General features: G+C 49.2%; 1 protein-coding gene, 2 long non-coding RNA genes and 5 pseudogenes across 4 annotated transcripts; 3 read left to right on the top strand and 5 right to left on the bottom strand.

The window, feature by feature from the left end:
* The first annotated feature begins 10,648 nt into the window (after positions 1-10,648).
* Positions 10,649-11,007, top strand: LOC147343349 (uncharacterized). Its single transcript, XR_015156050.1, has 2 exons — positions 10,649-10,752; positions 10,975-11,007. It is a non-coding gene; the product is annotated as an uncharacterized LOC147343349 (long non-coding RNA).
* A 3,792-nt stretch (positions 11,008-14,799) lies between these two features.
* LOC147343348 (uncharacterized) lies at positions 14,800-16,641 on the bottom strand (annotated as a pseudogene).
* An 18,856-nt stretch (positions 16,642-35,497) lies between these two features.
* On the bottom strand, positions 35,498-37,636 carry LOC147343347 (uncharacterized). The gene is made up of 2 exons (XR_015156053.1): positions 37,545-37,636; positions 35,498-36,835 (listed from the first exon to the last, which is right to left on the bottom strand). It is a non-coding gene; the product is annotated as an uncharacterized LOC147343347 (long non-coding RNA).
* A 478-nt stretch (positions 37,637-38,114) lies between these two features.
* Positions 38,115-38,816, bottom strand: LOC147343346 (uncharacterized). The gene has a single exon (XM_086379843.1). The coding sequence runs from the start codon at positions 38,814-38,816 to the stop codon at positions 38,115-38,117; it is 702 nt and encodes a 233-aa protein (XP_086235969.1).
* Positions 38,817-42,389: 3,573 nt separating this feature from the next.
* LOC147343345 (5S ribosomal RNA) lies at positions 42,390-42,508 on the bottom strand (annotated as a pseudogene).
* A 10,358-nt stretch (positions 42,509-52,866) lies between these two features.
* LOC147343344 (olfactory receptor 4P4-like) lies at positions 52,867-53,724 on the bottom strand (annotated as a pseudogene). Its single transcript, XR_015156047.1, has one exon. The product of XR_015156047.1 is annotated as an olfactory receptor 4P4-like (transcript).
* A 3,783-nt stretch (positions 53,725-57,507) lies between these two features.
* On the top strand, positions 57,508-57,627 carry LOC147343343 (5S ribosomal RNA; annotated as a pseudogene).
* Positions 57,628-61,050: 3,423 nt separating this feature from the next.
* On the top strand, positions 61,051-61,170 carry LOC147343342 (5S ribosomal RNA; annotated as a pseudogene).
* Positions 61,171-61,928: the final 758 nt, after the last annotated feature.

The raw sequence follows: 61,928 nt of genomic DNA, 5'->3' as shown, positions 1-61,928 counted from the left end.
GCTCTAGAAGCATGTGAACGTTCAGTATGCTCCATTTTCATTTCAGAGAAAGATGGTTTGACTTCCATAGCAAAGGTGGAGACCTTCCAACGTTGAGGCCAATACTTATACCTTGACCATTTCAGGCAAGTCTTGTGGTTCCTTCTGGAGGTGTGTGGCTCTTGCAGAAATGTGAAGATCTTCCATCGTCCTCAGACTTTGGTGTCATTTGCAGTCATCCAGAAAGCTTCCAGGTCTAGGTTCCAGACCACCACCACACACAGTCAGTAGCCAACGGAGTGGATTCCAGGAATACGCATTGTTCACCGACATTACCGTTGATATTGTTGCTGCACACTCAATGCAGTGGGCAGGGCCTGGATTGTCCACTGGGTCTCATGTGGAATGGAAAGAAGGGCTCCCCCCCCCCCACACACACACACACCCCACCCCCACTGTTGACAGCCTTGTGACTAGAAACGGTCCCCGAAACAAGAATCAGACAAACCAGAGAAGCCCAGATGATAGTCCTTGAGATGAAGGAACTAAGCAGCTGGTTGAGATGGCACCAAGGGGAAAGGTTGCTCTTTTTGTCTGCCCCTCTACTCCTTTCTTCCTGGACGCCTTAGGGTTTTGTCATGGAGATTTGAAAGAAAGTGCACAAAAGTCATATGTGTTGAATCAAGATTTTGCATTTAACCATCTCTCAAAAAGGAAGAGAGCTTCACCTGCACATGTTTCTTCCAAAACCGTCAATTGCTTTTCAATTCTGGGGTTTCTCTCTTGCCTTGTTCAGTTAGCCTTAACAGTAAAAATCAACGAAAACTACATAAAGATTCAAAGATACCAACAAAGGACAGCTTCTGTTTTGGAAATCATCTTTCCATTTAGTAGAACACGAGCTCTATTCTTTGTATTTTGCCTAGGGAATTAGCAATGTCCTGGTTCAGATGGCAAGGTATCCGCGCCCAGGAGAATGGGGTTCGATCCCTGGGTCCGGAAGATGCCTCCCGTAGAAGGAAATGGCAACCCACTCCAGTATCCTCGCCTGGGAAATGCCACGGACAGAGGAGCCAGATGGGCCGCAGTCCATGGGTCGTATCAAAGTTGGGCTCAACCCAGCAACTACGAACACAAGTATTTCCAAAGACCACACTCAAGTGTGTGTGTGTGTGTGTGTGTGTGTGTGTGTGTGTGTGTGTCTGTATCTCCTCTTGCCGTCTTGGAGTCTGTCTCGGAATCTTCATGTATTTCTGCCTCTGTATCTCCTGACAGCCAACCGCCGGCCCGTTCGTCTGGCCCCGGCCTCTCCCAGGCGCTCTGGCTCTGGCTGAGGAGCTTGCGCAGGCCAGCTGTCTCCCTTGGCGTGGGTGCGTTCGAGTGTCTGTGTGTCTGTCTGTGTGTCTGCCTGTGGCTCGTCTGCTCTCTCAGGAAGGTCGAGGGCTTGGCGTGGGGGCAAAAGGGGGGCCTCGGTAGTGCGAAGGGGAGGGGCTGAGGCGCTCCGCTCGACCGCGCCTTCCTGGCTTCTGGTGGGTTTGGGCACCGGACAGGTGCCGGGCAAGTTCTGCGCTCAAGTTTCGCTGCGCCTAGGCCCGCAGGAGGTTCAGAGGCCCCTGGGCCGCGGGGGTTGGGAGGCGGCGGGCGCCGAAGCCCCACACCTCCGGGGCCGCGTGGGCCTGAGCAGCGAATGGGATCGGGGGGGAGGCCCCGCTCAGCGAGCGCGGCTGGGTCTGGAGTGGCCGCGGGTGGGAGGGCGCCGAGACCTCCACACCCCTCAGCCCAGCCCCCAGGCCCCACGCGCACGCGTATCCTGCCAGTTACTTCCTAGCACCAAACTGATTTTTCCTCAACATTGTTCAGTGCCTGTCATGGAGGGAAAGAGGGAGAGTTACTGAAAAAATATTCAAAGTCTCTTATAGGAAAATATTTTGAAATATTATATTTTAGAAGTATAGACTAGTAAATTTTTTTTAAAGTATTCATCCTATTATGTACAGGCTGTAAAATGCTATCAAGGGGCACTTTTGGATAAATACTTTAAAATATACGAGTCATTTTGGCCTGTGTGAAACAGACTAAATAGCCTAAGCCATGAGTTCCGTTTTAGTCTTAACTCAGATCAACTCGTGGTGGTGGTGGTGGTGGTGGTGGTCATTCGTTAAGTCGTGTCGGACTCCTTGTCACCCATGAACTGCAGCACGCCAGGCTTCCCTGTCCTTCACTATCAAAGAGCCCTGTCTTTTTCACTATCAAAGAGCCCTGTCTTTTTCGGCTACTGTTGTAAATGCCGTAGACTAGCTGATAAACAACAGAAAGTTGTTTCTTGTAGTCCTGGAGGCTGGGGAGTCCCAAGATCATCAGCAGGTGCCACGTCTGGTGAGTCATGTTTCCTGGTTCCTAGACTGCCTGCTGCTTCTCCCTGTCCTCGCAGCACGGGAGCCCATTCCTTCCTGGCCTGACCCCTCCCAGAGTGCCTGCCTCCTAGGATCATCACCACGTGCGGGGTGAAGTTTGAGGGCCCATAAACTGTCAGCCCATTGCAGTCCCTAAGTATACTCTGCATTATTTCAGTCTTTTGAAATAATTCGAGCTTTCCTAATAGCCCAATACATGTTCTTTTTGTTATATGTTCGTTGGGCTCTTGAAAATAATATGTATCAGTGGGAATGCAGTGTTCCGTGTGTATCAGTTACATCAGGTATGTCACTCATGTAATTCAGCTTCCAGTAGCCACGTTGAGTAAAAGCAGAAGTAGGTGAAATTACCTGTAATATATTTTATTTTAACACACCCCAAATATTATCATTTCAGCGTGTAATCAACATGATAAAACCTAATGCAATAGTTCACGTTCTTTTTTTCATGCTAAGTCTTTAAAATCCAGCATGTGTTTCAGGCTTGCAGCGCATCTCATTGTAGAGCCAGCCACATTTCAGGTACTTCATGGTTGCAGGTGACTACGTACCAGGGAGCCCAGTTCCAGGAGAGATGTGTCTTTAACGTCTCCCACTGGGATTATGAACTCGGCTGTTACTCCTTTTCTATTTCTGTCAGTTTTTATGTATTGATATTTTGAGGTTATGTTATTAGGTACATTCAAGTTTAGAATCCTCATCTTCTTGCTAGACTGAACTTGTATCAGTATGAGATGTTCTTTTTTATTGCTAGTAATGCTTCTTTCTTTAGACACTATTTGACAGTGATGTTGCCACGTCAGTTTTCTGTCCGTGTTAGCTTGGGTATCTTTTACTTTCACCTGTCTAAAAGACCTTCCATCTTAACATGTACCTCTGAATAGTGTATAGTTTTCACTGGAATCAGTTTGAGTATTGGCTCTGTTTATAATGTTGATATTTCAGTGTGTAGACACCATGTTGCTGTGTGATTTCTGTTTGTCCCACCTAGTCTGTGTTCTTTGCTCTTGCCTTCTTTTAGAAGTATGAAGTGTTTCTCTAGTTCTGTGCTCCTCTGTCAGGTTGTTGGGTGTACATTTGCAGACACAGCGTGTGTTTTACATTCAAGTCTAACTTAGTACTCTTACTGCCTCCCTGACACGACTGTTTCCTCCTTGTCACTGTCACACTTTAAACGGTTAGATATATTTTTGGCATTAACATCATTGTTTTGTAGAGTTAGTATTTACCCTCACAGTTACCTCATTGTTGGTCTTTACTTGTTTTTTATATTTCCATCAGAGACTACTTTTCTTTTTCCCAAAGCACTGCCTTAATATATTTTTTTAGTTCATGTGTGTGGGTGATGAGTTGTCTCATTTCCATTTGCCCTCAAAGTCTCTATTTTGCTTTCACTTTCGAAGAGAGTTTTTGTTGGATGTAGAATTCCAGGTTGGTGGTTATTTGTTTTTCAGCATTTTACAGATGCCAGTCCATTATCTTCTGACTTCCTTGTTCTTGGAAAGTCAGCTCTCAGTGTTGTTGTGCCGTTAAAAGCCACACCCTTTTTCCTCTGAGTGCTTGAACATTTGCTTCTTGCCTTAGGCACCCGCAGAGCTGCTGAAACCAATGTGTGGTTTTCATTTTTGACTCAATGGTCTGATTCTTGAACCAACTCTTACCACTGTCCCTGTCAGTCAGTTCAGTCGCTTTGTGTCTGACCCGTTGCAACCCCATGGGCTGCAGCACGCCAGGCTTCCCTGTCCATCACCAACTCCTGGAGCTTGCTCAAGCTCATGTCCATCGAGTCGGTGATGCCATCCAACCAGCTCATCCTCTGTCGTCCCCTTCTCCTCCTGCCTTCAGTCTTCCCCATCATCAGGTTCTTTTCCAATGAGTCAGCTCTTTGCATCAGGTGGCCAAAGTATTGGAGCTTCAGCATCAGTCTTTCCAATGAATATTCAGGACTGATTTGCATTAGGATTGACTGACTGATTGGATCTCCTAGTAGTCCATGGGGCTCTCAAGAGTCTTCTCCAACTCCCCAGTTCAGAAGCATTGATTCTTTGGCATTCAGCCTTCTTCATGGGCCAACTCTCACATCCATACATGACTACTGGAAAAACCATAGCTTTGACTAAATGAACTTTTGTTGGCAGAGTAACGTCTCTGCTTTTTAATATGCTGTCTAGATTTGTCATAGGTTTCCTTCCGAGGAGCAAGCATCTTTTAATTTCACCATCTGCAGTAATTTCGGAGCCCAAGAAAATAAAGTGTGTCACTGTTTCCACTGTTTTCCCATTTATTTGCCATGAAGTGATGGGGCTGGATGCTATGATCTTCATTTTTTGAATGTTGAGTTTTATGCCAGCTTTTTCACTCTCCCCTTTCACTTTCACTAAGAGGCTCTTTAGTTTCAGCCCCTGGAGGCATTTCTTATTCCCCTTTCTGTCTTTTCTCCACCATGAGGGTCCCCATTTATAGTTTTTAACAACATAGTTTAACAACAGATTCCTTCAATACATTCTATCCCTTTTCCCTCTTATATATATATTGTAACCGATCCGTCCTTCAGTTCACTGATCGTCTCTTCAGCTACATCCAATCTGATGTTAAGCCCAGAGACTGAGTTCTTAAATTCAGTCACTGTTATTGTAAAGTTCTAGATTGGTTTTGATTCTCAGAAATTTTTCCTTTTGTCAAGTATATTTTTGAACAGGTGACATTTGCATCTGATACCTCTAGCATACCTCTGATACGCTGATATATATCTCATACCTCTGGATCTGGTTCAGTTCTTTTTCTCTTGGTCCTGTTTGTTGTTACACCCTCTTTTGCTTCTTTGGTTGCATGTTGGACATTATGTTTGGAAAACCCTAGAGGTTCTGAGTGATGCTGCTTTCTCCAGAGTTTCCTCTGACGCAGACCTCCAGTAGGGACAGAGCTGTCTGTTCACTCAGGGCCTGAGGGACTTGAGGCTTGGGGGTCCTTTTAAGCTCAGTCTCAGCAGCCTTCACCCACCTTCCCCCCAGACCCCAGGGAGGAGCTTTCCAGCGTCTCCAGTGTCTGGAAACCTGGGGTGCCTCCCAGGGCCCCGCGTTCTCGGCAGGTCCTGAAGCCCACCGTCTCTCCTGAGCACCAGGAGGTGACTGATAGTCAGCACTCAGCCGGTTTGGGCAGAGTGTTGGGTACGTTTTCTGACATCCAGACTGACGCGTCAGGCCTGCGCTTGACTTTTTGTCTCCACAGCCCAAGGAACCCTCCAGAGCTGTGTGAGCCAGCCCCCTCTGCTTGACTTTTTCCCTTCCTTTTCTTCACAGAGTCAGCTTTGCTCAGATGCCCCGAGGGAACGAGCGGCCCTCTCAGTCTCCAGCTCCCTCACTGAGCTTCGGTTTTGTTTGAAATCTTGGATTGTGGCTGCCTAAGGACCTCTTTTAAACCTTATTTAGCTTTTCTAGCTCTTGGTAGGCTGACCTACAAGATGCTTGCGTCTGTCACTGGAAGTGGAGACACCCTGGGGGGGGGGTCTTCTGTCATCTGAAGCCACATGTAACAGTCACAGTAATTGTCTTGATCAAGTTAATTTGATACCAGGGAAAACAAGAACCAGGGGTCCTTGCTTGGTACCCATGGCTGTGTTTCTGGTCAGAGTCCCCAGCTTGCCTGGGCTGTTTCAGTGCCACGTGAACTTGGGAAGGAGGTGGAGCAGGCGGCCCACGCGGCCTGGAGACAGAGGAGCCGGTCTCCCCTCTGCCCTTGCCCCTGGCGGCCCAGGGCAGGCCTTGCAATGCCGGGCTGCTGGTGGTGGAGGCCAAGGCTGAGGAGGGAGGGGTTACGTGACCTGTATTCTGTGACATGGTCACACGTGGGTTTTCTTTTTCAGTTTGAAAAAATGACTGCTTTTAGTCTTCCCTCCAGTTTCACTTTAAGGTGGAAAATGAAGATTTTATTCGTAAAGTTGAGCACAGTGACCTTACAGTCTTTTTGAAAGCAACAGTTGAGGTTTTAAGAACACATCTCAGAGAACTCCAGTAGATAAAGCTAAAAAAAGAGAACGTGTTCAGGGTGAACTGCGGGCAGGACCCCAAACTGTACCCTGTCTCTCCCAGAGTGTGTAATTGCTGAGATGGGTGGATATAGGACCCAAAGCACCCTGGGGACCGAGGTCCTCAAATGACAGCAGAGGGCCGGGCTGAGCCAGGAGCAAGTGGCCTGTGCCCTGGCGAGTGGAGAACCGCGAGGGTGGGAGTGGAGCCAGGAGAGGGGTGGGAGACTCAGGCGGGGTCTGGGAGGTGCTGGCTGTCGCGGCTCGAGGCAGGGACACCCCTGAACCTCCACCATGCAGTCCCCACGGGGCAGAGTCGTCTGGCAGCCGAGGGTCGAAGTAAAGAGGGCGAGTTCACAGCAGATTGAATGAACCCCTGTACCCACTGTGGGTTCATTTTAAGTGCCTGGAGTGAGGTTGGTCAAGCCCTTGCTGAGCTCGAGTGAGAGTTCCGACAGGGAGGACCGAGCTCAGGGTGAGAGTGAGGGGCAGCTAGCGTCGTGAGTCCTCCGCAGCTGAGTGGGTTCTGGGGACGCCCTTGAGTTCAGGGCTGCCCTTTCAGTAGCCTCACTGGAGGCTTGTTTGGGGGGTAGAGGGGGCAGAAGCCCACTTAGAAGATGTGCTCATTCCCAGGGCTGGTGGTTTCTGAAGGAGTTTATACTGGTTGGTTCGACTGTGACCCAGTACCTTGCAGGGTCGTATTTGACAGGGGGCCTGAGCTGTGGGCACAGCCTGCCTTCTCCTGCACTCCGCACTCAATTGTTGACTTTTTGGCAGCCCCTCTCCCCTCTCTGCACCCTTGACAGTGGACCTGAGCCCAGCCCCCCTGTTGCCACGGAGCCCCTTGTGACCGAGTGGGTTCCAGTTCTGGGCTCCTGGGAGATGTGCTGGAGGCGGAGCCTTCATGCCATTTGGTGGTCATAGTGTGAGAGCAGTGGTCATAGTGTGAGAACGGTGTGTGTGAGAGTGGTGTGTGAGAGCAGTGTGTGTGAGAGTGGTGGTCGTAGTGTGAGATTGGTGGTGATAGCTCGGTAGCCGAGGTATCCTACCGTGAAACAGCGGTTGCCCCCGAGTGGGGGGCTGCCCCTATCCGCGAGGATGGGTCACAGAAGGGCCCGCCTTTGGGCGTTATTCCAGCGCTGCAACCCCAAGGCAAAGGCGAAGACTAGGAAGGACTTGGCCTCGGCCCACGTCCTGGAAGCAGAGCAGCCTGAGGTGAGAGCAGCCGGGGGCTGGGCCCGTCAGATTGGCCCTCACCCGGCGAAGCATTGGGGTTGTGTTTCATTTTGTTAGCATGGTTGTGGGCCCTGCTGGCCAGGGCATTCTGGCCTTAGTGGGCAGGATCGACCCCAGCAGGTTTACCTTGTAAGAGGTTGTGCAGTTGCTGCATGGAGGATGGGCGGGGGCCCCACAAGAAGGGAAACACTGGCTGGAGAAGTCACTGGGGCACATGGACTGAGCTATAGAGTCAGTCCTTGAAGCAGAAAGGGTAAGGCCCTTAATGTCTCCCTTCTTGCAAAGAAAGGATATACGGGCTGGAGGAATCTCTGGGGCATGAGGATCGAGTTAGAGAGTCAGTCCTTGAAGCAGAACGGCTAAGCCCGTTAATGTCTCCCATGTTACAAAGCACAGACCAGTGTGTCCAGTATTTTAATGACAGGTACCTACTGCTTACGTGTATGACATACACCCTCATAGCTACACATGTCTACTGCATGCCTCTTACAAGTGCTGGGCACTGTTCTGGGTGCTGAAAACTCAGTATGTAGTAGTGGATACGTAGCCCAGGATTTTTTTAATTTCTGCAAAGAAAAATAGAAGAACGAAAGACCCCGTGTGGTTCAGTTTGAGCAAGTTCACCACGTGGATGGCCCCGCATGCACGCAAATTGTGGTAAAGTACATATAACATAAATTTAACATTTTAACCGGTTGATTGAATGACTGGGTGGCTTCTGTGGAGTCAGGCTAACAGATGGCTTTGAGGTGCCATCCGCCTTTTTCCCAGAGGAACACTCCAAAGCCTCGTGGCCTTGTAGACCTTCTTTTTTTTCTTCACTTTCCCCAGTGGCTCCAGGTCTGTGTGTCGTTTAAGAATCTCTTTATCCACTTTGTTGTTAGGTTTACGTTTTGGAAAGTTTCTCAGATGTCCCTGGGTCTTGAGAAGGCAGGCTTGGATTCCAGGTTCTCTCCTGCCGCGTGCCTGCCAGGTCGAGGTGGAGGCTGAAGGCCAGTCTGAGTTGTGGTGGTCTGTGTGGTCTTGGGGTCAGTGGACCCCTCTTCTCTGGAGGGGCATGGAGATCCTTTGTGTGGAGCCTGGAGAGACTTGACAGGGTCAGTCTTCACAGTCTCGCTCTCTTTTTAATTTATGTTTGCATTTAGTTTCTCATTTAACTGTTTTCTAGGAATTTCCAACTCCCGAAGGATACACCTACAGGGAGCAGCTTTGTAAAGCCAAAGAGGAAATCGCTCAGCTGAAAGCTGAAAGAAACAACACCAGGGTCAGTAGGGGGATTCTCACGTATTGACATTTGCCCCGCGGGGGTCACCGCTGGCCTCCGTGTGCTGTCTTTAAACTTTGTCTGATTTTCAAGTCATTTTCCACATCTTCCCGCTGAACAGACCAGGGTGGATCAGTTCTGGGTTCTCATACCTTGCTTCAAATTTCTGATGAGAGCTAATGTAATTTTAGTACATATGAGGGGGGAGTTCTCTTAACTTACATTTTTGTCCACGCTACACTTTGTGAGGGATCTTAGTTCCCCGACCAGGGGTTAAAACCCATGATCCTTGAAGAAGTGTGGAGTCTTAACTACTGGACCCCTGGGGAAGTCCACTCTAACTTTCGACGGAACTGGCAGGATTCCGACGTGCCTTAGCATGTTTCCGGCTATAGCGTGAGGCTGAGAGGAGTTATCGGCCCGGAATTCAAGCATGAGGTTGAAGGTGTTCCTTTGGCCCTGCCCTGCAGCTGCTGCTGGAGCACCTGGAGTGCCTGGTTTCGCGATATATTCCACCCGTCGGGATGACAGCAGGCAAGCGGCAGGCGCAGTCCCCAGCCGGCATGAGGAGTGAGGTGGAGGTGCTCAGGGCGCTGAAGTTGCTCTTTGAACACCACAAGGCCCTGGACGAGACGGTACCAGCCATCCGGCCGTCCTGGATTTGTACACTTGCTGCCTTGTTAGGCGGATGATGCACATATTTATGTAACTAGTTGACTTCTGAGCGTCTTGAATTCTTGTATATACATTTTTTTCTGTAAGAATTCAGAGTTTTATATGGTTAAAAAGCGTTGCCTGCATACATGCTCAGTCGTGTCCGAATCTTTGCAACCCTGTGGACTGTAGCCCACCATGCTCCTCTCTTCATGGGGCTTCCCAGTCATGAATACTGGAGTGGGTGGCCATCTTCTACTCCAGGGAATCTTCCTGGCCCAGGGATCGAACCTGCCCTCGTGCATTGGCAGGCGGATTCTTTACCACTGAGCCACCTGGGAAGCCCCCAGTTAAAAAGTATTAGTTGGCATGAATGTCTCAAAATTTATTATATTCTGTATATCAATTTGCAGTTAAAAACCGGGTAATAATTAATTTAGGAGAACATTTTGTTCTCTCAAACTTAGAATTTAAAGCTGTTAACAAGCAGATTCTCTTGATGTTAAGATCAATGAGAGACATTCAAGGTATTCTGTGACAGTATCCATGTATTAGGGTGAGTATACACTAAGAAGTGTACTAACGTATATACACACATCAACACACAGTGACTCAGCCCCTTTTATTTGAGTTGAGAGCGTGATTACGAGTAGCACTCGAAAGGTGTAGTTTGTTAGAAGAAGAATTAGGTGCCACACATAAAGAGGTAAGTTTGATCAGTCTTTGTGTAATTTCCGTGAAGGGTTTGTCATTTGAATCCTTTCATTTTAAAAAAGAATGAAGGCTGTAGTGGTGGGCATCAGATGTCATTTATCTTTCTGATTGAGGACCCGCCCACCAGGGTTATTTTAATGACTAGTAAACTAGACTTGTGGCTCAGAGTTGCAGGATCTCTTAAGTACCCCTTTGTCCAGTAGAAGACAAATTCTGACTCTAATCACCTGGTGGTATTCGGGATGGATAGCATCACCATGTATTTTCTTTTTATGTTGTGTTTTCAGTTTAGAGTTGAGTTTTCCAGGTGGAGTTTTGCTGTCTTTACTTATTTCTTAACTCTGATTCAATTTTTTTGGTTTTAGCAGATGATTCTTTCAGAGGAGAATAACCAGGAAAAGATACTAACGGACAGGGTGCTTGATGTACATCATGAGCAAGAAAACATGCCAAGCGCCAATGGAAAGGCAAGTCCTTGGTCTCGCTCTCTGTCTGGTTCTCGTCTTACCATCCAGTCTGTGCGGGGCTGTTGGGACCTCTCACCGATGCACCATGTAGGTTTGAGTGGCCACGAGGGTCCTGTGAGCTCCCAGAGCACAGAAGGCAGTTTTGACCTCACAGATTGCCCGGAAGTACTGTGTTCCCTCCCTCCCAAAACCAGGCTGTGTAAGGCTTCCTTTCCCCCTTAGAGACCCTCCGACGGCTCTCTAAGCCACAAGGAAGACATGGTTAAGAAGATGGAGCTCCAGGAAATCATAGAGAGGCAGTTGCGGGAGCAGAGCCAGATGGAGGAGCGCCTGGCAGCCCTCTCTGCCCACGTGAAACATCTGGAGGAGGACCTGGACACGGCCAGGGAGGACCTCCTCAAGTCCAAGGACATGAACAGAAAACTTGAGCGGGACATCTGCGTAGTGAGTGACTGCAGCTGTGTCTGTTGTCCTGAGGTGGAATGTGGGTTTCTTGTTCTCCCGGGGATCTCAGCCTTGGGATGGCTGCGTGAGTAAGAGCAGAGCACCGGAGAGACCACAACTGGCTGCCTCCCTGCCTCTGCATCGAGGTCTCTGGGGTAGAAGAGGCTTGGTCCAGGCGGTCCGTTGGCAGTGGACCAACGTGAGGGCAGCCCTGACGCTGTGCCGCAGCCTAGGGGTGGACTCCTCATTTCCACAAGTTCTAGGGGGCCCACTGTGTTCCTTTTTTAAAAATTCATTCATCCATTCATTCATTTATTGGCGTATAGTTGCTTTACACTGCTGTGTCAATTTCTGCTGTACAGCAAAGTGAATCAGTCATCTATCTATCTATCTATCTATTTACGTATCTGTCTCTCTTTTAGATTTCCTGCCCATTTGCTTCACCACAGAGCACTGAGCGGACTTCCCTGTGCTGTACACTAGGTCCTCACTCGTTGACTTTATGTGTAGTATCAGTGCTGTATATATGTCAACCCGAGTCTCCCGGTTCATCCCCGCCCCCCGCCCCCCGCAACTGCCTGTCGAATGTGTTCCTGATGATGCTGAAATTTGCTTCTGATTCACTCAGGCGAGTCTGGTGACACCTGTGGAGCCTGTTCTCTCGGAGAGATGGGAACATGCTGTGTGGGCTCTGCTGAGGCAGCTTGCCTGGCCATCTTCTCGAGTTTTCTGAGGTTCCGCTCCTTGAAGGGATGTGTGACAGTGATACCGGCGGTCAGACAAGTCGAGTGGTGTTTGCTCACCCTCAGATCCTCAGGCCCGAGCTGTGTAACCATGTGGAATCGTGATGTCTCTGGCGGTCATGTCTGCGGGTGTCCTGATTTATGAGAAACTCCCTAGCGGTCACTGTGAAAACAGAGAGTGCTGGGGACTCAGGCCTCTTCCTGTGAGCCTCGCCTCTCCTCTGTGCACAGACAGACAGCACCCACCCGGCCCACCCCTCCCCCGTGAGACCGTCTCAGAGAGAACCCCTCCAACATGTGGTACAGCAGGTGTACTTGTTTAGTAGCTTGGTGTGAGTAATTCTGTGTGAGAACTCAAAACAGAAATATTTGCACAGGTTTGCATAAGCTATTCACACTACTCTTTGGCAACAGGAGATTAGGTGGCACAGTTTAATACGTATAGAATTCTAGAAAATGCGTTTTCAAGACCTTTCACTTTTAAAGTTAGGACTTTGCTCTCACATTGGTTACTTAGTGACCAGGGAGGGACCTGAAGTGGATTTTGAAGTGGCGGACAGGAGTTGCACCAGCAGCAAGTTCTGGTCCTGGTTTGAGCGTTTCATCCATGTGGTGTAACTCTGCTTTTGAAGAACTAGGCTTGAGAAGGCTGCTCCCAGTTGTGTACAATTTGACTTCTGTTTCCACTCGTTAATATTCTACTTTAATTCTGAGGAAATTGCATGAGACTTTTCCAACTTTCAGTCGAGGAAACGAGCCTCAGAGCTCCCCGTTGGATCTGTTGAAGGTCCCTCCCTGTTCTGGGTCAAGCCCGCCTGTATGGTGTAGCCGACAGAGGTCCTGACTTCATGCCAGATACCTTCCCTCCTGGAATTCTTGCAATAACAGGGTAGTTTAGTATACTTTTCGTTTGCTGTTTGGGTTTATTATGTAGAAAAGAAGCTTGGTAAACCAAGTGGCTGGACAGAACGTTAAGACAGATGGGTGCCAATCGTGGCAAACGTGACCTTTGGGATAGGCGCATTTTTGCTCACGTCCGAGAAAACTGCCGTGTCTAGGACTTTTATTCTGAGGATGTTAACTTTATGTTTGATTTGAAACTTAGGACGACATCAGTAATAAACTTGAAAATGAAGTTGCAAATAAGGATTCTAGGCATCGACAGGTAATGGCTTTTATGAACCGTGTCTGACTTTTATAGTAGTGAATTACTGAGGAAGGAAGGTAAAGATCTTTTCATGTGACTCCCACATTGGAAATCAAGTCCCAGTGTAAAGTTCTTATGACCCTAAAATACTGTGTTCAAAAGTGTGGATGTACATCATGGTAAATCAGCTGTACTGGAAGGAAATACATTTTTAAAAAATTGCGGGTGACTGCAACTTACAGGTTTGAATTATTCGGGACTTGGTTTAACCATTTTGTGGAATTCCATTCCTGACTCTTTTGTTTTACTTGAAGGTGAATCTGTTGGCTTGTTAGAGTTGTTACCGAAAGAGTAGAGAGCAGCAGGGAACTTCACGGCAGCTGGCTGCCTGTTGGGAACTGGGGTCACTGTGACAAAAGGCAGGGTTAGAGCTCCGGTCTGATTAGGGTTTGTACTTCCTGTGGTGTGGTGAGCCTTACTCGCTCCTGTTCCCGAGTGGTCTCAGATAATCAGGACTTAACCAGGAAAACCAAATCTGGCTTCTCCAAAACAAAGTGAGTCAGTCTGGTGTGTGCCAAAGTGTATCATTGTCCCCACCCCAAAAATAAAATACTAGAAAGCCATTGAAAAGTATGATGGGGAATGCTAATTAAAAGCATCACGATATACAAAATAATGGCTGTAAAAGGCAGATCAGAAAATACTATGTACCATATGCTATTGTTTTCTGCGGGTTTTAAAGCATAGCATATTGTTTGTGTACGTACATAGAGGAATACGCACACAGAAAAAGTAAGAAAGCTGCTTAGAAACAAATGCTAACCTCTCAGGAACCTGAGCTTATAGATAGTTTAATTTTTTTTTGTTTTTTAAAAAAGAATCTGTCTAAATGTTCTACATTGAAAGTTTTTCAGTGTAAGAAGATCTGTTAAAAGAATAATCGTGCATTTACAAATACTAGTTGACTGGCATTTCACCAGGCATGCTCTTATCAGGTCTGTATTTCAGAGGAGATGAAAGCCATATTTTGGCTTACACGCCCGTAGCCATCTGGGGTCGGTAGGGTTCCCTCTAAATGATGATTCTGGTGATATTTTAAGAAGGGTCTGTAGTGAACCCTTCTTCCCGTAACTTGTCGATAAGAATGAATAAGATTCTACAGATCTTCTTTAATATAGAAGAACTTTTTTTTCTTTTTTTAAGATGTCCTTGGGGAATGTTTAGGAAAAGCAAATACTCTGGCAGGAGGCATTCTGCTCACTGAGACCAAGCCCAGGAACACTGAGAGAAAATTTATCCTGAGGGAGCTTCCGAAACAGAATGAATCCACTAGACACGTGCATTTAGGTTTTGTCTCAGCTTACTTAAAGCGACAGTGGCTACACCTCTCGGCCTGTGTTGATCCTCTGCTCTCCCTTTGTAGACAGAGGATAAGAACCGCCAGTTGCAGGAGCGCCTGGAGCTGGTAGAGAAGCTGCAGCAGAGACTGCGGAGGGCAGAGACGCTGCCCGAGGTGGAGGTGGAGCAGGCGCAGAGGGTGGCCTCGCTCTCCAAGGTGCTGCTCTGGGTCCCTGGGGGGCGGGCACAGGGAGGGCCTGTTCCCCTGCTCTCCCACCGCGCCCCTGCCCGTGCTGCTCAGTCCACACAGGAGCGCAGACATGGGGGTCGTGCTGCCCGTCTGAGATGGGAGCGCTCCCTGAGTGTCAGGCACGCCCCACTTCTGCATCATCCCTACGTTAATTTCCCTCCAGTTTTGTCCCAAGTTGTGTGTGCGCCTAGGACGCTTCAGCTCCGAGTCACTGCTGCTCAGAGTTCAGTCAGCCACTCAAAGCCTAGCAGGATAGAGACCTAGAAAAATCCCATTCTCGTTTAAGAGATGGCCAAAATAGCTCTGTAATGAACACAGTTTTAAGTTGTTATCCATACACTTGTTAAAGAAGTCCCAGCAGGGCACGTGCAGACCCGAGGCCCCACTCCCCACTCGCCGTCCCCAGAAGCCCGTGGGTGAGAGGCCATGTCCTTGGGATGTGGCGCTGCTGGGGGCACCGACCCCATTGCCAGCCAGCCAGCCACCCTGTCCTTCTGACGGGAAAGGTGTTGCCCTGCGCTGCCAGTGGGCACTGGCTGAACATAGAGAGTCGGGCCGGGTCTGTGCTGACGTGGCTGTCGGAAGCCTTGCCAGGAGCTCAGTGAGTGCCCGAGGGGCCATCACGTCGCAGGAGGCCGCCGGTGTCCGGTGCTCACAGACCCTCCCAGAGCAGGGTCACTAACAGCCGCCAGGGGGCACCCTTCTGCCTGTGATCTTCCTCTCCAGGCTTGGTTTCTCCTCTCCCCTGGCATCTCTGCTGTCCATCCCCAGTCGGCCTTGTAGTCCGACCTTTTGTCTTCCGGAAGCTCTACCACTCAGGAGGCTAAACGGTTCGAACTTCCTTCCCAGCTTAGGAAGGTAGAACGTGTGCCTCGGGTTTGCCGCTGTGTGCTGCCCACGCGGGCTCGCCACAGGCAGTCAGAGGAGGGAGTGCAGCGGCCGTGGGTGTGGGGCCTGGGGCACGGGGAGCACGTCTCCTCTCACGAGCTGGTCACCAGCATCCTCCGTGAGCCATGTGTCACACACGAAGCCGCGCAGGCTGTGTGAGCAGGCATGCGGGCATGCCCCCGGCGAACCCAGGGCCCGTGGTTCGCACAGAGCATGGCCCGCTTGCCGCCCCTGCGATCACAGCCCGCGTGCTGTCAGGACAGGGTTGTTGTGAGCGGAGCTGACGCTGTTCTTGGCCGACAGGCAGGAGAGAGAGACACAGCAGCATCGAGGATAGGCTGTGCCAGATGGAGGCCCAACTGGAGGCAAAGAACAAGGAGCTGCAGCGGGTGCCTGTGCTGACAGGGAGGCGGCGTCTGGGCAGGAGACATGGCTTGGGCAGGGGCCAGCACTGCCTTTCTCCACCAGTCCCGTCTCTGGCATCGAGTGTGTGCCTGTGTGGCCCCATCTGCTGATCCGGGCACCCACCTCCTTGGGAGCAGGGCCAGAGGTGGTCGCCCATAGGCAGTGGGTAGGAGCCAGGGCTTCCCCACATTCAAAGAGGCTGCTTGTTGCTCTGACCAGCCAGTCCGGGGAGCTGCTTGGGATACAGGTGGACCTCCCAACTGCCCCTCAGACAAACCTAGGGGTGCCAGCCTGGGGCCCATGAAACTGAAGGCATGGCACCCAGGTGTGGAGCCTGCTTGCCTCGGACGTGGCGCTGGAGTCCCACATGCCAAACCGCTGGTCCAGACACGGTGTGTGTGTAGGATGGCTGCCTCTAGACAGGAGAACCGCAGTTGCGCTGCAACAGAAGGCACGTCAGGAAAGGGTGATGGTGGAGGCTCACATCACCGAGTCCTGAGAGAGGTTTCCTGGAAAGGTTGGCCACACGGCAATACAGACCATCCAGGAAATGGAGTGGGGATCCCGGGTCCAGCCTCACGTGTCAGTACTGTCCCCACCATACCTGTGTTCTTGGGCCTGGACTGCAGAGCCTCACAGGCGGACTTCCAGGGGGCAGTGGTTCTGACTCCCATCGTGAGACCCGCAGTGAGGCGCCCTCCCCGCTTAGGCAGAGAGCTCAATATCTCCCGATCAGGGGTGCACTTCTTACTTTCATAACTGCTGCTCAGAGGCTGTTGAGATCGGGATGCTGTTTATGACTAGACTAAGCCAATTCAAAGTCAACTTTTGTTTTGCTTTAAAAATCTTTGAATGCCGATGCCTTATTGTGGAAGCTGTGACAGATTTTGTTTCCTTGGGCTCAAAAATCACTGCAGACGGTGACTGCAGCCATGAGATTAAAAAATGCTTGCTCCTTGGAAAGCTATGACAAACATAGACAGCATATTGAAAAGTAGAGACATCACTTTGCCGACAAACCATATATGACAAACCATATACTCAAAACTATGGTTTTTCCGGTAGTAACGTATGGGTGTGAGAGTTGGACCATAAAGAAGGCTGAGCACTGAAGAATTGATGCTTTCGAATTGTGTTGCTGGAGAAGACTCTGCTTTAACAGAAAATAAACTTTTTAAATGTATTACGATGGAGAATTGCAAACATGCACAAAAGTGGATGGAGTAGTATAATAAATACCCATGACCCGTCCCGTCAATTAGTCTCAGCAATTTCTCATACAGAGCCAATCTCAAATAGATCATTCTTTTGTCTTCTCTCCATTTTTTTTTTTAATACAGTAGGTCCTAAAACAGCTTTTTAAACCTTGAAATTGATGCTCATCTTACAAAACACAGACTTGGCAACTTTGTTATTGCATTTAAAAATTGCTTGAGGTAATTATTTCCAGTTTTTTAATATGAATTTTCATATTGGAAAAGACCCTGATGCTGGGAAAGATTGAAGTCAGGAAGAGAGTGGATGACAGAGGATGAGATGGTTGGACGGCATCACCAACTCAGTGGACATGAGTTTGAGCAGATGCTTAGCAGAAGTCGAGTTCCATTTTCCTTATGGCTAATCCACTGCTATAACACGTATAGCACTTCTGGTTTTGAACACTGAATGTGTTTGCATTATAGATGGATTTAGAGTGTGTGGCTGTTGTGTGTGGTTCAGAATTCTGAGTAGTCCTTTCAGGCATCACCCAAAAGCTCAGACAAAGCGTGAGCCATTCACGTGGACTGTGCTGTGCGTCAGAAAGATAATACGAGCCACCTACACAATCTAAAATTTCCTAAAAACCAACGGGCTACTCGACGTCCTTCTTTCACCATGAGTCTTGAAATCCTCTGTGTGATTTCCACATCGGGCTTTGCACCAGCCTGTCTCACGTGCTCAGGGGCTGCACGAGGCGAGTGACTGCTGTGGCCGACAGCACAGAGCTTCCAGGTTGAGTTGAGTGACTCACAAACTTGGCCCGTTTGACTTGTTTTACCCCATGAGCAAGTGAAGTGGGCTGTAGAGGAATGAATGTGAGGAATGCAGGTGAGCTCCATGGAGACAGTTTAAAGCAGTGAGAGGAGGGAGGGCAATAGAGTGAGTCGTGTCCCCCTGACCCGAAACCCCCGCCTGAAGTCTAGCTTCTCTCTACAGACTTCATCGTTGTTAATGGCTTGCCATGTTTCCTCCAGAGAAACCTTTTCTACACCTGAGATGGAACTTCCTCCTCATTATGGTTTATAAGGGTTAATATTGTTCTGAGTGTTTCTATTTGCTAGGGACTCTTAGAGAACATTTTCTCAGAATTACAATGTTGGGAGTTGATACCTACTGATGTAACCTGTTCTGCACATTTTGGTGCAAGTCACTTTACATCCAGAAAGCAAGCGGTGCAGGCTGTGTCATTTACTGTTTCGTAGGACCAGCTGATTCTAAACCTGGAAACCCTGAGAGCCGAAGTGGACCAGACGAGACTGCGAGGGGCTCCCTTCCACCACAGGTAGGCTGCTCCCCCGGGCAGCTCCCCTCAGCGCTGTCGAGTGTGACAGTCTGGTCTGTGGGCCTGTCTGGTGTGTGGACAGTATGACTGGGTGTTGCTCATGGTCGCACCTCAAGGAGCCTGTAGCTTCGTGGCCAGCGAGAGGGAAGAGACAAGCATCGTTCCTTAGGGTCAAACTTGGTACCACGGAGTGGTCGTCACAGGATTGACAACACTCAAAACCACAGGCAGAGGTTTGGAAGTAGGGGGCCGACCAGTTGGTATTTGGGCGTATTCATCTGAGGGGCCTGACAGACTGTGACGCTGACGTTTCTCAAGAGTTGCAGAAGGTTAATGACCTGTAGTCTTTTGACTGCGGTGGGAGGAATCACCTGGCTTGTGAATGAGGAGAGCAGATTACTGAGCATCCTGATTTTTTCTTCCTCGTTGTTATAGGGGCGGTAATTCTTATTAAGTATTTAAATGTTTCTTTGTCTTCTTCACGGAAAATGGTCACAAGTGAGAGATAAACTTTAGCAAAGGTTATTAAATGCTTACTGGTGACATTCATTCATCTGTAGGAAATGGACTACTGCTTGAATCCTGACTTAGGAGACAGTTTGGAGCCCATACGCATATTTCTGTGTTTGAGTGCTTAGGGGATCCTCGCAGTCCAGAGCCCCCACCCAGCTTTCTTCTAGAGAAAAGGAGATGTCATTTGAGACAAAGGCAGAGCCAGAAACTGGTCCTGTGTCTGAAACCATGGTGGGTGGAGTTCAAGGAGAGCACGTGCCCTACAGAGCAGGAGGGGACGTGGCCGGACTTGGTGGCAGAGCTCCTCCAGGGTGAGGGGCTGGGGCTGTCAGAGGTGGGGAACCCCTGCTCCCAGGGTGGACGAGGTGAGTGTGAGGAGGACTGCGTAGACAGTGGAGGAAGAGGAGGTGGACACGGCCTCCTCCTCTTGGGGGTTTTTGGGTAACGAGGAGGGACCTGGTGCCAGGAACCGAGGCCTGACACAATTGGGGGCTTCAGATGGAGAAGCCTGGGGCCTGGTCACCAGTCCCGTGTGTGTCAGTGAGAGTGAGAGACGAGAAGAGGAAGCAGCCGCGGGGCAGGAGGAGCCGCTGTGCTCTGAAGACAGTGGGCCACAGCGGCTGGTGCGAGGGAGGGGTGTCTCCAGGAGGCAGCTCTGGAGGGGTCACAGCAGTGACTTAGCAGCACAGGTGGGGCCTCAGAGTGGGGCTTGTGGGCAGTGTGGGCTGGGTGGGGGGCACTGTGCTGCCTCAGGAGGGAGGGAGTGGGGACTGAAAACTGGCTCACAGGCAGGGCAGGCACGGCGTATTTGGTGGGACCTCCCAGAGGAATTGGTCACCTTGTCTCTGAGACATTCTCCCGGAGGAAAGAGCTTCGGGTGAAGAGGGGGAGAGAGATGGAGGTTGCACCCCGCGAGGGGACTGGGAGGTGATGGTTGGGGATTGACCCAACCCGGAGGCCTCTGTGGCCCTCAGAGGACCCTCGAGGGTCCCCAGTCCACAGCGGGACTGTGTCGTACCCCCCACTCAGTTCCCAAGTGTGCTCTAGCCCCAGGCACTTGGGTGGAAGTGGAGCAGAGAAGGGAAAAGTTCTGTCAGGAGGGAGGGGAGATGGGAGGGAAGACAGGTGTGGCTCCTGGAGATTCCAGACTTCCATCTCCTGTGCAGCACAGTGTTCACAAAACCGTCGAGCAGAGCAGCGTGTGACCCCGAGCAGGCTGAGCTGGTGGTTGGCCCTGGCCACTCTGCAGACGTATGGGGTGTCCTGTCCTCGGAGGAAGGCCCTGTCTCCTGGGTTTAGGGACTTCTGCACATGAAGGCACCACCCTCGTCCCAGAGACAAGACTGAGCAGAGCCCGGGCGTTCCTGCAGTACAGGCGGCTCACAGTCAAGGCGGAGCTGCCCTGCCTCCCAGCAGGCCCCTGCTGAGTGAGCTCCTGGCACCTGCAGGCCCAGGCCTTAGTGCTCAGGGCCTGAGCATCTGTGCTGGGGCTTGTTCAGCCCAGACTCTGGTGACACGCTCACCTCTGCTTTAATGGGAGACACCAATGGTGCTCAGCTCCGAGCTGTGGGTCCGAGGCTTTTCTGCTGCGGGTTGTCTGAGGCGCCTTTAAAAGCACTGAGAGCCGTGCAGACAGTGTTCCAGGCAGACCGGTGATTGTGATCCACAGACTTCCCGTGGGAAAGGGAGGTCAGAGCAGGCGTGGGCCAAAGGGGAGGTGGGGTGCCAAGGGGAAAGCAAAGCAGGTGCACGCCCTGCCCTGGAACTTGAGAGCGGGCTCCAGGGGGACCCTGGACGCCCCAACCCCAGACAGCCGATCCTGTCCTAGTCAGCTCCACACCCTCGCGGCAGCACTGCCTTCCCCACATACGGGAGTTTTCCAGCTGCTGGGGATGAGCCCTGAGTGTCTGCAGAGCAGCGGGCGGCCTGTTGCTATTGGAGCCAGGAGGGCAGTGCCCTCCCGGGGGCCCTGTTGCTGTGAAATTGCCGATCTTCCAAATGGACAGGCTTTGGCTCGTCTGACAGAGTGAGCTCTCTTTTCTTCTAACAGCACTCTTCTTCCCCGTGTGTTTCAGCCGACCCCACTTGGGCAGCGCCCCGGACCTCAGGTTCCCTGTGGCGGACCGGCCGGCAGACTCCTTGGGCAACGGGGCGGTGCTGCGGTGCCCCCAGAAAGGCCGGCTGGCAGCGCTGCACGATGAGCCATCTGAGGCAAGGACCCCGCCGCCCCCTTCCCATCCCTGGTGGGCACCTTGTGAGGCACCTGCCCCCTCACACTGTGGTCCTGAGGTGGGTTTGGAACAAAGCGCTGATAGATTGCTTTACGTCTCCCCATTTTCCTTTTTCTGGCTAAGAGTTTACTTTGAAGGCATGCTTTTTTTCCTTAACCAATTTTGATTATTTGTGGCCTACTGTGAGGCCCAGCATGGTACTAATTAGCACAGTTTCGAAATCGTCCTACGAGTAAATGGATACACATATCCATCAGCTTATAGTGAGAAGAATTCTCATTGGGAGTTTAAGTGCCTTTATCTTTTCACCTCATTCATGCCATGTATTTGTTCATACATGTCTGTGTTTTGAGCTTCCACATTCAGTGAGCAGTTAGTTTGGGCCAGACATGGTCAGAAGTAGGACTCCAGCAGTGAATTAAAAACCGTGTGTGTCCTTTATCCACTGCTACGTAACGAATCATTGCAAAGCTTAATGACTTCCCAGGGAGCAGCTCACAGTCTCCAGTGCCTGTGCATTCTAGCAGGCAGGCCTGGTTCAGGGCCTCCTGAGGGCAAGGGAAGGCCCCCCAGGGCTGGATGGCAGGCTTTCAGACTCACCTGGCTGCTGGGGACAGGCCGAGGTCCCTGCCGTGTGGCTTTCCCATGGCCTGGCGCTCCTCGGAACACCCTCTGAGAGCGAGAGTGCGGGGTTTAGCCCGGGGCCTTTCACGCCCTGGTCTCAAGGCCGCACACCTTCACTTCTGTTTGCGAGAGTGAGCTGCGAAGTCCTGCCTCGCTCCGGGGCTGAGTTGCCCCTTCTGCCTCTTGAAGGGAGGAGGATGGAAGAATTTGTGGACCCCTTTTTAAACCCGCGCAGCCTGTTGAACAGTAATGAGCAGGGAAAGGAGACCAGAGTGCCTGAGTTGTCCAAGGAGGAGGGGATGATCGTGTGTAAACAGGGTGGCCAGTGAGGTGACACCAGGAGGGTGACCTTGAACCAGAGACCCAGAGGCAGGAAGAGAAGTAGCCACTCGGAGATAGAAAAAGGGTCATGTCAACCAGCGGGGACAAGGGAGAGAGTAGGCCACATCAGGGAGGAGCCTGGGCTCAGGCCTGAGCAGCTCGAGGCCAGAGGCTGTTTCCTGAGGTGAGGAGGGCGGCTGGGGCGGGGAGCTAAGCCGGGCCTCAGCCCTGTTGAGGTGGACGAGCCCATTGGGTGTCCCGGGGACGTGTCAGGAGAACAGCTGAGTGTTCCGGCCTGCATCCGGGAGAAAACTTATTCAGGTCAGGGTGGACTTCGGGTCGTGGGCATACAGATGGCATTTAAAGGCACGAGCACAGTAAAGTCACCAGGCGGGTGCCGGTGGAGAGAGATGGGGTGCAAGGGTAGGGCTGTGGGGCATCCTGCATTCCAAGGTTGAGAAGGGGCGCAAGGGACTGAGGAATAACCGCAGGGAGGGCAAGGCGTGGAGCCCAGGGAGAAACATGCTGGGGGCAGGGGGTGGCGTGGGGGAGGGCAAGGAAAGGAAGGGGCTTGGTAACTCGGGTTCCTCGAGCCCCTGGGGAATTGCCCTGCAGGGCGGGGCTCACCGCCTGCTGGCAGAGAAGTGGAGACCTGGCGGGGAGGGGGACCATAGAGGCCACTCCCAAGGAGCTTTCAGAGACCCGCAGTGGGCGCTGCAGGGAGCCCTGGAGGAGGAATCTGCTGGTTCCCCTTGTGTGATTGGAAGGCGAGAGAAGGGAGAGGACATGCCGACCGGGCTGATGGGGGTGAACCCATAGGCAGCTGGTTCGCTGGAGCAGAGGAGGAATGATGGCAGGCGGTCCCGGAGCCAGCGAATGGGGTAGCCCAGCCCTGGGGCGGGGTCGTGATGAAGACAGGAGGCTAGGGCACTGGACACAGGGGCAGGGAGCCAGCAAGCCAGTACCTCGAGGCTGCCCCTCAGTTCCTTTGAGGTCCTGTCTGGGAAAGAAGGCAGGACCTGGGTGACAGTGTGGCAGGGGGGACGTTTTCCGAGAGAAGGGTGTGAGGTGTGAGAGCGGGAGGGTGGCACAGGGCCCCGCTGGCACTATCCCATGTGTCTCTGATGACAGAGCCACCCTTGCAGTGCGAGGAGCCATCCCCCAGAACAGCCCGAGGGCCTGTGTCCCGAGAGGAGAGCCACGGAGGGGCTGGCCCTCCCGTCTCCTGGCTGCCCCTGCTTGCGCCTCTCTGTGGGTGTTCAGACCAGCCTGGGAAACGGAGGACTGGGAGCCTGCGAGGACGGCACACTCTGGTGAACTGGTACCAGTGATGACCGCTGATAGGGACCCAGCGGCTGCCGAGCTGAAGGGTTCTTTTTTCTTAATTTCCTCCAGCCTGGCTGATGGAGGCATGGATGTATTTTTGTAATTTTCAGTTTCTGTCTCTGACTCCATCAGCCCACCCTTGTGAATAACCTCATAGGATTGCCTGCCGTCCACGCTGAGACCTGAGTGTCACCAGGCCATCTAGGAACTGGATTCTCCCCCTGCCTGTTTCTTGAGTCCTGTTCGCTTAAGAGATGGCAGTGTCTCATGAGCATGATCCATTTATCCAGAGTCAGGGCTTCCATGTAAAATTGGGTTCAGTTCCTGATAGACTTGAGCTGCCCTGAATGTCGCTGATGAGACGTGGTCCTCTCATGCCCAGGTGCAGACCCCGAAGGAGCAGGACTGGGAGCGCACGCAGAAAGCCAGCATGCTGGCCGACGTGGCCCAGGCATTTGAGAGTGACGAGGGCGTGTCTGACGACGAGGGCGACAGGGTCACCCTCTTCAGCTCGGCCACTCAGCTGTCGCCCGGCAGGCAGGCTGATGCCAAGACTCTGACCGTGATGATGCAGGAGCAGCTGGACGCCATCAACGAAGAGATCCGGTGAGTGATCCTGAACTCAGCTCCCCAGAAACTCGGTTTCTCTGAGGAGCTGTCTTCTCCTAGGGACGTCTGAGTGTTCCATAGTAAGAAACCTGACCTCAGGTCTGCTTCAAGAATTTTCAGTTTTGAGATGGCCCTTGATTACAGAGCTCGGTCAGCCAGGGCATTCTGTCCGTGGTGTGGTGTCAGCACTCTGTGGGGGCGGGGGGGGGGGCGTTGTGGGGTGTCCCCCCTCAGCTCTGAGCCACAAGGTGAGTGAGGTACCGAGGCGGTGTCCCCTGTGGCCCGTGGACCCTCCTGTGTCCCTCAGAGGCCCCCATGTTCTGGTGAAAAGCCACCTGGTGAAAGCTGGGGTTTTGCGCTTGGCAAATTCCCACTCAGATCTGCATTTTCCTTTTTAACTTAATGCAGTGTGAAGATTGGCTTGTTGTAAGACAGTGGTCCAAGGACGTGTGTTTGAGTTTTTCTCATCTCATCAGTATATTTAAGAAGTTTTCTTTAGACACCGTCTTGGCAGTTATAACAATTTTCAAAACAGGATAGAATCCAAAGGCCTGCCTCGTGGTGAGCGGGGGGCCTTGGGTCTGGGTGCAGCCAGGTGGCTGGGGGCCCCGAGGCCTGCCTGGTGCCACACCCGCACAGCTATGCCCGTGTCCCGAGTCCATGTTCAGAGTGGCCGCAGGCCGGTGACCCTGCACAGGACCAGGCAGAGCTGCTGCTCAGACTGTTCTCATCACGTCAGCCCAGGCCGAGGTGCCCGTTCCTGTTGGCCGAGCGGGATGCTCCGGGGGAAAGGCAGGGGGTGAATGGGACAACCAGCAAATGCAGGTGGTGTCGCCTGCCCATTTGACGCCAAGACAGACAGCTTTGTGGGCCGTGTTTGAGCACAGATGAGCTCAGAAAGATGGTCTTTCCGCATCCCTGCAGGAAGTATGGAACGGTTATATATTAATATTTTTATTTTTACAGCAAGTTGTCAGGTAAAAGTGATTTTTCCTTATGCGACAAGTTGACTTGATGTAAATGGTCAATTCTGTCCATCAACTTGTTATCAACAGTGAAAAACTTTCCAGATGTATGAGTAGAAGTGAAGCTGGAGAGTTTACTTCCTGTAAGAATCTTGTATTTTAATTTGAAAGTCATTTTATTTGCATAATCGTGTATTTAAACTGCTATATAAAAACATCCACCACACATTAGGGGAGAAGAGCAGAAACTGTGAATTCTAGGTTAATGCAGCACATTGACATGAATCCAGGAACTCACACAAAGCTGGTGGAGAACCTCATCAAGTGATGCGTCTGTATATATACAACCTTAAAAAAAAAAAAAAAATCAACTCAGCACTTCATCTGGTCTGGAGACTTGTGTTTAGAAACTGCAGCTTGTTTGTGAATTGCTGTTTTGATTATACAGAGTTCCTGATTCCCAGTGGAAAAGACTTGAGGCACTGACGTGCATCTCTGCCCTGAGAGCAGGGGAGGTAAGGGTTGTCAACTTGAGGTATCTCTTCACAGGAAAGAGAGTGGCCACCAGGGCCCCTTCAGAATGTTAGAGTAAATAAGTGAAATCAAGCGTGAATGATCAGGGCCAGTTTGTAAGACTCAACGCTAAGTTATTCTAAGTTTGAGAATATTCAAAAGAGGAAACGTAGAACCTTTTGGCTGAGATGTTCATTGAGCAACTGTTTCTGGAATTTGCTAATCATGACACAGAATGCCAGCCCAAATTTATTGTCCAGATAGGTTCCTCTGCTGACAAAGGCAGGTGACGTATTTTATTCTATTTTAGGTTGATCGAAGAAGAGAAGGAGAACACGGAGCAGTGGGCCGAGGAGACTGAGAGCAGGGAGGACAGGGGGAGCTTAGGCAGCCTCCGTGGTTTTAAATCAGTGAGCTCCCTCAACCTGCTTCCCACTTCCTCACATGCTGGCTCCTGCCCGCCCCTGCCCAAGCCCAGAAGGAGGCGGCACAGCCTGGCACAGGAGGGAGACCAGCTGGGCATCATGACTCTGGTATGTGTCTGCCTCCTCCCTGCCGCATCCCTCCCCCAGCACGCTGTTTTTTTTTTGTTTTTTGTTTTTTCTCTTTATACCCAGAAGAAAATCAGGTACATTTGCTACGCTCAGAGGTCTAAAAGTTTTTAAACCGCCTAGTCTTTAATCATTCCACAATGGCACAGCAACAAATTAGTCTTGATATTTGGACCACTACTTAGCACGTCATCATGAACTTAGCCAGAGCCTGCCTCTGTAACGTTGGGCCTGGCCTATGCTGGGCACAGCAGCTGCAGGGAAGTTTCTGTTCTCAGGGAGCAGACAGCTTCGTGAAAGTAGCCATAGGCAGCTCTCATGGCATGGGAAAGCCGTACAGCACATTCTCCATTGGGGATGCCTGGCTGCAGGGTGCAGGGCATGCGGTGGGAACAAAACCAAGAATCTACACTGGTCTGCTTGCTGATGGACCTGGCCATGTGCTCAGTCCAGCTCTGCGTGTGAAACCAGGTTAAAAGCCCAGGGCCCCAGGGCCGCAGGGAAGACGTCGGGCTGCCTCAGTTTTCTGAGTCTAAAACTGGGATGACGACCTAGGGCTTTTGGTGACAGAGTGTGCGGCTCTAAAGCACATGTTCCAGCTTTCTTGTGTGTTTAGCTTAGGTGTTGTGAGTGTATTGCTGTTTACCCCATGAAATCACGTGTACAACATTCTGCTTTGTAACTGGACTTGTATTGTCTCTTTTTTCTGTTACCACCCATTTCATGTTAGCTGCATTGTTAGTCAGCTTATAATTAAATTAACCGTGAATCATTTTAGCGGCCTGTGAAGTGGTAACCAGTCCATTTTGTGGTCTTTTGACACTGTTTTTATAATTGGCATCTTTGGCTAATTAGTTGATATTTAAAATTCTTTGATGATTTCTCTGTGGTTTCATGCTTGATTTCTTTCCAAATATTTGGAAAAAAACAGTTCTGTATGTTTTCCTTGCTGTTGGAGTTCTCTGACAGTGTGTCTGCTTTCATCATTGGTTTTGATTCCCTCTCTCATCCTGTTGTCTGCTTAGTCATCATGAATCCAGATCCCCCCCAGCCCCTGAGGCTGTAGTTTACCCATCCATCTCCCGTCCCCCGTCCCCTCACTTGCTCTGGTCATAGCCGTTCTGTGGTCCACAGCGTGTGTCCCCTTAGTCGGGTTTGTGCTTTGTCTTCATGTGTCATTAAATGGTGTTTTTCCCCCATAGCAGTAAGTTGAATTGGTGTATCACTGTGCAGTTACAGGAGAAGGCAGTGGCAACCCACTCCAGTACTCTTGCCTGGAAAATCCCATGGAATGGACAGAGGAACCTGGTAGGCTGCAGTCCATGGGGTCGCACAGAGTCGGACACGACTGAAGGGACTTAGCAGCAGCAGCACGCAGTTATAAGCATAATATATGTAGATGGATCCTAAACTACATATCATGTGTAATTCATAAATCAGATTGTGCTTACATGAAGAAATGATCCTCTTAAGTGTAGAATTAATGGACTTTTAGATATGCAGATGACATCACCCTTAAGGCAGAAAGTGAGAGGAACTAGAAAGCCTCTTGATGAAAGTGAAAGAGGAGAGTGAAAAAGTTGGCTTAAAGCTCACCATTCAGAAAACTAAGATCATGGTATCTGGTCCCATCACTTCATAGGAAATAGATGGGGAAACAGTGTCAGACTTTATTTTTTGGGGGCTCCAAAATCACTGCAGATGGTGACTGCAGCCATGAAATTAAAAGGCGCTTACTCATTGGAAGCAAAGTTATGACCAACATAGATAGCGTATTCAAAAGCAGAGACATTACTTTGCCAACAAACGTCCATCTAGTCAAGGCTATGGTTTTTCCAGTTGTCATGTATGGATATGAAAGTTGGACTGTGAAGAAAGCTGAGCATCAAAGAATTGATGCTTTTGAGCTGTGGTGTTGGAGAAGACTCTTGAGAGTGAGTCCCTTGGACTGCAAGGAGGTCCAACCAGTCCATTCTAAAGGAGATCAGTCCTGGGTGTTCATTGGAAGGACTGATGCTAAAGCTGAAACTCCAGCACTTTGGCCACCTCAAGTGAAGAGTTGACACATTGGAAAAGACTCATGCTGGGAGGAATTGGGGGAAGGAGGAGAAGGGGAGGACAGAGGATGAGATGGCTGGATGGCATCACCAACTCAATGGACATGAGTTTGGGTGAACTCCAAGAGTTGGTGATGGACAGGGGATCCTGGCATGCTGCGATTCATGGGGTCACAAAGAGTCAGACATGACTGAGCAACTGAACTGAACTGACACAATATCCTTTCTGTGTTGGTGCTTGTATTTAAGACTGTAAATCTCATCAGCTTTTGCACAGTTAATGTCTCTACTAGACTCGTTAAAAAAGTATCTTCTATGGTTAATGTAAAGACTGCACCTGCTATTATGCTAGCTTTCATTCTTACATATTTTCACAGGGAACTTGCTTTAATGAATTTATTGTGAGAAGTTTTAAATCAAATTCTGTGTCAGGATTTTACATTAATGTCCAAAAGGTGGTTAGATTTGTTCAGTGTTAAAATAGATATTATGGTAACTTCCTCATCAGTTAAATTACTAATTTAAAGTATAACATGTTTTTGATTAAGATAAACGAACTTATAGAGAAATTTGGCTGAGAATAGACACCTGTTAAGGCCCTTTGTTGTACAGAATGCTATGCTTTAATAAATCATGATGTTGTAATAGAATGGTATCTTCTTGAGTAATAATTTATAGTGTTTCTCTAGTAAATCTCGAATAGCTTATTTAACTTCTGTGGTCAAAAAAAATGTTCTGTTTCCAGTCACATGTTCTCTAAATCTTCATGTCACTTACATGTTTGCCATCATTTTTGCTTTACTGTATTTGCCTCTACGGATTCTTGAAATTTTAGCTTCAAAGTCGCAAAGAATCTGGTTTCTCTTCATTTCTTTGCATGCATCTATCAGCCTAGTGATTTAAGGAAGCAGCGTCGAAAGGTAAACTGTTTACTAATTTAGCAGGCCTTTGTTTCTCTGTGAAGTATTGAAGAGTCCTTATCGTTTAACGTGAATGAACACTGTGTGGTTATGTCCTGGTGAATAATTGATGTTTTAATGGAAGTAATGAAACTCACCCACCACTTAAAATGTGGTGATGGTTCTGTTGGAAATACGTCATTCGTTGGGACAGTTGTAACAGTTTGCCTTTCTCCCACTTGTTTGCCTTCTGATCATCTCATGCTTGTTTATAATAGACATAGTATTATTTATTACTTTTAAAAGTTTCTATACTTATGTTTTTGGCCATGCTGCACAGCTTATGGGATCTTAGTTCCCCAAGCAGGGATCAGACCAGTGTCCCGGCAGTGAAAGTGCCAAGTCTTAACCTCTGGACCACCATGGAATTTCCGCTTAGTGTTTTCATGTAAGAAATGACTGAATCAGAGCCATAGATGTTAGATTTGCGGGAAGCCAATTTAATGATGGTGGGTAGCAGTGTGCAGGAGACTCTGTGTGCCGGGTACGTGCTTTCCGAGTCTGTCACCTCAGCCCCAGGTGAGATCTAGATTGCTGCTATCCCCATTCAGCAGACATAGACACTGAGGCTTAGCGAGGCCGGGCACCCTGCCCAGGCTCTCACACCCAGCAGCATGGTGCAGACTGGTCTGATCAGAGCCTGGACACTTAAACGTGGTGCCATCCAGCCACCTTTCCTCCAGAGGCTCTCGTGTCCATCATGGCATCCCTGATGGAGGGAGCATCAGGAGGGAGCTCTCTGCCTCTCCCCTCGGGTCACTTGGATGAGCCCCTGTTGTTGGAGTCCAGTGCCCCAAGGGCTGGCCTTCCTTGTCCCTCTCCTGCTCCCAGCCTGCTGACCGAGCACTCCTGGGCCTTCCCGCAGGACTGGGGTGGCTGTGCTCCAGTTCAGGCAGCTCAGTGCACGGGAGCCCTTCTGCTGAGCACAGCAGAGCAGCGCCGTCCCCCTGGGGTTGGTGACCTGGGTGTGCTGCTCGCCTGCTCTGTGGCCTGCTTTGCCCTCCTGTTCAGCGAGGACACGGCACTGCCCTTCCTAGCCACATGTTGCACCAGTGGGGCAGCTCCCATCCTGGGGGAGGGCAGCCAGGCGCAGACCCAGAGGCCTTCCTCACGAGGAGGCCCGGGGAAAGGTGCTGGCCTGGGCCCTGACTCTGAGGCAGGTGTTTGTCTCCACTGAGTCCATAGTCAACCCAGGTGTGTCACTTCCCTGCTCTGTTCGTTGCTGTTTTCTGATTTTTATAAATGCTTATTTTAACTTGAATTTGAGATTGATCCCTGTTCAGTTCCATGTGGATAATTTCTAGCCTTTGTAGCCTTCTGTTGTCTGAGGGTTCTTGTTAGAGCTCAGGGGAGGGAGCCCAGTTTATCCAGCTGCTCTTAAGTGAGTTCAGCTATATTTTGCACTAAGTTACTTTGTTGTCACCAAGCTCCTGTGGGGCTGCACGGGATCAGTATTCTTTACAGAATCCCACCAAAAAGGCACAGGTTAGTTGGTCAAAACAACGCATTCATTGTTTGTAACAATACATGCCATGCATGTTTCCTAAAACCTCCCCTGGTTTAACCACACACCAAAATGTATCAGTGAGACCTGTTTGGACCCTGCAGGGTTAATCTGTTCCCCCACTGTCTTTCCTTTCCTCACACCCAGGACCAGCGGAAACGCTGGGAGTGCAAGAGAGATCATCTTCTTCTTCTTCTTCTTCTTCTTTTTTTTTTTAAATTAGTTTATTTTTTAACTGAAAGATAATTGCTTTACAGAATTTTCTTTTCTGTCAAACCTCAGCATGAATCAGCCATAGGTACCCATATATCTCCTCCCTTTTGAACCTCCCACCACTCTAGGGTGATACAAGATCATCTCTTAGTGAAGACCTGGGGGTGCCTTATGGAAACCACTGTGAGCCAATGACACTCGAACTGCGTGTAAGTACTTCAGTGGGTAGTCCCCAGTCTGTATGTTACCGAGACATACGATCCAGGCACATGGTGTTCGCGTGGAGGGGTTAGGTACCTTTTCTGTGTTTCTCTTGTTGTCATGGGTTCCAGTAACCTGCATCATCACTACAAATGATCTTGGATCGTGGCACAAGCTGTGTCTTTTTCTCCTTCAAACAGAAAGGTCTGGACGGCTTTGCTGAGAGGTTTTGTACTCTAGCTGTGGTGCTTCTGAGCAGCATCTGGCGATGAGCACAGTCCTTTCATCAGGGCAGTTCATGCCTTGCAGGATTCAGGGTGCCAGCATCGCTCTGCTGTCCTGCCCTGCAGGGCCATCTGGTCGCTGGATTCCAGGGAGGGCCGAGGCCGGCTGCAGGGAGGCTCCCGTCTGGGGTCTCTGCACTCAGTCAGATGCTCTCGCTGCCCCATAGCCCCGCTTTTTTTGAACAAGACAGTCCTTGAAGATGGCATTAAGCTATAACAAGGGTTTTTTTGTACTTGGGGGAAAGCATAGCTAATAGATCTTCAAATAAGTTTCTGGTTATAATGTAAAGCCTGTGTGATTGCCTTTTTCAGAACAGTCTATTGTTAGCCAATTTGACACTTACCTCACTCCCTCAGCTGCCAGCTATACGGGAAGAGGTAGGAGATGACAAGACTGCCATCAAATGTGAAACCTCGACCCTCGCCTGGCCACGGTCCCTTCTGCTGGGCCGCCTGCGCACGGGGGCGCTGCGCACAGCCACCCATGAGGACCTCGGGGACGCCCACAAGTAAGTGACCTGTGTGTGCATCGTCAGTTTCAGGAGCCCTGCACCTCTTGTCTTGAAAGAGTTGTAAGGATGATTTTAAAGGAATACCACTGAGTTCGGTGCCTGTGTTTAGTAGTGAACTTCAGGTGCTGGGGAAGAAGAGCTCAGTGACCTCAGTGATTTTAGAAAACATCCATCTCTACAGATTGACTCCTGTGGGAACTTTCTTCCTGCTCTTGGTAGAGGGCACGTTCCTGACGGTGACGGCCCCGTGCCTCTCGGGTTCACTCTTGAGGGTCCCTCCCTTTTCTGCAGGGGTCTCCTCTCAGGAGACCCTGTCCCCTCCTGTGACTGACACTGTCCTCATTCAGACCACCACTTGCTGAGCTCCCGTCCTGAGCCAGGCAGCACTCGATGGGGGGCACGTGTGGTCACCTGACCAGCAGCCCTGCACGGTGACCGTCGCTCTCCTGCCACGGCCGGGGACAGTTACCCTGTGGGAGGTGGGGGGAACTACCCAGAGCAGGGGAGCTCGTCTTCTCCTGGAGCGCCGTCACCTGCCGAGCAGCGACCCTAAGGGAGGGTCAGAGCGCCCTCTGCACCAGCTGGCCTGGAGTCAAGCCCTCCTCTCGGGAGAGCTCGAGGCAGAGAATCTCAGCTTCCCGGTGCGGTTGTCTGACACCGGGGGCCTGCATTGCTCGTGTGGAGTGTGGTTGGTGAAGGAGACTCCAACTGTCAGCTGCGAGGTTGAGGCACGGGTGTTTCTGGGTGCCCGTTTCTGTCAGTAGCTCTTGTGGAGGGGTGTGTGTTTGCACAGTTAAAGGTCGTTTTCTCTCCCCGAAGCTCCACAGGCTCTCAGGACAGCCCTGGGAATAACCCCAGCAGCAGCACCAGCAGCCAGGGTTCGCTGCACAAAGCCCCAAAGAAGAAGGGCATCAAGTCCTCCATCAGCCGCTTGTTTCGCAAGAAGGAAAAGGGCCGGCCTGAACACCCCAGCAAGGAGGCGTTAGGACCAGGTGGGTGCTTCACTGTTCAGAGGGAGGAGGGCCTGCAGGCATCTCCCTTCTGTGTCTCCCCTGTCGTCCCCACGAGGCTCCTGTCAATCACGCTGGGGGTCCTCCTGGGAGCAGGAGTGGAGGAGGTGTCTGTCTTCTCAATGGGTCTGAGATGATCCGCTGAGTTAATGAGTGGATGGTTGGATGGATGGATGAATTAAGAGTGGATGGATGGATTGATTAGTGAGTGGTGGATGGATGAACAGATGGCTGGCTGGCTGGGTGGATGAACGGAGCATGGAATGAATAAAGCAGATGATTGTACTCCAGTGCTAGAAACATATTCTACGAAATTGAGTAGGAGCTGGGCGATGATTGTTTCATCCTAACAGTGACATGTGTTTGGAAACGGCCTAAGTGCTCCTCAGAGAGGGGTGAGGTACAATCTGTGGACACCCCACAAGGAACAGCCCGCCCTCCTTCCTGCCACCTTCCCCATCCCCAGGAGCTCATCAGGGGTTCTGCTCATGCCCCCCACCCCACCCCACAGCCACACAGGTCCTCCTGGGGTCCCCTCATCACACAGGGTTATCATCAGGCCCCCATATCACTCAGCTTCCTCTCCTTGAGGACAGCGTATGTTCCTGCCTCTTCAGCCACAAATGTGTTGAGTCTCGTTTGTGCTGGGTGTGGGATTTACAGGGGTAAGTAAAGCAGATGTGGTCTGGAGCACAGTTAAGTGACAAGAGAGAAAAAGGAGCAGATTATTAAATGCTATCCCTATTAGTAGTAAATACAATGCTGAGATGGATGGTGCATTGATTATGTACCAGATGCCGTGTGTGCCCCTTACCAAGCAGGTGCTGCCCCCTCCCGATTTACAGAGGAGGACACAGTGACAGTCACGTGGTTAGGGAGCGGTTAGGGCAGGTTCACACCCACCCAGTGGGACCAGACACTTTGCCGAGCCCCAGCCACCCCTCTCGTGGATGAAACAGGAATGAGATGGCTCTATGGCATGATGATTCAATGGACATGAGTTGGAGCAAACTCCAGGAGATAGTGAAGGACAGGAAAGCCTGGAGTGCTGCAATCCAAGGAGTGACAAGAGTCGGACACAACTGAATGACTGAACTAAAACCTGAGTGTGTGCTAACCTGTTTCAGTCGTGTCTGACTCTGCGACCCCAGGAACTGTAGCCCACTAGCTCCTCTGTCCATGGGATTCTTCAGGCAAGAAGACTGGAGTGGGTTGCCATGCTCTCTTCCAGGGCATCTTCTCAACCCAGGGATTGAACCCACATCTCTCATTATCTCTTGCATTGGCAGGCAGGATCTTTACCCCTAGCGCCACCTGGAAAGCCCCAGTGAATGCTGACAACTAGAAATGCAGAAAATGAGGGCTGCTCCTAAGTTAAACTGGAAGAGCAGCAAGCACAGGTTGTAAAGAGGAAAACACACGATGAGCGACAACAGCGCCAACAGAAACAAGGGATGCGTTCACCCACAGAAAGAAAGTGTCTGTGCCATTCGGAAGAGGAGCCCTCCAGCCCTTGGAGGGACAGTTGGAACCAGAATGAAAACCGAGGACATGGTCAGCAGTGCCCACCACACGGCCTGGGTGGCGTGGTGTCACTCACCAGGCTTCCTGTATCCCCAGAGCTGCTGGCAGTAACATCTCTGAGTGCCAGGCCGGGCAGCATCCCCGAGTGAGCTAAGGCATCACTGCTCTCCTTCCAGTGCTGCTCCGGGGCCCTTTGTAGGTGGCCACCCTCATCCCCTACCCTGCCACTTGCTGGGGCCCGGCTGTCCCCCTGGAATCCTTTCAGCCCTTGAGCTTGGGTGTTCCCAGCCCTCTGCCACACCGGACTGGGACACAACTCAGGACTTGGGCTTGAGATATCAAGGAGACCGTGAATCTGGAAGGACACCACCCTGGGGCCTGTGAGAGAGCAGGAGAGCAAAGCCCCTACGGGGAGGAAGCAGAGCTGGGGGAACGTGCCCACAGCCTCCACTGCCTCCTGCACAAGTGCCTTTTCTTTGTCTCTCCTTGACCTGAAACAAAGCCCAGCTGCTGCTGCTCCGCAGGTGATTCCTAAAGATGCACCTCCTGCCAGAGCTATTGTCCTGCTGCTCTGGGGCTGCCTGAGTGTGCTCAGGAGTATCAGACAAGTAGGGCTGCCACACCTCATACTGGAGGTGGGAGGCCTGATACTGGGGAAGGGTTGGAGGTGGGGGGAGGGTTTGAGGGTCGGGGAGGGCCTGATGCTGGCCTAGGGCCGTGACGCTGGACTGGGGTCTGATGCTGGACTAGGGTCTGATGCTGGGGGAGGACCTGATGCTGGACTAGGGTGCATCATTTGGATCCCCGTCAAGGTTGCCCTCGGACACCCCACACTGTGACCGATGGCGAGCCTCGACACCTGCACTTTGTTCCCACCCTCGGCCCGCTGCCCACACCTCAGCAGCAGAGGGGCCTTGTCCCCGCAGATGCTGAAGTGATGGAGCCTCTTGTCTCCAGAGCCAAGGGCATGAACACACTGTCGGTCGTCCTCTAGGGACACCTATGCTTCCGCCTTCTGGCCTTTCCATTGCATCCGTCCATTTCTCTTAACAGAATGTCCGTGTGATGACATGGGCTCCCATTACCAGCTCTGGTCTGTTCTCAGTGAGAGTACAGCTTACCCTCGGCACTCTTTATTGGCCCTGGGAAATTTTGCTTCAGTACTTTATTGAAAGAAAGCAATAAATAATACTATGATAAAAATAGTTCAAAAGTAGACTGTACATACTTTGTCACATATTCAGGAAGTTCACAAAAGATTAATAGGAAAATAGAATGATAACAATGAATTGTACAAGTAAATTAAAGGCAGAACCCACATGTAAAGAAACATGCTGTCTCTGTCTACCAAGATACCAGCTGCATAATAAATATCACACTGTGACCTGAATGCATCTCTTGCTGGCTTTTTTAATGTGCTGCTGAAAAAGTAAAAATTACATTTGCTACTTATACAATCCAGAATGGCTATGTCATCACAATCTAAAAATGTACGCCTAGGTCCATTCTTTAAACATGTTTACAATCATGTAAAAAGATGATTTCCGTAAAAATAAGGCCTTTGTCAGAGCTACACTACCCTGTCTGTCTGGGAAGTGGCACCTTCACTGTCCAGCTCGATGGCTCTGCAGTGGGTGCAGGGCATCGAGATTGGTCCCCAAAGAGTCTCACCGGAGAGGAGGGATCCAGGTCCACAGAGACAGTGTTACAGGAGAGATTTTCAGTCTTCTTCTAGGCATCCTTTCAGCCCAAATTTCATTAGAAGCTCACATTTAACACCCAGTACTTTTAAATCACTTCACGCTGTGGACAAAAAGCATTTCTTGCTAGAAAAAGTACAGTTTAGGCCAGTCGTTAACATCCAACAACAATTGGTTGAAATTAAGTTTTCTTATTTCAGAGTGATTGTTGGAGAGCTTAGTTACATTCTGGAAGGATAATAAAGCACACCGTGTCATGATGATTTTACAATCGCAGGAAAACCCCTTCTCTCATGGTTTAACATTGAAAAATTAAACAAGAATAATTACAATAAATGCATCATTTACAAAAGCCCTGTGTTTGTTCATAGGATTTATACAGACAAGCACTACAGTACATTCATTTGAAAGACTGAAATCAGGTATCAGAACATGAAATTGATCTGAAAGGATATTCATAGCCTGAATATACAAGAAAAAAGAAGTAATTATATAAATGAAGTCATAAGTTTACATAAATATCAGAAACATTAAATTCTAAAATATTTTCTCTATGGTATTCATGAATTTTTCACTAATTAAAAACCCTGTAATATCTTCGGGTCCATGTAACAAGTATTAACAGAGTAAAGATTCCATCGAGTTCAAAATGTAGTCTTTGTTGTATACTGGATGCTGTATAAACATCTGGAGAATTCGTGCAGGTAAACTGGACACACACACACAGAAAAGTCAGTCCTGGGTTGGCAGCTGGTGCCCCAGCCCCTGCCCCTCCTGACACCCCCACCCCCACCCCATTTGGGGCTTCAGCTGCTTTGAGAATTCAGAGAAACATGGAGGGCCAAGCAGATCAAGGAGAGAACTCTGTGGTTGACTTTATTCTGACATATAGCTAAAAGCTGCTGGTAAAAAAACTCAAAAGCCCAATCCAGCTTTCTAGCTGAGATGTGAACAGGACAGAGCAGACAGCCTCTTGCCCTCAGAGTTGCTCGAGCAGGGCTGGGCCCCAGGGCCAGACCCACCAGAGGCCCACCCAGAGCAGCGCCTGCAAGGGAGGGTGGCCCCTTAGCAGCAGCCGAGCCCCAGATGCCGGTGCACCTCCGTGTGAAACGCTGGCCTCCGTACGGAGAGGCCCAGGGCAGGGCAGCCTCGTGAACCCTGACGCTCTGGGCCCTGTTCCCTCCAAGAACGTGCACACAGGGCATGGCCGGCAGCACTGGCGCTGTGGGAGGGATACCCATGCGTCCCTATGCGAGGGGCCTTGGCCATGCTCTGACCACTCCAGCGGCAGTGGGGCGCCAAGGTCACGTTCTCTGGTGTGAGGGTTCTCCCAGGCTAACCTCCAGAGACCCACTGACCCTCCACTCCCTGGGGCGTGGGCTCCGTGCCCCCGCAGGACCAGGCCGGCCTGTACTCACCCGGAAGCACATCAGGAGCAAGTCCTGACTGTAGCAGAATCCAGCCCCTGCATTCCCGCCACGCTGCCTGGTCCCATGAGCGCGGGAGGAAGGGTGCAAACACCGAGTGCGGTTAGTCGTGCAACGTCACATGGGGCACGAGGACACACAACGCACACCCGCAGCAGTGCCCACTCCTACTGAGGGTCTGGGGAAACTTCTAGAGGGTGGATGAGCCAGAGAGAGCGAGCCTGGGGGCTGCCACGTGGGGGTCCCTGCCACCCGGGGTGGGGGGAGGGCGGTCAATGGCACATTTGATGACGTAAACGTGGTCATGGGGACAGATACTCCACGTCGGCAGCTGCCAGTCTCTCCTTAGACCTACGGATTCACAGAGCTCCACATTCACAGATTCCACACAGTCTATTGTTATTCAATTTTACACTTACCTCATTCCCTCAGCTGCCAGCTTTACGAGAAAGAGGTAGGAGATGACAAGACCACCAACAAATGTGAGCCCTTGAGATCAGAGGAGATCAGGCGCGTTCAGGGTGATATGGCCGTAGAAGGAGGCGGCTGCCGCCGGGCGCCCTAAGAGCCCTGCGCTGTGCCTCCCTTTCGCTCTGACCTGCCGGTCGGGCCAGCAGGCCGCACCTCACCGTGGGGGTGCGCGCTGTACTTGAGCCGAACGACCCGCGACCAGACTCCGCCAGCCAATGCCGCCATGCCCCCGAACACTGCCACCCCGCGGCCAGCAAACGCCTGGCCAGGTTCGGCAGCCCGGAGGGCTTCCGGGACCCCCAGCGGCATGCCAGGCGTGCGTGCGCACGGGGCCTGGGGGGTGGGCTGAGGGGCGCGGAGGTCTTGGCGCCCTCCACCCCGGGCCTCTCCAGGCCCGGCCGTGCTCGGCGAGCCGGGCCTCCCTCGATCCCGTTCGCTGCCCAGGGCCATGCGGCCCGGAGGTGTCTGGCTTTCGGCCCCGCCGCCGCCCGACCCCCGCAGCCCTCGGGCCTCTGAGCCTCCTGTGGGCCTAGGCGCAGCCCAGCCAGGGCCCTGAGCGCCCATCCTGCCCGACACCTGCCCGGTGCCCAAACCCACCGGGAGCCACGGAGGCGCGGTCCACCCGAGCGCCTCAGCCCCGCCCCTTCGCCCTACCGAGGCCCCCACCTTTCCCCCACGCCGCCGGACAAGCACACAACCTTCCTGCGAGAGCAGACGAGCGACAGGCAGGCACACGGACAGACACACAGACAGTCGACAGCCCGCCGTCGCAACCTCATCAGCCAGAGCCATAGCACCTGTGAGAGGCCGGGGCCAGAGGAACGGACGGGCTGCCGGGTGTCAGGAGAGACAGAGGCAGAAAGAGATGAAAGTTCAGAGATAGACTCCAGGACTGTGAGAGGGAGATACAGATAGACAGACAGACAGACGCGTGCGCGTGCGCGCACACACACACACACACACACGGAGGCAGAGACAGAGGGAGACACAGAGCGAGCGACAGAGAGACAGCAAACAGGAGACAGGGGAGAGAGGATGGCATCGGATCTGAGACAGACACACTGGCACAGCCCGTGACACACCTCAGAGGAAGGCCACGTGGAAGAAGCAGCTTCCCCAAGGGAGGGGGCATCAGCTTTGGGCCGGGCGCGGCTGGACGCGGTGCCCTGGGGCTGGCGGTCACCCATGGGGACCCCAAGACTTCCTTGAAACCGAGGTCTCAAAGGTCCCCTTTGGCCTGGCTACCTAAGGCGAGACCCAGCCCCCACCCCCAGGCCAGAGGGTGAGTGTGTGAGAGTGTGTGTGAGTGTGTCGGTGGGTGAGGGTGGGGTCGGGTCGACTTGGGGCCGGGTGGATACCCAGAGTGGAGGGGGGAGGGTGTGGAGGCCGGGGGTTGGGAAGTTTGGGTGTCCTCTTGCTGTCTCTCTCTCCCTCTTTCTCCGTCTCCCTTACCTGTGGTTACTAGCTCTTGACCTGTCTCGGCAGCAGGGTGTGTGTGTGTGTGTGTGTGTGTGTGTGTACCTCCAAACCCAAAGCAACTTTCTATGGAGACATAGTGAAGGGTAAATGCATTCTTACTCATCTGATATATCCTAAAACACTGGACATGTCTGGACTCAAACTTTCAGGGCCGCCTTCCTGCCACCTCTGGCAAGCATTGATGGTGCAACTGTAATCCTCTAAAGGACCAAAAGTCCTGTACAAGTCCAGACATGTGCTCTGTACAGTCTCTTCCTACAGTACAGAAAAGTATAGAACAGAATGACACATTCTTTGTTAATTGTACAGATGAATCAGCTGCTATCTGCTGCCTAGTCAACATGGTCAACATGAGGGAGTCAAGCAAGAGTTCCAAATCTCTTGAATGTGGTCCTTGGAAATACTTCTGTTCTTAGTTGCTCAGTTGTGCCCAACTTTTATGCTACCCATGGACTGTGGCCAGTCAGGCTCCTCTGTCCGTGGCATTTCCCAGTCAAGAATACTGGAGTGGTTTGCCATTTCTTTCTCCAGGGGATCTTCCCGACCCAGGGATCAAACCTGAGTCTCCTGCAAGTGGATGCCTTCCCATCTGAGCCACAATACAACGAATTGCCTAGTCAAAATACAAAGAAAAGAGCTAGTGTTCTACTAAGTGGAAAGATGATTTAAGAAACGGAAGCTTTCCTTTGTTGGTATATTTGAATCTTTATTTAGTTTTATTTTATTTTTACGATTAAGGCTACTTGAACAAGGCAATGGAGAAACCCCAGAGTTGAAAAGCAATTGACTTTTTAAAAGAATCATGTGACAGGTGAAACTTTCTTCATTTTTTAGAGTTGGTTCAATGCAAAATCTTTATTCAATAAATATGACTCTTGTAAACTTTATTTCAAATCTCCACGATGAATCACTAAGGCATCAAGGAAGAAAGGAGTAGAGGTGGAGAAAAAAAGAGCAACCTTTCCCCTTGGCTCCATCTCAACCAGCTGCTTAGTTCCTTCATCTCATGGACTACGATCTGGGATAATCTTGTTTGTCTGATTTTTGTTTGGGGACCGTTTCTAGTCACTGGGCTAGAAACAGTGGAGGGGGTAAGCCCTTCTTTCCATTCCACATCAGACCCAGTGGGCAGTCCAGGCCCTGCCCACTGCATTGAGTCTGTAGCAACAGAATCACCAGTGATGCTGGTTAACAATGCATATTGCTGGAATCCACTCCATTCGCTACTGACTCTTTGAGGTGGTGGTCTGGAACCTATACCTGGAAACTTTCTTGATGATTCCAAATCACACCAAAGTCTGAGGACTATGGAAGATCTTCACATTTCTAGAAGAGCCACATACCTCCAGAAGGAACCACAAGACTTGCCTGAAATGGTAAAGGTATAATTATTGTACTGAAAGTTGGAAGGTCTCCACCTTTGCTATGTAAGTAAAATGATCTTTCTTTGAAATGAAAATGGATAATACTAAAAATTCACATTGTTCTAGAGCATTAAATAAAAAAAAAAAAACCCTGAATTACAGAAATCTGATGTATGAGTTCCTGGAAAACAAGAACCTATATTTATTGATATGTCTTCATGCCTTAGATCGTGCCTTGAATATAGTGTGCACATCAACAGAAGAAAGAAAAGAACTGAATCGACAAAGATACAAAGAGATCAAAAGTGCTGAGCCAAGTGAAAAGTTGAGGCTTCGCAGAACTTTTCTGTCTTTCACACACTGAATAAATATTGAGCACCTACTATGAGCTAGTAGGCATGCAATATGTTTCTGGAAATAGAATGCTGAGAGAAGAAGAAACACAGTTCCTTCTTTCACTGAGACTAATCTAATGATAAATAACAGGCAGATACTTTGAGAACTTCTATAGGGGCCTCTTCCCTCACCAAAAACTGGGTGTCAGAGAAGGCTTTTCAGACTAATAATTGAGTTGAGATCCATAGGTTGAACCAACGTAAACCAGGGTTGAGATGCAGGAAGAATTTCAGGCAGGTAAAATAGCATCTTGGAAGGCTACGTGACAAAGGAACCTTAGTACATTCAAGAAATGAAAAATGCCCTATGGGATGGAACCAAAAGAGTACAGAGGGCATTCCAGTGAAAAGAAATCAGAGAAGAAAGGGGGGACCAAGCAATGAAGGGATTTGGTCATATCTTCACTATGATGGGAAAATACAAGAGCAGTTGGAGCAGGGAGGTGATAGAACTGCATCTGCATTTTAAAAAGGTCATCTTGCTCCACATCACTCATGATTGGACAGACTCAACTCCAAACTACAATGAGGTTCCACTTCACATTAGTCAGAATGGTCCTCATGGAAAAGTCTGTAGATAACAAATGCTGGAGAGGATGTGGAGAAAAGGGAGCTCGCCTCCACCGTTAGTAGGAATGTGAGTTGGTAGAGCCACTATGGAAAAGAGTATGGAGGTTCCTGAAGGAACTAAAACTAGAAGTACCATATGATTCAGCAGTCCCACTCCCAGGCATATATCCACCAAAATTATAACTGAATAAGATACATGCACCGTCTGTGCACATATATCTGTGTGTGCGTGTGGGTGCACGTGAGCTCGGGCGTTCGCCGGCGAGGATGGGGGTGGGGTGGGGTGGGGCTGGGGCTGGGGCTGGGGCTGGGGCTGGAGCTGGTGCAGCCCCCCGGGATTGCCTGAGGCACGCCATGGGAGCCCCAGACGGAGACCCGCGGGACGGTCGTCTGGTTTCCTGGAAGCCAAATGCGGATGGGCTCGCGGGCCACGCGGAGGCAACCCAGGTCTGCAGCGGGAGTCAGTGCCCTGGCCACCCACCCCCAGGAGGGGCTGGGGCTGTGGGAGCCCAAGAGTTGGGACGTGGGGCGGGGGCTAAAGGAGAAGAAAGGCAAAGAGCCTACAGCACCCGGTATGCCCAGGTGGTCTCCCACCCAAGTACTAACCAGGCCCGACCCTGCTTAGCTTCCGAGATCAGATGAGATAGGGCGCGTTCAGGGTGCTATGGCCTTAGACCGAGGCTGCTGCCACCCGGCGCCCTAAGAGCCCTGCGCTGCACCTCCGTTTCGCTCTGAACTGCCGGTCAGCCATTCCGTCTACAAGTAATTTTACTCCTTCCCCTTTCTCTCCCTGCTTTCTGAGAGTCTCTCTCCTTCCATACTTGATGGTGTAATGAATGGATGCCTTACATCATTTTCCCTCAACATTTTTTCTCTTTATTTTTACATTGATTTCTATGAATTCATCTTCAAGTTTATGGATTATTTCTGCTAGCATCTCAAATGTGCTGTTGAACCTATCAATTTTTCATTTCAATTATTTTAGTTTTCAAATCCAGAATTTGTTAGTTTCCTTAAAAAAGAAAATAATTTGTAGCTCTTCATTGCATCTCTGTTTGTTGACTTCGTATCATATTGTCATCTAATTCTTCAAACATGGTTCCATTATTTCATTTTGTAGTTATCATTATTTTGATATTTTATCTTTTGACCTTCATACTGAATTTATAAGTGATATACTTATATGAGTTATCAGTGGTATGTTATACAAATGCTTTACTCACCACCATTACAACATTAGAGTTTTCTGAGTTTAACTGTATACTTACCTGTCCCAGCAGGTTGATAAAGAGTCCAAGCCTAAAGCCCCTTTAAGGAGGAGGCAAGCTTGCTTTCTTTTTCACATTCTTTTGCCTAAGACAAGTAGGCATTGTAGGGAGCAGTATCTCAGGTTCAAGGACATTCCTCTTTTTGAGCTTTGGATGTATGTTATAGGAAAGGGTGTGGGCAAAACGCTCACATCCTTGAGATGTTTTTTGTCTATTCTCAGAGGCTAGTTGAGAAGTATATATGGCCCCACTTAAATTAGTGAGCCCCTTCTGATGTCCGTGTCAGAAGCTTTTTCTGTCACCTTCACTTTAAATAAAATATACACAAAGCTCTGAGTGACTGAGACTGTCTTTGGCCCCAGAGTAATATCTTCTTCTTAGACACCATGAATCCAGTGGCATCGGTCACCGTTGACTGCTAGGTTATCATCTTGGGAGCTTGTCCAAGGTCTTCAAGACAAGGTAAGAACACTCAGAGTTGAGATTCTTTTGCTCTTTTACTGTGGTCTCTACTTTACTACGGAGAAGGCAATGGCACCCCACTCCAGTACTCTTGCCTGGAAAATCCCATGGGCGGAGGAGCCTGGTAGGCTGCAGTGCATGGGGTCGCTAAGAGTTGGACACGACTGAGTGACTTCACTTTCCCTTTTCACTTTCCTGCATTGGAGAAGGAAAGGGCAATCCACTACAGTACTCTTGCTTGGAGAACCCCAGGGGCGGGGGAGCCTGGTGGGCTGCCAACTCTGGGGTCTCACAGAGTCAGACACGACTGAAGCAACTTAGCAGCAGCAGCAGCAGCAGCTACTTTACTAAATCAGAAGCATGTGGACTGAATTTCTTTTCCCCAGTCAGCTTTTCCTGGTCCCTCTGACCATTTCATATCTGCTTGGGGAATTAAAGTTATTAACCTTGTGTGCCAGATTGTAGACTTTCAAGGGACTTGCAATCCATGCTGTTATTGTGCTTTTCTAGCAAGGCCCCCACTCCAAGTTTTACAGGACACTGCAGACAGGAGCACTTTAGGGAGCTAGCTGGAGCTCTAGCTCCAGGGACATCTCTCAGACTGGAAATCACCATCCTGACCCCACAGACACACAGGCAAGTTCTTGTCATGGCTATGCCTCTGGACTATATGGATTGAGGCATTGCTGGTGAGCATGAGATTCCTGAGGACACAGATTGGCACACCCCAGATTTGGGCAGATTGAAAGTGCATTGGGCTTCTTCCCTTAGTAGCGCTAGCTCTTAGCAGAGCAGACGAAGCCCTCCAGTGGCTCTTGTCTCAACTCCTTAGGTATTCTTTTTGTACAGTCTGATGGACAGGAATAAAAAGGATGATGTTGGCACTCCATGAATATGAAGGATTAGTTTTTCCTCGCAGGCGGGCCCTCCATCACCTCCTTTGTTATTAAATAGACTCGTGTGGCCACTCTCAGGAGGATGTCTTGGGTTTTCTGTTCATCCCTTTATGACTTGCCACTTATACTGTTATGAGGAATGTGCGCAGGTACACAGAAGTTGGGTGCTTCCCCTAGTGGTCTTGGCTCGGCAAGCATCCGGAAAACTACTCTGTTCCACCCCAGGTGGTGCCAGAATAAAAGGGAAATCAAACCAAGTTTTTAATGGTGAGGACCTGGACATCAATCTGGGATGCCATCAGGTCTAACCCTGGTGCATCTCCACCATGCCTGGGTGGTAGAACGAGGGGGGTTGGGAGTAGGACACCTTCACCTGTAAGAGACAGGTTAGCTCTGGCCAGGGAAGGAAGCTTAGGTGGAGAATCAGTCTCCAACCCCGTCTAGAGCAGGGGCAGACACCTCTGGTAGAAAAAAGCCATGGCACTGGGCACTGCTTTTTTCTCTCTTACAGATGGGGCCTAACAGTCCAGAACCACCCCCCTTGAATAATATCTTGAAAAACTGGGATAATTTTGATCCTCAAGGCCTAAAAATGCCTTATATATGGGGTTTCTTTGCTTTAAGAGAAGACCTCACCTGCCCAGAGAGAGAATCCCTGCTGGGACATCTTATCGATCAGTCTACCCCTGTCATCAGAGCCCATCTGAGCACTCTCTGGTTTAAAGCTTAGCTATGAAGCTATGACTACATGAAGGAGAAATGACATTTTGAACCCTGAATGGCCATGTGTATTCTATAGACTCCGGAGAAAACTAGGTAAAATGGAATCTTTTTGAAATTGCAAAACTGGTTCTTTTTGCACATGTAATTACTAAAAGTTTGACTTGTGAAAATACTCTTTTGGGGAGCTCTGATCCTGCCTGAGAAACAGAAACATGCCTGGGGAAAAACCTGAGTTAACTCTTATCATGTCCTTGAGATACACAGCCCACTCTATCTGGGACTCCAGCCATGAGCTGGAACTCAAGCCAAGAAATTAAAAGGGACAAAGAGACATTTTAAATTTCAGGTGGAAAACTGTGAGGTTTCTGTCTGTCCAGATTTGTGTGTGTCTCGGTGTATGTCTCCATCCTTGGAAAAAATTGCTAAAGGCTAAGTGGTTCAATGAGCTCTAATTAATTGGCCTAAAGAGAAGTCAGTGCTTACAAATCAAACAATTCTAAATTCAAGAAAATTAAAGTAAATGAATTTGAGGCTTGTGTGATCTGGGAAATAATCATTACTGAATTGATACATGATATTGATGTTTGTTTATTGATCTAATTAACAGAGGCATTGTGAAGATACTTTTATAAATGATATAACTTTGGGTGATTTATCTTTACCAATCTACAGAATGATGATGTAAAGTACAAGTCATGGTTTCTGAAGAAAAGTAAGATGTGTGTTTTCAACAAAAAGTAATAAGGAATGGAATTCCATTCTATTAAGGAAAAGCAAAGTAAGTCTAAACGTACAGGTGGCTGTCCTCTAAATGGACAAATGAAGTGATGAATACAGAAAGTGTAACCAGGTGTGTTGCAAGTGAAAGAAGAGTTTTGTGCATGCTACAAGTTTGTTAAGACATTAAACTGCCTTTGAAGTCTTATTGTTACTATGACTAAGTGAATAACTATTGTTTCACAGTGAATATAAGCTGTTACCAAACTGGAATTTGGTTTTCTCGCACTGATTAAAAGAACAAAGTTTTCTTGGAATGTGGCTTTTGAGAACAGACTACAGCACATATGAACAAAGCTCATTCTGCTTCTACAAAAGTTAACATGTCTTCAGGGAATTTAAAATGGATTAAAAATGGCCATAAACCAAAGAGTTGGGGCTATGAGAGGTCCAAGATGGCCACTTGGCTTTTCCTGGCTCCCTGACAAACCTCATTTTTATTTGATAATGCCTTTCCTGGCTTCAGGATTAATATCTCAGAATAGAAAAAAATGGTTAAAAGGTGCTTTCCACAATCTCCAGTGATCAGGGCACCCACTTTGCTGGACAGGTCATACAGACGTTCACAAAAACTTCATGAGTCTCTTCGAGACTATTGCTTTCACTGATGTCCTTGGTCATTGGGCAAGGACAGCAGAACAAAGGGATCAATTGCATGGGATGGAGTAGACCGCTAAATATGACCACAATTTTCACGACTTTTTGTCTGACATATTGTTGACTTTTACTCTGTGTTTTCAGATATAAAGAAGCACTTCTCCTCGAGTTACTGATCGTTTAAAACAATCTAGTGATTTACTCCTATGGGTAAAATTATACCTTTTTTCTCTCTGCCTCATCCCTCCAGAAACTGGAGACACCTGGGTTCTGAACAGCCTTATCAGGTAAATAAAAAGACTGTCTCCCGACATATACAGAAATCTCAACGTATACTGGGGAGCTCTAAAAGAAAAATCCACCTAACTGATGTCAGGCCTATGGCATCTATTATGTTTCACTGAATATTAAGTTCCAGTTTTTTAAATTAAGGTCTGTGTTTACTAAGACTCACTCCTTAGATAGTTCCTTGTGGTTATGTTACATTGCTAAGAGGTTGAATTAAATTGTTAAAAAGGACATTCTGAGTTTGTTTCTAAAGCTTATCTCAATAACCAGTCTTTGAATAAAGATCAGATGCTCAGGATCTACAAGCAGGATATCAACAGCAAGCTATAGTCATTTAGCAAACTAAGTCAGATGACATGGAGATGTCACTGGGCTACACCTAATAGAAGTTCTTGACTTAACTTCTTATGATTCTACTATTACTGCTATTGTTTTCGATATTGCCTGTTTCAAGAAGTGTTGTTCCTTACATTCTCAAGTGTGTGACTGAGCCACTAAGTGAGTCACTGTATGACTTAGCTGTAAAAAGAAGAGAAGTGAAAAGCAAAGGAGATAAGGAAAGATATAAGCATCTGAATGCAGAGTTCCAAAGAACAGCAAGGAGAGATAAGCAAGCCTTCCTCAGCGATCAATGCAAAGAAATAGAGGAAAACAACAGGATGGGAAAGACTAGAGATCTCTTCAAGAAAATGAGAGATACCAAGGGGACATTTCATGCAAAGATGGGCTCGATAAAGGACAGAAATGGTATGGACCTAACAGAAGCAGCAGATATTAAGAAGAGGTGGCAAGAATACATAGAAGAACTGTACAGAAAAGATCTTCACGACCCAGATAATCACGACGGTGTGATCACTGACCTCGAGCCAGACATCCTGGAATGTGAAGTCAAGTGGGCCTTAGAAAGCATCACAATGAACAAAGCTAGTGGAGGTGATGGAATTCCAGAGGAGCTATTTCAAATCCTGAAAGATGATGCTGTGAAAGTGCTGCACTGAATATGCCAGCAAATTTGGAAAACTCAGCAGTGGCCACAGGACTGGAAAAGGTCAGTTTTCATTCCAATCTCAAAGAAAGCAATGCTAAAGAATGCTCAAACTACCGCACAATTGCACTCATCTCACATGCTAGTAAAGTAATGCTCAAAATTCTCCAAGCTAGGCTTCAGCAATACATGAACCGTGAACTTCCAGATGTTCAAGCTGGTTTTAGAAAAGGCAGAGGAACCAGAGATCAAATTGCCAACATCTGCTGGATCATGGAAAAAGCAAGAGAGTTCCAGAAAAACATCTATTTCTGCTTTATTGACTATGCCAAAGCCTTTGACTGCATGGATCACAATAAAATGTATAAAATTCTGAAAGAGATGGGAACACCAGAACCCCTGACCTGCCTCCTGAGAAATCTGTATGCAGGTCAGGAAGCAACAGTAAGAACTGGACATGGAAAAACAGACTGGTTCCAAATAGGAAAAGGAGTACATCAAGGCTGTATATTGTCACCCTGCTTATTTAATTTCTATGCAGAGTACATCATGAGAAATGCTGGACTGGAAGAAACACAAGCTGGAATCAAGATTGCCAGGATAATATCAGTAACCTCAGATATGCAGATGACACCACCCTTACGGCAGAAAGTGAAGAGGAACTCAAAAGCCTCTTGATGAAAGTGAAAGTGGAGAGTGAAAAAGTTGGCTTAAAGCTCGACACGCAGAAAACGAAGATCACGGCATCTGCTCCCATCACTTCATGGGAAATAGATGGGGAAATAGTGGAAACAGTATCAGACTTTATTTTGGGGGGCTCCAAAATCACTGCAGATGGTGACTGCAGCCATGAAATTAAAAGACGCTTACTCCTTGGAAGAAAAATTATGAACAACCTAGATAGCATATTCAAAAGCAGAGACATTACTTTGCCAACAAAGGTCCGTCTAGTCAAGGCTATGGCTTTTTCTGTAGTCATGTATGGATGTGAGAGTTGGACCATGAAGAAGGCTGAGCACCGAAGAATTGATGCTTTTGAACTGTGGTGTTGGAGAAGACTCCTGAGAGTCCCTTGGACTGCAAGGAGATCCAACCAGTCCATTCTGAAGGAGATCAGCCCTGGGATTTCTTTGGAAGGAATGATGCTAAAGCTGAAACTCCAGTACTTTGGCCACCTCATGCAAAGAGTTGACTCTTTGGAAAAGACTCCGATGCTGGGAGGGACTGGGGGCAAGAGGAGAAGGGGACGACAGAGGATGAGATGGCTGGATGGCATGACTGACTCGATGGACATGAGTCTAAGTGAAGTCCAGGAGTTGGTGATGGACAGGGAGGCCTGGCGTGCTGTGATTCATGGGGTCACGAAGAGTCGGACAGGACTGAGCGACTGAACTGAACTGAACCGACATAACATAAGAAATCCCCACGTAATAGGAATTAAAATCAGTATATGAGTTTTCTCATACAGTGTGATTTACTAGCGAAAAGCAACCACCACCCCACAACCTGAACTGCTCATGAATCCAGACTGAATGAGGCAGGCAGAATAATGTCTTATTTTAAGCCTCATTCCGAGAGAGAGAGATTTGTATGAATGATGTCTCTGTGAAATGAAGCAATATATTCTGGCCTCTTTGTTTCCTAGTACTTGTACTTATTAACAGGAGAGATAAGAATGGCATATATTGTAAGCATCTTTTTTAAAAATTCCTCACCCAAAATATCTGGTATTAAACTCTGTAGTTCGTGGCTGAAGGTCATGGATTATGGTTTATGCTTAATTTACACATGAAGGCAGAACTGAGGTCTCTATGGAAGGCTATTAAACACTATAAGCAAACACAGAGATGGGGATATTGAAAAATATCAGTTATTACCAGATATTCGCAACTATCTGGGAAGATGAATGGATGATCTTTATGAAAATGTAACTCCAAACAACTGATCCACTTGAGGAGATAATTCAATTGGGAAAATAAGTAAGATTTGGTTAATTTACATTATTTACTACATATTCATTCAGTTACTTTGATAACTTTTGCCTCCTTAAGATTATTATTTACAATTCTGAAACACCATTCTTTTTTGACATGTAAATATGAAGCAAAATATGAAAATAATATTTGCAAAGTATCTTGCAAGTACAAAAATAAGACACATACATATTCAGTTCAGTTCAGTCCCTCAGTCGTGTCTGACTCTTTGAGACCCCATGTACTGCAGCAAACCAGGCCTCCCTGTCCATCACCAACTCCCGGAGTCCACCCAAACCCATGTCCATTGAGTCAGTGATGCCATCCAGCCATCTCATCCTCTGTTGTCCCCTTCTCCTCCTCCCCTCAACCTTTCCAAGCATCAGGGTCTTTTCAAATGCGTCAGCTCTTCTCATCAGGTGGCCAAAGTGTTGGAGTTTTAGCTTCAACATCAGTCCTTCCAATGAACACCCAGGACTGATCTCCTTTGGGATGGACTGGTTGGATCTCCTTGTAGTCCAAGGGACATTCAAGAGTCTTCTCCAACACCACAGTTCAAATGCATCAATTCTTCGGCCCTCAGCTTTCTTTAGAGTCCAACTCTCACATCCATACATGACTGCTGGAAAAACTATAGCTTTGACTAGACAGATCTTTGTTGCTAGTAAAGTAATGCTCAAAATTCTCCAAGCCAGGCTTCAGCAATATGTGCACCATGAACTTCCAGATATTCAAGCTGGTTTTAGAAAAGGCAGAGGAACCAGAAATCAAATTGCCAACATCTGCTGGATCATCGAAAAAGCAAGAGAGTTCCAGAAAAACTTCTATTTCTGCTTTCTTGACTATGCCATAGCCTTTGACTGTGTGGATCACAATAAACTGTGGAAAATTCTGAAGGAGACACACACATAATATAGCCAAATATTAATATGGCCTATCTTTGTGTGGAGAACAGTTAACAACATTTTTATGACATATTAATAATATGATTCTTTAAAATTCATAATCTTTCCTATTAATTCTAAAAAATATTACATTATTTGAGAGAGAAACATTAGAAAATATCCTATTACCTAAAATAAATCTATAGTATTAAATATAGTTTAACTCATTATATAGAATACAAATCTATACTATCAATAGTTACATTTTATATCCAAAACTATGCACATTTTCATAAGAAAATGCAGCAATCTTAAAAATGTATTTCAAACAAAATGTATACTTTGCACTAGAAAATCATGAAAATCCTATAGGTATGGATGTATACACATTAGACTTCCCTGGTAGCTCACCTGGTAAAGAATCCATCTGCAATGCAGGAGACCTCTGGTTGATTCCTGGGTCAGGAAAATCCCCTGGAGAAGAGATAGGCTACCCACTCCAGTATACTTGGGCTTCCCTGATGGCTCAGTTGGTAAAGAGTCTGCCTGCAGTATGGGAGACCTGGGTTCAGTCCCTGGCTTGGGAAGATCCCCTGGAGGAGAACATGGCAACCCACTCTGATATTTGTGCCTGGAGAATCCCCATGGACAGAGAAGCCTGGTGGGCTACAGTCCATGTGGCCACAGAGTCAGAAACACCTAAGCACAGCAGCAGAATATATATATATTCCCATCACTGAGTCTGATCTATATTTTGTCAAATATTATTTTAGGATTATTCTACACTTGAAATTAGAAACGAAGTGAAAGTCTTTTACTTTGAGATAAATCATCTATTTTGAGGAACTAAAGGATTTATATTTTCTTCTTTTTTGTAGCAAAGTCAGTTGTAGTTTATTTATTCCTTGATCATGTATACTTAATGTCAAACCCAGTTAAAATAGCAAGAGTTTGTATATATTTTCCCCAATACTTACAATGTTACTTCACAAACAGACCACAGAGTGACTTGCTTTTCAGACTGTAAGACTTGCCATGTAGACTATAAGGCTGGACTTTACACTATGTTGTATTTAGATCTACATATTCATTTCACTTAAGTAAAATAATCGCAGTTCACAAATACACACAAAAAGATCTCTAGGTACTTGATTAAAAGAAATCTAGAGTTGTAGGATATGAGGCTAGGTATATAGCTCAGAAAGGAGTTTGCAGTATGTGATTGTTCTTATTTTCCTATAACTGCCTTTTTGTTTTTGTTTAGTCGCTGAATCATGTCCAGCTGTTTTGCATCCCCATGGGCTGTAGCCCAACAGATTCCTCTCTCCATGGGATTTCCCAGGCAAAAACACTGGAGTGGGTAGCCATTTCCTTCTCCAGAGGATCTTCCTGGCCCAAGGATTGAACGTGTGTCTCCTGCATTAGCAGGTGGATTCTTCAACTGTCTTTTACCTTTTAACATATTATTACCTTTTATACCTTGAGGCCAAGTATTTTGAGAGCGAAGTCTCCCCCAGGTTTAGCCTTCAATACAGGCAGGATCACTCTCCCTCCAGACTTTTCACTGTGTTTTTACTCTGTAAAAAGTTTTCTTTTCTTTTCTTTTCTTTTTTTAAACAAAGGGGATTATTAGTGAAAAGTGAAATCAGGGAAAACACATTGAGAGGAAAATAAAGAAGGAACCACTGAAGGCAAGCTGTTGTTGGAGGCTTGGCTTTTACACATTCTGACTGATTTTCCCATTAGCAGGAGAGAATCAGCAACAGAGGGAGTGATGAGAAGACAGTCACTGGAGTCAGACGAATGACCTTCAGATCATTAAGCTCCCTTCCCAGAACCTTTTATTGCACCAAACTCTTCTTATGGAATTTTTCATCTCCATGTTTCTAAGTGTGTAGATAAGCGGGTTGAGCATGGGGACAATAATTGTGTAGAAGAGCGTAAACACTTTATCTTCTGGTAATGTTGTGGCAGGTCTAATGTAAACAAAGATGACAGGTGTGAAAAAGAGGATCACGGACTGTGATGTGGGAACTACAGGTGGAAAGTGCTTTATGGTGGCTTTCTGCAGAATATGTGCACACATTATACAGAATCAAAGTGTAGGAGGCCATCAAAACCACAAAGAGCACCAGTCCCATCAAGCCAGAACTGGCAATGACAAAAAAGCCAATTTTGTGTGTATCAGTGCAGGCTAGTTTCAACAAAAGATATGCATCAAGGAAATAGTGATCTATTTCACTGGGGCCACAGAAAGGTCAAACAATCGCAAGAAGAAAGAGACCAAGAGAATGAAGAAGTCCCCCTGCACACGACGCTATGAGAATTGAGTGACGTTTTTGCCTGTTCATGGTGATGGCGTCGTGGAGAGGTTTGCTGACGGCCACTTAGCAGTCACAGGCCATCCCTGTGAGGGTGAAGACCTCAATCCCCCCTCACAGAAGTGGGTGGTGAAAAGCTGTGTCATGCAGTTTTTATAGGAAATGGCCTTTTTCTCCATCAGTAAGTCAGTCATGAGTTTGGGTGTCACAGTGGAGGTGTAGAAGAGGTCTGAGAGTGCAAGGCAGTTAAGGAAGAAGTACATGGGCTGGGTGATTAGCTGACTGCATGTAATAGAAATCACAATGATCAAATTCCCCAACCAAATAGCCAGGTAACAGAATAAGAAAAATAAAAAGCAGAGGATCTGGACTTTCTTGTCCATAGAAAGTTCTAAGAGGATAAATTCAGTAACATTATTTCTATCTTCCATGATCTGATGTTCAAGAAAGTGATCTGAAATGACAAAACCAATGAAACGAATCATTGATGAGAAAATGGAAACCTAATATCTACTTTAAATGGCACCAATGCCTTTTAAAGACAAGTTATTTTGAGACCCACTGAAATCATTTTCATTTAATACGAGTCTTTGACTATCTAGTACTAATATTCTTCTAAGAGCTAAGAATACAGTGTTAAATTAGACAAAGTTCCAGTTTTTATATAATTTAAATTATTTTGTGAGGAAGCAAGGAATTATATTTATCAAGAATTTTAAAAAAAGAGATAATCTTAATGGTGTTAAGTAGGGTGACATATAATGTGCCAATTTAGGATGTAAAATAGAGGTAACTATAGAATTTGCTTGATTAAGTGGTTTCTAATGAAATCACAAAATTGGTGTAGGGTGTGTGGGTGGGTTTTGCAGTGCTGGCACAGAGTCAATGTTAAATAAATATCAATTAAATAAAAATCTGGAAAGTGAACAATGTGCTATAATTTTGAAGGAATAATACAATAAATAATCATCCTTTAGTCAGGTAATTCATGATAAAACTGAAGAACAAATCATTTTTATGAGTGGACTCATAATCCTTTTTGACTTTTAAGTTAGTTAAGTTGCTCAGTAGTATCTGATTCTTTGCGACCCCGTGGACTGTAGACCACCAGGCTCCTCCATCCATGGGATTCTCCGGGCAAGAATACTGGACTGAGTTGCCATTTCCTTCTCCAGGGGATCTTTCTGACTCAGGGATCAAACCCAGGTCTTCTGCATTGCAGGCAGAGGCTTTAACCTCTGAGCCACCAGGGAAGCCCTTTTGACTTTTAAGAGGAAATAATTCCTTCATGTGAAATACTCCATGAAACTTTCATATTTCTTAAACAATATTTGAAGCATCTCTAGGTTAATATATTGACAACTATGCTTTTCCTGTTTGTCTATATTTCTCTTGCAAGATTATTTCCTCTTTCAAAATACATTAACATTCAGAAGTTATTTGAGTTCCATCTTATCAGACTGTAATTATAGTTGCCTAGTTTGGAAATAATACACTGAGAAATGGGCTCCACTAATTCCAAATTAGTTCCCCTAAACACAATGCAATAAACAAGATGGAGCACTTCTTCCCGTAATTTCTTAGAGAATTCACCCACACAGTCTGCATGTGGAGTAGAGTTCCCTTTGGTCCACATCTTCTCTAGCATTTGTTATTGATAGACTTTGCAATGAGGACCATTCGGATTCCAGGAAGTGGTCCCTTCTTGTAATTTGCAGTTGAGTCGCTCCAATCATTAGTGTTATGGAGCAAGATGAACTTTTGGAAATGCAGATGTAATTCTATCACCTCCCTGCCACAACTGCTCTTGGATTTTCCCATCATATTGAATATATGATCACATCCCTTCATTGCTTGTTCCCGAAGTTTGTCTCTGATGTCTTTTCACTGGAATGCCCTCTGCACTCTGGCTTCCATCCCATAGGGCATTTTTCATTTCTAGAATGTCCTAAGTTTCCCTGGTCACATAGCCTTCCAAGATGCTATTTTCCCTGCGTGAAATTCTTCCTGCATCTTAACCCTGGTTGACGTAGGTTCAACCTATGGATCACAAATCAATTGTTACTCTGAAAAGCCTTTGCTGACACCCAGGTTTTGGTGAGGGAACAGGTCCCACTATAAGTTTTCAAAGGATCTGGCTGTGATGTATCATTAAATTCCTCTCAGTGAAAGCAGGAACTCTGTGTCTTCTTCTCTCCGCATTCTATTTCCAGAAATTTATTACTCGCCTCCTAGCTCATCGTAGGTGCTCAGTATTTACCTAGTGTGTGAAAGACAGAAAAGATCTTGGAGGCCTGAAGGTGTCACTTGGCTCGGCACTTTTGATCTCTTTGTATATTTGGCGATTGAATTCTTTATTTCCTGGGTTGATGTGTACACTATAATCAAGGCAAAATATAAGGCATTAATACATATCCATAAATATAGGTTCTTGCTTTCAAGGAAATCGTACAGCAGATTTCTACAAGTTAGGGCTTTTCAAGTGCTCTAGAAGTATGTGAACGTTCAGTATGATTCATTTTCACTACAAAGAAAAATCGTTTGACTTCCATAGCAAAGGTGGAGACCTTCCAACGTTTAGTCCAATACTTATACCTTGACCATTTCAGGCAAGACTTGTGGTTCCTTCTGGAGGTGTGTGGCTCTTGCAGAAATGTGAAGATTTTCCAATGTGCTCAGACTTTGCTGTCATTTTAAATCATCAAGAAAGCTTCCAGGTCTCCCAGCACACACAGTCAGTAGCCAACGGAGTGGATTCCAGGAATATGAGTTGTTTACCAGCATCACCATTGATACTGTTGCTGTACACTCAGTGCAGTGGGTAGGGCCTATTGTCCACTGGGTCTCATGTGGAAAGGAAAGAAGGGCTTCCCCCACCCCCACACAGCCCCCCAACACCACCCGCTGTTCACAGCCTTGTGAATAGAAACGGTCCCCCAAACAAGAATCAGACAAACCAGAGAAGCCCAGATGGTAGGCCTTGAGATGAAGGAACTAAGCAGCTGGTTGCGATGGCACCAAGGGGAAAGGTTGCTCTTTTTGTCTGCCCCTCTACTCCTTTCTTCCTGGACGCCTTAGGGTTTTGTCATGGAGATTTGAAAGAAAGTGCACAAAAGTCATATGTGTTGAATCAAGATTTTGCATTTAACCATCTCTCAAAAAGGAAGAGAGCTTCACCTGCACATGTTTCTTTCAAAACCGTCCATTGCTTTTCAATTCTGGGGTTTCTCTCTTGCCTTGTTCAGTTAGCCTTAACAGTAAAAATCAACGAAAACTACATAAAGATTCAAAGATACCAACAAAGGACAGCTTCTGTTTTGGAAATCATCTTTCCATTTAGTAGAACACGAGCTCTATTCTTTGTATTTTGCCTAGGGAATTAGCAATGTCCTGGTTCAGATGGCAAGGCATCTGCGCGCAGGAGACTGGGGTTTGATCCCTGGGTTGGGAAGATCCCCCCGGAGAAGGAAATGGCAACCCACTCCAGTATCCTCGCCTGGGAAATGCCACGGACAGAGGAGCCTGATGGGCCGCAGTCCATGGGTTGTATTAAAGTTGGGCTCAACCCAGCAACTACGAACACAAGTATTTCCAAAGACCACACTCAAGTGTGTGTGTGTGTGTGTGTGTGTGTGTGTGTGTATCTCCTCTTGCCGTCTTGGAGTCTGTCTCGGAATCTTCATGTATTTCTGCCTCTGTATCTCCTGACAGCCAGCCGCCGGCCCTTTCGTCTGGGCCCGGCCTCTCCCAGGCGCTCTGGCTCTGGCTGAGGAGCTTGCGCAGGCCAGCTGTCTCCCTTGGCGTGGGTGCGTGCGAGTGTCTGTGTGTCTGTCTGTGTGCCTGCCTGTGGCTCGTCTGCTCTCTCAGGAAGGTCGAGGGCTTGGCGTGGGGGCAAAGGGGGGGCCTCGGTAGTGCGAAGGGGAGGGGCTGAGGCGCTCCGGTCGACCGCGCCTCCCTGGCTTCTGGTGGGTTTGGGCACCGGACAGGTGCCGGGCAAGTTGGGCGCTCAAGTTTCGCTGCGCCTAGGCCCGCAGGAGGTTCAGAGGCCCCTGGGCCGCGGGGGTTGGGAGGCGGCGGGCGCCGAAGACCGACATCTCCGGGGCCGCGCGGGCCTGAGCAGCGAATGGGATCAGGGGGAGGCCCCGCTCAGCGAGCGCGGCCGGGTCTGGAGTGGCCGCGGGTGGGAGGGCGCCGAGACCTCCGCACCCCTCAGCCCAGCCCCCAGGCCCCGCGCGCACGCACGCACGCACGCCCTCCCGGTCAATGGGGGGTCCTGGAAGCCCCTCGGGCCCCCGGGCCCGGCCAGGCGCTTGCTGGTCTGATGTTGGCGGTGTTCGGGGGACGGGCCGACTTCAGCAGGCTGGAAACCGGTCGCGGGTCTTGCGGCTCAAGTACAGCACGCCCCCCGACGAGAGGTGCGGCCCGTTGGCCCGACCTGCAGGGCAGAGCGAAAGGGAGGCGAAGCGCAAGGCTCTTAGGGCGCCCCGAGCCAACCGCCACCGTCTCAGGCCGTATCAGCCTGAAGGCGCCCGATCTCGTCTGATCTCGGAAGCTAAGCAGGTTCGGGCCTGGTTAGTATCTTGGATGGGAGACCACCTGGGAATCCCGGGTGCTCGACGCTTTTTGCCTACCGGAAGAGGTCCTTTAGCCCCCGCCGCGAGTCCATATTCTTGGATCCCCCCCGCAGCCCCAGCCCCTCCCGGGCCGCGGGGGAGCGGGTGGCCGGGGCCCCGACTCCCGCTGCAGACCTGGGTTGCCTCCGCGCGGCCCGCGAGCCCCTCCGCATTCGCATTCGGCTTCCAGGACACCCGACGACCGGCAGTCCCGTCTCCATCTGGGGCTCCTTTGGCTTGCCTCAGGCAATCCCGGGGCTTGCACCGACTCCAGCCAGAGCCCCAGCCCCCGCCCCACCCCCTGCCTCGCAGGCCATCGCGCATGCGCATGTGCGCGCGCACGCACAGATAGATGTGCCCAAACAGGGCATCTATCTTGTTCACTTATAATGTGGGTGGATCTATGCCTGGGAGTCGGACTGCTGGACCATAGGCTACTTCCACTTTTAGTTCCTTCAGGAACCTCCATATTCTTTTCCATACCGGCTCTACCCACGCCCATTCCTACCCACCGTGGAGGAGAGTTCCCTTTGCTCCACATCTTCTCCAGCATTGGTTATTGACAGACATCGCAGTGAGGCCCAATCGGACTCATGTGAAGTGGTCCCTCCTTGGAGTTTGGAGTTGAGCCTCTCCAATCATTAGTGATGTGGAGCAAGACGACCTTTTGGAAATGCAGATGCAATGCTGTCACCTCCGTGCTCCAACGGCTCTCGTATTTTCCCAGCATATTGAAGATACGACCACTTCCCTTCAGGCTTGCTCCTCACGTTCTTCTCTGATGTCTTTTGCCTGGAATGCCCTCTGCACTCTTTGGCTTCCATCCCATAGGGCACTTTTCGTTTCTTGAATGTCCTAAGTTTCCCTGGTCACATAGCCTTCCAAGATGCTATTTTCCCTGCCTGAAATTCTTCCTGCATCTCAACTCTGGTTTACCTAGGTTCAACCTATGGACCGCAACGAAATGGTGCCTCTGGAAAGCCTTCCCTGACACCCAGGTTTTGTGGTGAGGGAAGAGGCCCCTCTATAGGTTCTCAAAGGATCTGCCTGTGATGTATCATTAGAGTCGTCTCGGTGAAAGCAGGAACTCTGTGTCTTCTTCTCTCCGCCTTCTATTCCCTGAAACTTATTACATGCCTCCTAGCTCATCATAGGTGCTCAGTATTTACTTAGTGTGTGAAAGACAGAAAAGCTCTTGGAAGCCTCAAGGGGTCACTTGGCTCGGCACTTTTGATCTCTTTGTATATTTGGCGAGTCAATTCTTTCCTTTCCTGGGTTGATGTGTACACTATATTCGAGGCACAATCTAAGGCATGAAGACATATCCATACATAGAGGTTCTTGCTTTCAAGGAACTCGTACAGCAGATTTCTACAAGTTAGGGCTTTTCAAATGCTCTAGAAGCATGTGAACGTTCAGTATGCTCCATTTTCATTTCAGAGAAAGATGGTTTGACTTCCATAGCAAAGGTGGAGACCTTCCAACGTTGAGGCCAATACTTATACCTTGACCATTTCAGGCAAGTCTTGTGGTTCCTTCTGGAGGTGTGTGGCTCTTGCAGAAATGTGAAGATCTTCCATCGTCCTCAGACTTTGGTGTCATTTGCAATCATCCAGAAAGCTTCCAGGTCTAGGTTCCAGACCACCACCACACACAGTCAGTAGCCAACGGAGTGGATTCCAGGAATACGCATTGTTCACCGGCATTACCGTTGATATTGTTGCTGCACACTCAATGCAGTGGGCAGGGCCTGGATTGTCCACTGGGTCTCATGTGGAATGGAAAGAAGGGCTCCCCCGCCCCCCCCCACACACCCCCCCACCCCCACTGTTGACAGCCTTGTGACGAGAAACGGTCCCCGAAACAAGAATCAGACAAACCAGAGAAGCCCAGATGATAGTCCTTGAGATGAAGGAACTAAGCAGCTGGTTGCGATGGCACCAAGGGGAAAGGTTGCTCTTTTTGTCTGCCCCTCTACTCCTTTCTTCCTGGACGCCTTAGGGTTTTGTCATGGAGATTTGAAAGAAAGTGCACAAAAGTCATATGTGTTGAATCAAGATTTTGCATTTAACCATCTCTCAAAAAGGAAGAGAGCTTCACCTGCACATGTTTCTTTCAAAACCGTCCATTGCTTTTCAATTCTGGGGTTTCTCTCTTGCCTTGTTCAGTTAGCCTTAACAGTAAAAATCAACGAAAACTACATAAAGATTCAAAGATACCAACAAAGGACAGCTTCTGTTTTGGAAATCATCTTTCCATTTAGTAGAACACGAGCTCTATTCTTTGTATTTTGCCTAGGGAATTAGCAATGTCCTGGTTCAGATGGCAAGGCATCTGCGCGCAGGAGACTGGGGTTTGATCCCTGGGTCGGGAAGATCCCGCCAGAGAAGGAAATGGCAACCCACTCCCAGTATCCTCGCCTGGGAAATGCCACGGACAGAGGAGCCTGATGGGCCGCAGTCCATGGGTTGTATTCAAGTTGGGCTCAACCCAGCAACTACGAACACAAGTATTTCCAAAGACCACACTCAAGTGTGTGTGTGTGTGTGTGTGTGTGTGTGTGTGTATCTCCTCTTGCCGTCTTGGAGTCTGTCTCGGAATCTTCATGTATTTCTGCCTCTGTATCTCCTGACAGCCAGCCGCCGGCCCTTTCGTCTGGGCCCGGCCTCTCCCAGGCGCTCTGGCTCTGGCTGAGGAGCTTGCGCAGGCCAGCTGTTTCCCTTGGCGTCGGTGTGTGCGAGTGTCTGTGTGTCTGTCTGTGTGCCTGCCTGTGGCTCGTCTGCTCTCTCAGGAAGGTCGAGGGCTTGGCGTGGGGGCAAAGGGGGGGCCTCGGTAGTGCGAAGGGGAGGGGCTGAGGCGCTCCGGTCGACCGCGCCTCCCTGGCTTCTGGTGGGTTTGGGCACCGGACAGGTGCCGGGCAAGTTGGGCGCTCAAGTTTCGCTGCGCCTAGGCCGGCAGGAGGTTCAGAGGCCCCTGGGCCGCGGGGGTTGGGAGGCGGCGGGCGCCGAAGACCGACACCTCCGGGGCCGCGCGGGCCTGAGCAGCGAATGGGATCAGGGGGAGGCCCCGCTCAGCGAGCGCGGCCGGGTCTGGAGTGGCCGCGGGTGGGAGGGCGCCGAGACCTCCGCACCCCTCAGCCCAGCCCCCAGGCCCCGCGCACACGCACGCACGCACGCCCTCCCGGTCAATGGGGGGTCCTGGAAGCCCCTCGGGCCCCCGGGCCCGGCCAGGTGCTTGCTGGTCTGGTGTTGGCGGTGTTCGGGGGTGGGGGGGGGGCCGGCGTTAGCAGGCTGGAGTCCGGTCGCGGGTCGTGCGGCTCAAGTACAGCACGCCTCGCGACGAGAGGTGCGGCCCGTTGGCTCGACCTGCAGGGCAGAGCGAAAGGGAGGCGAAGCGCAAGGCTCTTAGGGCGCCCCGAGCCAACCGCCACCGTCTCAGGCCATATCAGCCTGAAGGCGCCCGATCTCGTCTGATCTCGGAAGCTAAGCAGGTTCGGGCCTGGTTAGTATCTTGGATGGGAGACCACCTGGGAATCCCGGGTGCTCGACGCTTCTTGCCTACCAGAAGAGGTCCTTTAGCCCCCGCCGCGAGTCCCGATTCTTGGAACCCCCCCGCAGCCCCAGCCCCTCCCGGGCCGCGGGGGAGCGGGTGGCCGGAGCCCCGACTCCCGCTGCAGACCTGGGTTGCCTCCGCGCGGCCCGCGAGCCCCTCCGCATTCGCATTTGGCTTCCAGGACACCCGACGACCAGCAGTCCCGTCTCCATCTGGGGCTCCTTTGGCTTGCCTCAGGCAATCCCTGGGCTTGCACCGACTCCAGCCAGAGCCCCCGCCCCCGCCCCACCCCCTGCCTCGCAGGCCATCGCGCATGCCCATGTGCGCGCGCAGGCACAGATAGATGTGCCCAAACGGGGCATCTATCTTGTTCACTTATACCTTGGGTGGATCTATGCCTGGGAGTCGGACTACTGAACCATACGCTACTTCCACTTTTAGTTCCTTCGGGAACCTCCATATTCTTTTCCATACCGGCTCTACCCACGCCCATTCCTACTCACCGTGGAGGAGAGTTCCCTTTGCTCCACATCTTCTCCAGCATTGGTTATTGACAGACATCGCAGTGAGGCCCAATCGGGCTCATGTGAAGTGGTCCCTCCTTGGAGTTTGGAGTTGAGCCTCTCCAATCATTAGTGATGTGGAGCAAGACGACCTTTTGGAAATGCAGATGCAATGCTGTCACCTCCCTGCTCCAAAGGCTCTCGTATTTTCCCAGCCTATTGAAGATACGACCACTTCCCTTCAGGCTTGCTCC

This window comes from Bos grunniens, chromosome 27, assembly GCF_055505025.1.
Source record: "Bos grunniens cultivar Pamir isolate PY7600 chromosome 27, Bosgru_T2T1.0, whole genome shotgun sequence".
Lineage (NCBI taxonomy): Eukaryota > Metazoa > Chordata > Mammalia > Artiodactyla > Bovidae > Bos > Bos grunniens.
This window is presented reverse-complemented; position numbering and strand designations above follow the sequence as displayed.

Bases quoted from the DNA above. Each gene is read 5' to 3' on its own strand.
- LOC147343346 (XM_086379843.1), bottom strand. From the start codon at position 38,816: ATGGCTCTGGCTGATGAGGTTGCGACGGCGGGCTGTCGACTGTCTGTG.